Raw genomic sequence first — 72,089 nt, forward strand, 5'->3', positions numbered from 1 at the left:
AAATATCTTTGCCAAATTTTATCAAGATCGGTTCCGATTTGGATATAGCTCCCGTATATGTCTTTATCCGATTTCAAATTAATTGTGCACCAAATGGGCAATACAATTCCGAATTTAAAAGATACAAATGCTTCGGCATATTTAGTCCCTCGAACTTTAAGTTATAATTATAATCATACGGTGTATGATTGAATTCTCCCATAAAACTTTTAATTGTTATGCGGAGCTCCACTAAATTAGCAACGTGGTGTAGGGTATCATAAAGTCGGCTCCGCCCGATTTTAAGACTTTCTTTACTGGTTTTTTATTTGTTCAATAGTTCTCAGCTTTTCCACAGCGCAGTTGGATTTCAGTCAGTTATTTCCGGTTACATTTTTATATAACACAAAAAGAAAACAATATCGAAGGACACTAAAAAATGTATGCATTTATTTTTTCTTTATTGTTGGTAAACCACACATCACTCTAGCCATGGCACAACCATAAAAATCTAATATCTCTGTGTAACTAATATGTGTCACAGCTCCAGCCAGCTACTGCCCTGCAGCTAATAACACTTAACCACGCCGATAAAGAGAAAATGACACAAAAGTTCATTTCATTTGAAGAGTGGGTGGCAGCAGCAACAGCAGCAGAAAAAACGAAAAGAAATGAAGAGAATTTTAATTGGAAGCCGTTAGTCATTTTCATTCATCATTCAATTCGCACTGACTTGAGTGACTGGAAATTGAAGAAAGCGTAGCCCAGTCAGTGATAAAGCGAAGATGCAGGCAGGCAGACGGACGGACGGACGGTCAAACGAAAGCCACAGTTGTTTAAAGGACCCTCGTGCAAATCAAGTGCAAAAGGAAATTGCACAACTATGCAATTACGCTGATGGCAATAACAATAACAGCAACAGCGCCGGGGACAAATGACAAGACGACACAACACGAAGTCATGTCTTTTGAGGAAGATGTCGATGATGGTAGTGTGTGCGTGGGAGATGTTGGTTGTATGGATAGATAGGTTGCTTGCTTGCTTGGCTGGTTGCATAGATGGATGGAATCGTAAATGGTTGAATGCTTTAGTTTTAATGTGGTTTCATAAGTGTTACCACTTTCTCTTTCGCTCTCTCCCACTCTGGTCTATGTCATGGCGCATGGTATAGCTGCACAACCCTTTCGTTGCTCGACTTTCTCTTAATGGAGTTTAGCGCTAAATCGATTGTCATTACGGTCATTAGCTATTGCTCCAGACCGTAAAGGATGTGCTGCCACCAACAGAAAAAAACAACAACTTGGCAATTTCTAACACACAAATTCTATTATAACTTGTGTCAGGAGGTTTTGTTATGGCAATATAAACTATATTTTTGAAGTTATATTTTTGTCATTTTTCGAATATGTAATTTAGGTTGAGTAACATATCAAGTAACAAGAAAAAAAATGTCATCATACTTTATGGCAAATTGTGGATCAGCATTCGTTGTCCTTAGCGGAATGTCTGAGGTGTTCTCGATTTTAAGGCAAAGTAAGTTATGCCTTCCATTATTATAAGGATGACAAATTAAGATTGCGATTCCATTTGTCACTCATGGAAATAATACATTTTAATACAACAAAGTATATATTCTTTGTCTAATTAAATTTGGTATTTCATTTAGTCATGTCCACCCGTCCATCGAATTTTATTTCGGGTAACAATCCCTTTGATAGAAAACTGCCTATGCAAGTAGACGTGTTCCTAAAGCTCCTATATATCCGAATCACCTGATTTTAGGCATTGCAACAATTTTGATCACATTCTCATTAAGAAAAAATCGATTTCAGATCTTTTGAGGGTTTTGATATAATTTTTTCATTGCGTGCGTCAACGCTGGATACAATTATTTCGAAATCGGGTGACGTTCTTGAGTAGACACTCCCCACTCCCACCCCACATTTAAAACTTCAGCACGATTTCAGGTATTTCAGAGGATTTGGCCAAAATCTACTTAAAACCAGTAAAGAAAGTCTTAAAGTCAGGCGGTGCCGACTTTATGATACCCTACACCACTTTGCTAAATTAGTTGAGCTCAGCATAACAATTAAAAGCTTTTATGGGAGAATTCAATCATACACGCTATGATTATAATTATAATTTAAAGTTCAAAGGACTAAATATGCCGAAGCATTTTTATCTTTTAAATTCGGACTTGTATTGCCCATTTGGTGCACAATTAATTTGAAATCGGATAAATATATATATGGGAGCTATATCCAAATCGGAACCGATGTCGATAAAATTTGGCAAAGATATTTCTGAGCTGTATTTGATATATTTCCCTGAATATCGTTGTTACGGAGTGCATATTATGGCTGTGGGTAACAAATATAATAAATCGGATGAACAGTATATATGGGAGCTATAGCTATATCTGAACCGAAAATTGGCATATGTACTTTCTAGACTCAATTTGGTCGTATGTGCCAAATTTCATCCCATTTGGGCAAATTTTAGACGTTTGGTGCACAATAAAGGGTAAATCGGACGAAGTTATATATGGGAGCTATATCCAAATCTGAACCGATATCGATAAAATTTAGCAAATGTATTTCGGAGCTGTATTTGATATATTTCCCTAAACATTGTTGTTACAGAGTGCATACTACGGCTGCGGAGGACAAAAATAACAAATCGGATGAACAATATATATGGGAGCTATAGCTATATCTGAACCGATTTCGATTTGGCATACTAATTTTCAGGTCTAATTTGGTTGTATGTGCAAAATTTCATACTATTCGAGCTGATATTACAGGTTTGGCGCACGATAAAAGGCAAATCAGACGAAGATATATATGGGAGCTATATCTAAATTTTTACCGATTATCTCCAATTTCAATAGGGTCCGTCCTTGGGCCAAAAATTTCATCTCAATCGGATAATAAATGCGATCTAAATTTTGTTCACAAGAAAACATGGACAGACGGACGGACATGCATAAATCGACTCAGAATGTGATTCTATGCAGATCATCAAAAGGAACTATGGGTCTATCTCGTTTCATTTTGCCTGTTACAAACAAATGCACAAAGACATAATATCCAGACCACCTTGTGGGTTTTGATTTCATTTTTTCATTGCGTGCGACAACTCTGGACACAAATATTTCGAAATCGGCTGACGTTCTTGAGAAGAGACTTTCCACTGCCACCCCACGTTTAAAACCTCAGCAGGATTTCAGGTAGAAGTTTCAGAAGCATCAAATTCGCATTTTTTTAGCATGGATCTTCTTTCAACTGAGTCATTATCAATATATTCCACATTCCGGTATCTTGTGCACAACATCATTGCAGGCATTGCACGACTCCTGTACATGGTTAAGTCCTTTACGAAACTGCTGCTTCCGGGGAATATGAATTTAAAGCCTCACCTCGTCTGTCTTATTGCCGGGCTATAGTTTTACCCTGAGAATTTTTCACACCTGCAGACAATTTGTAGTCTAGCTGACAGAATTTTCTCAACGTTAAGGCAAGTGCCGATATCCAATATTCTGATGATTGTAGGCACACTTTTTAGTGAAATCGTATATAATTCTGCCTTCTGAAATAGGCCTATAATTTCTGATATATTCCATATAGCGGTACCTCTTAATATTTCGTATACTGGTAAGGTTAGTTTTTAACAGAGTTTGGTATTTTAAACTCACAGTTGAAGGGCATTTTACCAATATTTTTTCACTTGAAAAATAGGAAGTGGATCCGATATTCTATCCAAATACTTTTATTTCAAAGGTTGTTGTACGCCATGGTGGAAGGTTTTAAATGTTCGAATCGGCCGAACTAAAAGCGCTTTTACTTGTTACATCATTTCATTGAAATATTTTAGGGCTGATACCAAATGAAGTTGGAATTTGAGATATTTTGACACCAGTAGTAGGATTCTCTAAGTTATCGCGAGATTTGTGAGTTATCGGCAAAAATCGGTCATTTTCAAACGGAACAATTTTGATATAAAAAACAAGTAAGCTAAGTGATACCCTACAACACTACAATATGTATGAAGTCTCCTTATATCTAAATTCATATTTGGAAGATTTCGTTTTTGAAATAATGTCAAAGAGCCCTGTCAAAAACCCGGATAATTTGGTCAATATTTACGCACTCCATCGTGTTGTATTCAAGAAAATTTCAAAATGGACCAAAACCATTTTATAGTTAAATATAATCCAATAGTCATCCAAAATGCAAGACTTCTTCCCTGTCCTTAACTCTATCCTGATGCGAAATTCCGCGTCGATTAATTATACCCTACATCACATAGTGATAAGGGTATTATGTCTTTGTGCATTTGTTTGTAACATGGAGAAGGAAACGAGATAGACCCATAGTTACTTTTGAGAACCTTCATAGAATCACTTTCTGAGTCGATTTATGCATGTCAGTCCGTCTGTCCGTCCGTCCGTCCGTCTGTCCATGTATTCTTGTGAACAAAATGCAGGTCGCATTTATTATCCGATTGAGATGAAATTTTCCAAACAATATTTTTTTGGCCCAAGGACGAACCCTATTCAAATTGGTGAGAATCGGATCAAATTTAGATATAGCTCCCATATATATCTTCATCCGATTTCGGGTTAAATGTGCACCAAATGTCCACTATCAGTCCAAATTACCTGAATTTTGGCACACCCAACCGAGTTCGGCCTAGAAGCAAGTATATCAAATTTGGAGAAAATCGGTTCAGATATAGCTATAGCTCCCATATATATCTTTCATCCGATTTGATCTTTAAGTCCCTCACATTCCTACTATGCACTCCACAACCGTGATATTTGGTACCAGGTATTAGATGGAGCACAGAAATAGCTGTTTTAAATTTTATCGAAATCGGTTCAGATTTGGATATAGCTTCCATATATATCTTCATCCGATTTTGGGTTAATTGGCCACCAAATGGCCAATATCAGCCCAAATGGCCCGAATTTTGGCACATGTGACCGAGATTAGCCTTAAAGCAAATACAACAAATTTGGAGAAAATCGGTTCAGAAACAACTATAGCTCCCATATATATGTTTTATCCGATTTGGTGTTTAAGCCTCTCACATTCGTAATATGCACTCCACAAGAATGATATTTGGTACCAGATAAAAGATACAGCCCAGAAATAGCTGTTTGTAATTTTATCGAAATCGGTTCAGATTTGGATATAGCTCCCATATATATCTTCATCGATTTCGGGTTAATTGTGCACCAAATGGCCGATATAAGTCCAAATGGACTGAATTTTAGTACATCGGACCAAATTCAGCCTAGAAGCAAGTATTTTAAATTTAGTGAAAATCGGTTCAGATATAGATATAGCAACCATATATATGTTTCATCCGATTTAGTGTTTTAGTCCCTTACATTCGTAATATTCACTCCACAACCGTGATATTTGGTACCAGGTATTAGATGGAGCACAGGAATAGCTATTTTAAATTTTACCGAAATCGGCTCAGATTTGGATATAGCTCCCATATATATCTTCATCCGATTTCGGGTGATTGACTACCAAATGGGCGTAATAGCATCAATTTTGGCAAATCCGACCGAAACCAGCTTAGAAGCAAGTACACCAATTTTAGTAAAAATCGGTTCAGATATAGCTATAGCTCCCATATATATCTTCATCCGATTTCGTGTTAATTGTGCATCAAATGGCCAATATCAGCCCAAATGGCAGCCCAATGGCAAGACCGAATTCAGTCTAGAAGCTAATACGTCAAATTTGGAGAAACCCGGTGCAGAGATAGCTATAGTTCGTAAAATGAACGATAGAAATAGATAGATTTTGATTTTGTACCAAATATCTCATAGAGCTCTGAAATGCCCTGTATAAACCTTTTTACGAGAGCTCTACTAAATATGCATAGTGGTGTAGGGTATCATATAGTCGGCCCCGCCCGACTTTTGAGCTTTCCTTACTGGTTTTCAATTGTGGTCTATAGAGCGAATACAAAATTAGAAAAATTTAAATCTTTCTAGTCAATTTGAACCCTCAAATATACATCTTAAGAACAATTCTGACCCTAACGCTACACCATGCAATTTCGTGAGGATCGGACTATAATTGCGACATGCATATAATACCCTCAAAGCGTTGTGTTGAAAGGTGTAAAAATTTAGAAAGTTTCCAATTCAAAATTGTTTGTCAAAATATGACAAAAATTGAAAAAAATGGAACAAAAGACATTCACTCAATTATTGTTATATTTTATTTGCGATTTTATCTTGATTTTAATTTTAATTGGTGGGCGGCAAACTCCATGTATATTACCGCGTCGATTGGGTTCTATTCTGGATTTAGCCCCATCACCATTCTAAATTTCGTGAAGATCGGGCAATAATTGCGACCCGTAGAGTGATTATAAATTAACATGAACAGACGGACGGTCAGACATACATAGCTAGATCGACTCAGCTCGGCGAGATAGGAAGATCCATGTATACTTTCCTATGTGGGAAACCAATATTTCGAGGTGTTACATAATTTTTGGCCCAATCAAACTTATAATAAAGAAAGTTTACAACTTTGGTATATATCGGTAGGCCTTAGCGACTAATTTAATTTCCCACAAATTTCGTTAATTACCAAAATTATAAGCATTTGAATAACACCCATTTTTTTGTAATCACTTTCTGGGTCGATTTATGCATGTCAGTCCGTCGTCCGCCTGACAATGTATTTTGTGAACAAAATTCAGGTTGCATTTATTATCCGATTGAGATAAAGTTTTTCAAACAATATTTGCTTGGCCCAAGGACGAACGCTATTGAAATTGTGAGAATCTGTTCAAATTTAGATATAGCTCTCATATGTATCTTCAACCGATTTCGGGTTAATTGTGCACCAAATGTCCCACATCAGTCACAAATGACTAAATTTTAACACATCCGACCGAATTCATTCTAGAAGCAAATACATCAAATTTTGGGGAAAATCGGTCCAGTTATAGTTATAGCTCCCATATATATTTTGCACCTGATTTGGCGTTTAAGTCTCTCACATGCGTAATGTGCACTCCTCAAGAATAATATCTTGTACCAGATACAGCCCAACAATAATTTTGTCAAATTTTATCCAGATCGAATTAGATTTGAATATAGTTCCCATATATATTTTATTCGATATCAATTTCATTGTGCACCAAATGGCTAATATCAGCCCAAATGAACTAAATGTTGGCATTTCCGACGGAATTTAGCCCAGAAGCAAGTACTTCAAATTTTGGTGAAAATCGGTTCAGATATAGCTAAAGCTCTCATATTTATGTTTAAACCGATTTGGTGTTAAAGTCCCTCACATGCGTGCTATGCACTACACAACAAGAATAATGATACCGGATATTAGATATAGCCCAAAAATAATTCTATTAAATTGTAGTTGCGGGAGCTCTACTAATTACGTATGGTGGTGTAGGGTATCATATAATCGAACCGCCCTACTTTTGATCTTTCTTTACTGGTTTCTTTTATGTATTTCTTTTCTTTCCTTTTTCAGAGTCATACACGTGTCATTCAAACCAGCAACAACATCACAACACAACCTTTTGTCTTCGATATAAACCTGACAAAACAATCTCATCAAAATAAATTCAATTCGAGCAATGACATATGGTCAATGCCAAATATATACTCCATATATGAAGACAGAAGTATATGGCTACCCCTTAAGAAAAGAAAAATACACCCCTCCCCCCCAATAAACAGATTATCGAAATTAATTGAAATATGAAATTCTTTTGTGTGTGCAACAAATGTCTGTCTGTCTGTCTGTGCTGTGCTGTTGTATGTGTGTGTGATTTATCTTTCGATTCCAAGAAAATCATAATTAAATATTCTAGTGGTTTTTATTATTGCATTACGCCTTTTGTTTATATTCATTAATTAACAATTAATAAATTACACATATATCTTAATGCACACACACACACACACACCCACATATACACCTACAGAAGAACACCCACTGATGCAGGGAAATTTGGTGAACAAAGGCTTTTCGACAACTAGACAATGTAAATATTTATTGCGCTTCAGGATTTAATTTTGAAATTACTATTAGTTATTGTAATGAATTTTATTTTCAATACATTTTTGTGATTTTTTTTTCAGAGTCGATTACAAATTTGGTGGGAAAAGGTATTGCAGGTGACTAGGGACCAATTTTAATATTTATTTTTATAAACATTAAACTGCGTTTATTCAGAAATAAATAGAGCTGAATCATCGTCTAAAAACTTCCAAAGAGCTGCCTTTGAAACCACTCAGCTAGAACTTGTTAAAAAGTAAAAACTATTTTTACCCTACACCACAAGGTGGTCAGGGTATTACGTCTTTGTGCATTTTTTTGTAAGAGGCAAAAGGAAACGAGATAGACCCATAGTTCCTTTTGATGATCTGCATAGAATCACTTTCTGAGTTGATTTATGCATGTCAGTCCGTCTGTCCGTCCGTCCGTCTGTCCATGTATTCTTGTGAACAAAATGCAGGTCGCATTTATTATTCGATTGAGATGAATTTTTCCAAACCCTATTGAAATTGGAGATAATCGGTCAAAATTTAGATATAGCTCTCATATATATCTTCGTCCGATTTGCCTTTTATTGTGCACCAAACGTGTAATATCAGCCCGAATAGTATGGAATTTTCCACATACAACCAAATTAGGCCTGAAAATAAATGTGTCAAATTTGATCGAAATCGAATATTTTTCATCCGATTTGTTATTTAAGTCCTCCGCAGCTGTAATATGCACTCTGTAATAACAATATTTGGGGAAACATATCAAATGCAGCTCAGAAATACCTTTGCTAAATTTTATCGAGATCGGTTCAGATTTGGATATAGCTCCCATATATAACATCGTCCGATTTACATTTTATTGTGCACCAAACGTCTAATATTTGCCCAAATGGGATGGAATTTGGCACAAACGACCAAATTGAGTCTAGAAAGTAGTGTGCCAATTTTGGTGAAGATCGGTTCAGATATAGCTATAGCTCCCATGTATATTGTTCATACGATTTGTTGTATTTGTTACCCACAGCCGTAATATGCACTCTGCAACAACGATATTCATGAAATATATCAAATACAGCTCAGAAATAGCTTTGCCAAATTTTATCGAGATCGGTTCCGATTTGGATATATATTTTTATCCGATTTCAAATTAATTGTGCACCAAATGGGCAATATAAGTCCGAATTTAATTTTTTTTTTTTTTGGTTTTTAGTTTAAATGCACTTTCGCATCGAAAAAAACCCAACATCAATGATGTTATTTTTAAAGCACACACTTTTGTGCGCTTTTACTCAATTCAGGCGTGTCCAATGTTTCAGGGACAACAACAACAACACGTCACATGTGTTAAAAATGCTGCCAACGCCCCGAAGTTATGATAGCGTTAAAATTAACATTTACGTCAATGTTATGTAAACAAGCATGTGCCACAGGCAAAAACCAAATAGATGTATTTTATATAAACAACGAAAATGTATGAACAAACATGTCCTACACGAAGACAAATATACAAAGAGGAAGAGTGCAAAAAAAAATCACAAAGACAAATATATCCTATATTTGGACATTAAAACTTTAAGCTAAGCTGACTAGAATTTTACTGGAAAGTTTTTATACCCTCCACCATACTTATTTGCAACTCATCAAAATAATAATTTTAGACCTAACAAAATATGTACACCATTGATCAGCACAAAATTCTAAGACGATTTAGCCCTATCCGTACGTCCAAGACATCGTATATTCCATAAAAGGTGAGTAAAAAAACTGCAATAAAATCAAACGCCATAATTGTTACATTTTTTTTTAATTTCATTAAATGAAGGCAAAAAATGACGGAAATAGCAGCAAATTTTAGAATAAGTTTAGAATTGTTCTAATCGGTCACCCTTGGCACGAATTATGGCCTTCAAACGGCCAATGTCGCCGTCACACGATGCCCGGATGTTGCTCTGCTGTATTTTGGCCCATTCCCGGCGAAGCGCTTGTTTGAGGTGATCGACACTTTGGTATTTTTTAGTGCCAACCTTGCTTTCCAAATTACTCCAGACACAATAGTCTAACGGATTGGAATCAAGAGATTTTGGTGGCCATTGTGCGCTGGAAATGAAGCGAGGAACCCCGTTTTTACCATTTTTGGGTGGCGCGTGCTGAGTGCGATAGAGTCCTCTTGGAATGTTCAAGGTCTGCGGCCAAAATATTTGTGTGCCCAAGGCTTAGAAATGCATGCACCTTCCAGAATATTTTCGCTATAATATTCGGCATTTATTCTGTTGCCACGGTCGATTAATACGAGCGAAGAGAGCGACCATCGGCTGCTATGGCAGCCCACACCATCACCATGGCCGTTGCTTGAGTTCTGGTGGCCAACCGAAAGTGCACATTTTCAGCTGACCTCTTTTGGTAAGTAAACATCATCATTTTATAGTTTACAAACTGCTGTACAACGAACCATTATCATCATCATCGGAGAAAACCAAATTCGGGAGTTCACCACTTTCGGCCAAGCGAATTAACTCTTTAGCTCTTTTGAGTCTATTTTCTTTCTGTTTTTGGAATTTCAATGGCTTTACCCCGAGCTCATTTTTCAATATTTGCCGAATGGAATATTGCCATATGTTCAGCTCACGAGCCATTATACGGCCACTGCGACGCGGGTTTCGATCAAGTCACTTCTTTACTTTTCAAACAATTTCTGCTGATGTTGCTGTTTTTTTTTTCGTCCACTTCCTTGACGTCGGGCTACGCTACCAGTATCACGGTAACGAGCGATGGTACGAGACACAAAAAAATATTTATTCTCATTTAAATGCTTGAGTGTTCTAACGATAGCCACTTGTGGTCTATAGGACGTGGACCTACATAGGCATTGTTTGTCATAAGCCATTACCATATTCAAATTCGAAACTTAAAATAAACGGTGAATAATGTAGCTAAAATCATCAAAATATCGTATATAGGGAGGTACCGTTATATCGGAGCCGTGCGAAGACCTGGGCCAGCATAGATAATTCTTTGTCACAGGCTATAGCATCCATTACGAACGTCAAATACGACATCTCAAACAATTTCGGTAGGTATTGTACCTAAACTCGTCAAAATACCGAATATAGGGAGGTACTGATATATGGGGCCTTTACGAAGACCTCGATCTGCATAGACAATTTTCTGTCACAGACCTTAGTTCCCATTACGAGCTCCAAATACGTAATTTGAAACAATTCCGGTGATATATGACGATAAAATCATCAAAATACCGAATATTTGGGGTTCCGTTATATGGGGGCTATACGAAGACGTGGACCTGCACAGACAATTTTCTCTCTTAGGCTGTAGTAAACATTACGAATCTCAAATACCAAATTTGAAACAATGCTGGTTAAGAATATCGCTAGAATCATCAAAATACCGAGTATAGGGAGGTACCGTTAAATGGGGGCTATACGAAGACGTGGACCTGTACAGACAATTTTCTGGCTGTAGTATCCATTACGAATCTCAAATACCAAATTTGAAACAATTCCGGTGAATAGTGTCGCTAAAATCATCAAAATACCGAATATTGGGGGTTCCGTTATATGGGGGCTATATGAACTTTTAGCCTTCTATCTCAATTCGTTCGAAAGATAGCGTGATTACAACAGACAGACGGACAGACAGACGGGGATGGCTAAATCGACTTCGAATTTTGCGCTCATCAAGTATATATATAATTTGTTGGGTCTGACATGAGTATTTCGAGGAGTTACAAACGGAATGACAAAGTTAATATACCCTCCATAGTATGGTGGAGGGTATAAAAACAAAATTTTGTATATGGTTAAGAAAAAGATCTGAAATCCTGAAATTTGATATGGATATCGGAAATGTACATTATTTTGATATTAGAACAAAGTGTTCGGTGAAATGGGAGAGTTAGATACAAAATGCGTAAATATATACCCTAGGAAATGGAATCTAATGGTTGGTCAAGTGAGAATGCTGGGTATTATGTCTTTGTGCATTTGTTTGTAAGATGGAGTAGGAAGCGATATAGACCCATAGTTACATGTGAGGAATTTCCTAGAATCACTTTCTGAGTTGATTTACGCATGTCAGTCCGTCTGTCCGTCCGTATATCTGTTATCCTTGAATTTTTGCGATCAAAATGCAGGTCGCATTTATTATCCGATTGAAATGAAATCTTCCGAACAAAATTTGTTTGACCCAAGGACAAACCCTATTGAAATTGGAGATAATCGGTATAAAATTAGATATAGCTCCCATATATATCTTCGTCCGATTTGCCATTTATTGTGCACCAAACGTATAATATCAGCCCGAATAGTTTTGAATTTTGCACATACAACCAAATTAGGACGGAAAATAAGTATGTCAAATTTGATCGAAATCGGTTCAGATATAGCTATAGCTCCCATATAAATTGTTCATCCGATTTGTTATTTTTGTCCTCCGCAGCCGTAATATGCACTCTGTAACAACAATATTTGGGGAAATATATCAAATGCAACTCAGAAATATCTTAGCTAAATTTTATGGAGATCGGTTCAGATTTGGATATAACTCTCATATATAACTTCGTCGGATTTAACATTTATTCTACACCAAACGTCCAATATTTGCCCAAATGGGATGAAATTTGGCACATGCTACCGAATTGAGTCTAGAAGCTAGTATGCCAAATTTGGTGAAGATCGATTCAGATATAGCTATAGCTCCGGCACATTTAATCCTTTGAACTTCAAATTACAATTATAATCATAGCGTGTATGATTAAATTCTCCCATAAAATCTTTTAATTGTTATGTGGAGCTCTACAAAATTAGCAAAGTGGTGTAGGGTATCATAAAGTTGGCTCCGCCCGACTTCAGGACTTTCTTTACTGGTTTTAAATTCAATTAATGTCCCCTGCTCTATATACATATGTCGAACTTTTTCTAACGAAGTAGAGGATATTTTCTTGTACAAAACATGGTATGTAATGTAATTTCCCTTCCATCGCACCCCCTGAAGATATAAACCGTCATAAATGTTAACTTGTGTCACATTTCAAACACTTTCACGGATAGTTTCAAAAGACATTTCAACACTCAGCGAACAAAAGTATTGCGTGACAATACATATTTTCCGCCACCTGTCTGTCTGTCAATGAATATGTGTTAGGATTAATTGACACATTAGATGTGTTTCTACACACACACACATACACACACAAATACCTACATAAAATTCTTTCTTTCACTTTTATTGTCATTGTCAAACCACTTCGTAATTACGAAGCTAAGCACGAAATGTCCCATCTACCAAAGTTAATTATAATTTGTAGCTAATCAGTTAAAATTTGTTGTACAAACAAATCGTTCACACACACTGTCCATACTAATTTGTTCGGTGTAGTTATGTTATGTTATGGTGTGCGTGTGTGTGTGGCCTAATTTTGTTGTGTAGTTGTGTTGAGTAATAGGATTTTGTAAAAGTATACTTGTCGACGGCAAATGATCAATTAATATTCAAATGGTTATCGAAGGCATAGATTTGTAAACAGAACGTCCATTCGAAAAGTATTATGGAACATTTGGTAAAGGATTAAATCAAGTATAGGTGTGTGTGTGAGGGTTTGGGAAATTGTATTGTTTTCCAAACCATTAAATCTAATGACTCAGAATTCTTAAGATGACAATGTAAAATTAGTTTATTACAAACACTTGGTATTAATTCGAAGCTTTTAATAATGACCTTAGGTAATTGGGTACGTATACGTATTGTCAGAATGTATACGTCACACTGATACAATAATATTAGGGAAAATATTCACATAATTTGTAAAAGTTAAATACGCTCCATAGAGTGAAACTCTTATAAATCTTGAAAAAAAAATAATTAAGAACAAGTAAAAAAGCAGCTAAGTTCAGCCGGGCCGAACTTTTTATACCCTCCACCATTAGGAAGATACCCAAAATACCGCTATACGAAGACGTGGTCCGGCATAAGCAATTTGTGTCAAAGGTTGTAGTAACGGTTCCGAACTTTATATACGAAATTTGAAATAATTCCGCTGAATAACGTCGCAAGAATCATGAAAACACCAAATATCTGGGGGTACCGTTATATGGGCGCTATACTAAAACGTAGATCTATTTAGACAATTCTCTTTCAGGAGGTATGGTACTCAGATTTTAAGACAATTCCATTGAAAAACTTGACTCAAATCATAAAAAACCCGAATTTGAGGGGGTGCCGTTATATGGGGGCCATACGATATCGTGCACCTATATAGAAATTTTCTCTTCCAGGGGATAAAGTACTCACAAGGAACTTCTTGTGTGGATTTTCAGACAATTCCATTGAAAAATGTGGCGAAAATCATAAAAATTCCGAATATCGGAAAGTGCCGGGATATACGATATGGTGAACCTATATAAACAATTATCTTCCAGGGGAATATAGTCACGAAGAACACATTGTGTAGAATTTCAGACAATTCCTTTAAAAAAATGTGGCTAAAATCATCAAAAAACCGAATATTGGGGGGTATATGGGGGTTATACGATATCGTGGACTTATATAGACAATTCTCTATCAAGGGATAGGGTACTCATAAAGAACTCCTTGTGCACAATTTTAGACAAATCTGCAAAATTTTAGCTTCCTATCTTAATTCGTTTTGAATTATACCCTGACCAAGAATATATACATTTTGTAAGGTCTAAAATTATTATTTCGATGAGTTATAAACGGAATGACGAACTAATATACCTTCCATACTATGTATGGTGGAGGATATAAAAAGTTGAAACGTATAAGCCGTTTCGCCGAGACGAAACAACTGAAGCTAAAATATTGAATTTTTGCACAGGGGTCAATGTTGATGCATAGGTGGTGGTGGTGATGTGGCTGGGTTTTTAGAAATTCGTATTAAAAGGATACCAAAATCTGGCATTAGGATCACATTTTGTGCGGTTTGGCTGATACATGGCGGAGGATTGGAAAATACGTAATAAAATGTACGAAAAGTAATAAATTGTATTAACTTTGGTATTTGGAAAAGGTATAGAATTGGAAATCGGAAATTCGGAATGAGAGAACTTGATGTTGTGTAGAATAGACAAACTAAAGGTTTTTTTTCGAAATTCAAACAATTTGTTTACTAAAACGTACTAAAATTGGTACCATTTGGAATTATATGAATTATATGCACGAATTATGGCCTTCACACGGCCGTCACACGCTGCCCAAATGTTGCTCTGCGGTATTTTGACCAATTCCCGGCGAAACCTACTTCAGAGAGGGTCAAAAAGTCAATAAAAATCAAAACACAGCGTGAGATGAAACAACCTCAACCAACTTCAGACTGCTGTAATTTCTAAGCTACTCGTTCGAGTGCTGTTAAAAATATTCCTGTGACAGCTCATTATATTGTTTACAAGCGTACAAAAGAATTTTGGTGAAAATAGACTCAAATAAGCTAAAGAATTGCTTCGCTTGGCCGAAAGTGGTGAACTGCCGAATTTCGTTTTCTCCGATGAGAAAATATTCGTTGTCCAGCAGTTTGTAAACAAACAAAATGATCGTGTTTACTTGCCAAAGACGTCAGCTGAAAATGTGCACCTTCGGTTGGCCACTAGAACTCAAGCGCCGGCCATGGTGATGGTGTGGGCTGCCATAACAGCCGATGGTCGCTCTCTGCTCGTATTAATCGACCGTGGCATCAGAATAAATGCTGAATATTATCGCGAAAATATTCTGGAGTTAATACACCCTCCAGAATATTTTCGCGATAATATATATAATATAATCCTTGGGCACACAAACATTTTGACCGCAGACCTTGGACATTCCAACAGGACTCAGCAACATCGCACTCAGCACGAATAAATGCCGAATATTATCGTGAAAATATTCTGGAGGGTGTACTAAAGCCTTGGGCACGCAAACATTTTGTCCGCAGACCTTGGACATTCCAACAGGACTCAGCATCATCGCACTCAGCATGCGCCACCCAAGAATGGTTACCAAATGAGGTTCCTTGATTCATTTCCAGCGCACAATGGCTACCAAAATCTCCTGATAATAATCCGTTGGAATTTTTTGTCTGGAGTATTTTGGGAAGCAAGGTTGGCACTAAAAAACACCAAAGTGTCGATCACCTTAAGCAAGCGCTTCGCCGGAAATGAGCCAAAATACCGAAGAGAAACATTCGGGCAGCGTGTGACGGTTTCATTGGCCGTTTGAAGGTCATAATTCGTGCCAAAGGTGACCAATTCGAACAAATCTAAACTTATTGTAAAATTTAATGCTATTTCCCACTTTTAGATTTCATTCAATAAAATTAAAAAAAAAAAAAGAAATTAAAAAATTTAAAAATTATGGGGTTCGACTTTGTTGCATTTTTTTTATCTCAACCTGTATATGTAAATAATCGAACATTGTCGGCAAAACTGACAGATACTTTTTAACTTGTTATGGCATATTTTAATGCAATTTTTCAAGATTTTATTCGTTTCTGCCAAAAGCCATTCTAAAATGTGGAAAATTATGGTCTAGCCTTTCTTAAATCATTAGCGATTTAACTAAGATCCCCTTCTGTGATATATGAAATTGTATACACTGGGCTATATATGCCATATTTTGGATATCGGTATCAATGTTACGATCAGAAGTGACATATTCGTGTATTTTAAAAATATTCGATGTTCGTGTTTTTTTTACAAGGAACTTATTTCACCCGTTGAACATTATTCAATGACCATCAAAATTGGGAGGCTTCTTCCCAGTCCTAAACTCTAGCCCAGTGCTAAATTCTGAGTCGATTGGTCTATAATTGTGGCCTGCAGAGCAACCACAAAATGAGGACATTTATCGGTTTTTGGTCCATTTCAATTCCTAGAAATTTGGAGATCATATCCTCAAAAAATAGGCTTTTATTCTGGCCCTAACCCCAGCGTGACTACAATTTAATATGGACAGACGGGTCGACGGACACACATATAGCTCGATCGATTCAGCTTGGCGATATTGAAGATCCATATATAATTCCCTATGTCTTAGTGTTGTAGGGTTTATTTATCAGAAATTATTGGCAGGGAAGAGGGTAGAGATATGATACGGAGATTATTCTCTGATATATTACTAAGATCCAGCCACAATATGGTAGGCGTATGTGCTACTTTCAGCATTACTAGTAATGACATTCACATATACTCTGCACTACCAGTAAGATAAAATAATTGGTTATTCCATAAAATGTCCAATAAAAAATAATTTATTCTTATATTTAAAAGCTCGCATAAAAAATACCTAGTTGTGCACAGCAATTTGTCCATCCAATCCTGAAACATAATATAGAAAGCTGTTTTGATTATATATGCCAATACTTTTTAATCTCCAAATTTATATAAAGTATTTATAAACAATCAAAAGAATTTGAATTATGCCACTAAACGACGGTTGTTCATAATTCCGCATGACAAGGATATTGTCCGTGTAAGCGATATAAGTGGCAATGACATATCATAATATATTTCATTTACATTAGGATGACATGCAGTAAACCGAACAAATGCAATGACATTCCCAAGCTTGCTTTTCTAACATTTCGTTACATCCCATTAAATGGCGGCTTTTGCCGTCGACCGAAAACCAAAAATGTAATGTATTTCTAATTAATCCGTTATCAGTTTACAGGCTAACTTTTAATTACGGCAATATGTTTTGGAGTGTTCACTTGATGTGATTTACACATTGGTAGTTTGATTACTGATATACACGAAGATAGATGTGTGTACAGGTATGTATGTGTGCGAAGGAAGCTGTTTGCAGTTGAATGGAGGCAATTGGCGTTTGATTGATTGAGTGGTGATATGGCTATGCAGTTGAAAATTTTATAAATTTAATCATCAAATGTAAATGAAAACAGAATTGAAAATCGTTTTGGATTATTTTCAAAATGAAATATTTAGGAAATATATGAATAATCATTGGTCAGCTAATGAGGATGCTGTGAGCACAGCTTTGGGAAATTTGATGTTGGATTTAAATCTAATAATGTTCGACCAAATTAATGTTTTTCAGTAGCTACGGGAAGAAACCACCAGATTGCAAAAGTAGAGCTTAAACCAGTAAAGAAAATTCTAAAGTCGGACGGGGCCGACTTTATGATACCCTACACCACTTTGCTAATTTTGTAGAGCTCCAGATAACAATTAAAAGATTTTATGGGAGAATTTATTCATACACGCTATGATTATAATTGTAATTTAAATTTCAAAGGACTAAATATGCCGAAGCATTTGTTTCTTTTTAATTCGGACTTGTATTGTCCACTTGGTGCAAAATTAATTTGAAATCACATAAAGATATATATGGGAGCTATAGGCAAATCTGAACCGATCTTGGTAAAATTTGGCAAAGATATTTCTGAGCTGTATTTGATATATTTCCCTGAATATCGTTGTTACGAAGTGCATATTACGGCTGTGGGTAACAAATGCAACAACTCGGATGAACAATATATATGGGAGCTATAGCTATATCTGAACCGATCTTCTCCAAATTTGGCATACTACCTTTTAGACTCAATTCGGACGTATGTGCCAAATTCCATTTGGGCAAATATTAGACGGTTGGTGTACAAAAAAATGTAAATCGAAGTTATATATGGGAGCTATATCCAAATCTGAACCGATCTCGATAAAATTTAGCAAATGTATTTCTGAGATGAACTTGATATATTTCCTCAAATATTGTTGCTACAGAGTGAATATTACGGCTGCGGAGGACAAAAATAACAAATCGGATGAACAATATATATGGGAGCTATATCTTTATCAGAACCGATTTCGATAAAATTTGGCACACTTGTTACTAGGCCTAATTTTATTGTATGTGCAAAATTTCACAATAAAATGCAAATCGAACGAATATATATATGGGAGCTATGTCTAAATTTTTGCGGATTATCTCCAATTTAAATAGGGTTCGTCGAAACAAATGATTTGTGCAAAATTTCATCTTAATCGGATAATAAATGCGACCTGCACTTTGTTCACAAGAATATATGGACAGACCGACGGACGGACAGACGGACTGACATGCATAAATCAACTCAGAAAGTGATTCTATGGTTATCTTCAAAAGTAATTATGGGACTATCTCTTCCTTCTCCATGTTACAAACAAATGCACAAAGACATAATACCCTTGCCACTATGTGGTGTAGGGTATAAAAATAAATCAAAATGACACTTTTTTGACCCGGTTGAGGTTTCAAATCGACAAAAATATTCCTAGTATACTTATCTGCAATATTACAGGGTGAGATAAAAAAACTGCGACAAAGCCATTATTTTAACTTTTTTTTAATTTTATTGATTGAAAGCGAAAAATGTCGGAAATAGCATCAAATTTTAGAATAAGTTTAGATTTGCTAGAATTGGTCACCTTTGGCACGAATTATGGCCTCCAATGCAACCGGCACACGTTGCCCAAATGTTGCTCTGCGGTATTTTGGCCAATTCCCGGTGAAACGCTGGATTGAGGCGATCGAAACTTTGGTATTTTTAGTGCCAACCTTGCTTTCCAAAATATTCCGGAGCAAATAGTCCAACAGATTGGTATCCTGAGATTTTGGTGGCCATTGTGAACTGGAAATGAAGCGAGGAACCTCATTTGGTAACCATTCTTGGGTGGCGCATGCTAAGTGCGATGGTGCTGAGTCCTGTTGGAATGTCCGAAGGTCTGCGGCCAAAATGTTTGCGTGCCCAAGGCTTTAAAACACCCTCCAGAATATTTTCGCGATAATATTCCGCATTTATTCTGATGCCACGGTCGATTAATACCAGCGGAGAGCGACCATCGGCTGTCATGGCGGCCCACACTATCACCATGGCCGGCGCTCGAGTTCTGGTGACCAACCGAAGCCGAACATTTTCAGCTAAACTCTTTGGCAAGTAAACACGATCATTTTGTTTGTTTACAAACTGCTGCACAACGAATGTTTTCTCATAGTTGTTTTGAGCCTGTTGCGGTGTAAGTTCTTGCACTTTTTGGAATTTCAATGACTTTACCCCGAGCTCATTTTTCAATATTTGCCGAATGGAATATTGCCATATGTTCAGTTCACGATCCATTTTTCGGTCAGTGTGACGGGGGTTTCGATCAAGTTGCTTCTTTACTTTTCCAACCATTTCTGCTGGTGTTGCTGTTTTCTTCCGCCCACTTCCTTGATGTCGGGCTACGTTACCAGCACCACGGTGAGGAGCGATGGTACGAGACACAAAAGATTTATTTACACTTAAATGCTGGAGTGCTCTAACGATAGCCATTTGTGGTTTTCCAGCCAAGTACAAAGAAATCACACTATCACGCTTGAATTCCATCACGAATAACTTCATTTCTGGAAAATTCTCACCAAAATGCTTTTGTATGCTTGTAAACAACATTATGAGCTGCCACTGAAATAATTTTAACAGCTGTCGAACGAGTGGCTTAGAAAGTACGGCAATCTGAAATTGGTTGCAGTTTTTTCATCCCACCCAGTATATCTACAAGGTCAGAATGTTTTCTCATAGACTAGAAGGTCTTCTCGTAGAAGACCAGAAGGTCTTCTCGTAGAAGACCAGAAGGTCTTCTCGTAGAAGGCCGGAAGGTCTTCTCGTAGAAGGCCAGAAAGTCTTCTCATAGAAAACCAGAAGGTCTTCTCATAGGAGACCAAAAGGTCTTCTCATAGAAGACCAAAAGGTCTTCTCATAGAAGACCAAAAGGTCTTCTCATAGAAGACCAAAAGGTCTTCTCATAGAAGACCAAAAGGTCTTCTCATAGAAGACCAAAAGGTCTTCTCATAGAAGACCAAAAGGTCTTCTCATAGAAGACCAAAAGGTCTTCTCATAGAAGACCAAAAGGTCTTCTCATAGAAGACCAAAAGGTCTTCTCATAGAAGACCAAAAGGTCTTCTCATAGAAGACCAAAAGGTCTTCTAATAGAAGACCAGAAGGTCTTCTCATAGAAGACCAGAAGGTTTTCTCATAGAAGACCAGAAGGTCTTCTCATAGAAGACCAGAAGGTCTTCTCATAGAAGACCAGAAGGTCTTCTCATAGAAGACCAGAAGGTCTCCTCATAGAAGACCAGAAGGACTCCTCATACAAGACCAGAAGGTCTACTCATAGAAGACCAGAAGGTCTACTCATAGAAGACCAGTAGGTCTTATAGAAGGCCAGAAGGTCGTCTGAAAGAAGAAGACCAAAAGGTCTTCTCATAGACAAAGACCAGAAAGTCTTTTCATAGAAGAAGACCAGAGAATAAAAAAGATTTACAGATCTTCTTTGAGAAGATCTAGAGATCCTCTGTGAGAAGATTTACAGATCTTAAGTGAGAAGATCTGCAGATCTTCTATGAGAAAATTCACAGATCTTCAATAAGAAGCTTAACAGTTCTTCTACGTGAAGACACCTCCCATAGAAGATGTACAGATCTTCTCTGAGAAGATCTACATATCTTCTATGGAAAGATCATCAGATCTTATTGGTATTTCCAATCTTAGTTGCTATTTCCTGCCCCCTCCAGATTGATAGCCAAAGTACTGCACCAAACAGTAGTACATTGCTACCGCTTTTTTATTTCAGTTCCGAAAATTGATAACTGTAAATTGTTGATACCGATTTGATTTCCTTGAAAACAATTTTCCAATAAAATTTTTACAATATTTAAATTAATAACATCTGAACAAAGAAGCTCCGCAATCAAACGAACGTAGTATTCCATTGCAGTCAGACATCTGGCGGCAATCCGATCGGAGTAATATTTGCATTCAAAATGCAACTACAGCGCTTTGTAATTGCATTGCTGCTTATCAGCGTTGGCTGTGACGCAACATCGGTGCAAATGGCGAACTTTGTAAATCGTCGTCAGCAGAAATTGATTGAGGGTTCCATGGACATCGATGTGGATCCATGTGAAGATTTCTATGAATATGCCTGTGGCAACTGGGAGGAGTATACAGATGGAGCTGGTTATCAATTTGCCGAGACCCTGAGTATGATGGATTTTCGAGCAAACCAAGATTTTATGGACTACATGAATAGACTTCAGATATGGAAGGCACCACGTTTCGTAAGAAAGACATATGAATTTTATCGATCCTGTCTGGATGTGGGAATATATAGTCCACAAAGTTATTTAAATTGGTTGCTGGAAAATGAGCAACTGAAAATGCCTTCCTTGTTTCCGGCGGAGAAGAATGAGGAACTATATGATTGGATATCCATATTGGCCACTATGTATAAATATGGCATGAATGGTATATTTCTGGAGCTAACTGCATTTTATCCCAAAGAAAATCCCTCACAGCTGACAATCGATTTGGACAAACCTCTACAGGCGGAAGAAGGTTTGGGTTTTATTCCCCTGACTCAAAAGAATTTGAAAGACATAATACGTTCTATAGATGGTGTCATGACCTCTGGGGAATTTTTACAACTGTGGAGTGATGTGAGTAAATTCGAGCAAAGGTTATTGCAATTAAAGGAAGAACTTGTGGATCTAAATGAGAGCGAAAAAATAGAACTCAAAAAATTGCCCTTAGAATGGCTGGAGAAGTATTTGCGTACAGCCTTAAATCAAACCATAACCGATAGCCAAATAGAGTTGTATATTCAAAATGTACCCTACTTGAGGGCCCTGGATGAATACCTGAAGAACCATGAGAGCGTCTTCATAGCTCAATATTTAGAAATACGTTTCGTGTGGTACATGCGCCGACAAAGGCCACCCATATTTACTCCAGAAGGTTGTATTGTTCCCACCCGCGGTCACCTATCGTTGGCCATGCACTGGATCTATGAACAACAAAAACCCCACATTGCAGAGGTAGTGCCGGAAATTCAAAAGATTTTTGAAAATATTATTAAAACTTTCAAAAGCCATCTTCAAAAAAATGAGAACGCCTTTAATGCCTCCACTCTACAATTTTTGCTCTCGAAACTGGATAAGTTACAACTGAAGGTTGGCAATCTACCACGTTGGAATACCACAGACATATTAGAGGATTATTACCATGGGCTAAATATTTCACGCACAGATTTCTATGGCAATCACTTGAAATTATTGGCCTTCCACGTGACCAACCGCAAGCTGTTCTATACGACTACAAATTCCTCCAACTATTATCACATGGAGGAATATGAAACGGCGGCAAGTCCCTCACCATACTACATACACAAGGCCAATATGGTCATGCTGCCCAGCACCGCCATACAACGACCCCTGTATCATGACGGCCATGAGGATGTCTATAAATACAGTTCCCTGGGTTTTCTGCTCTCCCATGAAATGCTACATGCCTTCGACATCAATGGCCTAGAGGTGGATGGTAATGGCAAACTGAATTCCACACCCTACCTCGATATGTTGTCCAATTCGAAATTTAAGCATCAATTGCAGTGTCTACGTCAACTAAATCCCTTGGTCATTAATGAAAAGATTTCCGATGTCAGTGGCCTACAATATGCCTATGAAACCTTTTTCAGCATCCATCCAGATATGGGGGAGCGGGAGCAAAAACGTCTACTCCATGGCAATGAAATGTCCTTGGGAAAGTTATTTTTCTTAAATTTTGCCCAATTCTTTTGTGGTTCGACTTCGTCGTTCTACTATGTGAACATCGAGGAACATGGCAGTGATCGGGACAGGGTAAATGATGCAGTTAAACATTTTCCAGAATTTGCTAAGGTGTTCAATTGCAGTGCATCAAATCGAATGCGCGTCAATCAGACGTGTAACTTGTGGCGAAGGTAGAAAAGAAGTGAGAGAGGGAGAGATAATAATAGATAATAAAATTATTCAAAAATTGTTGAATGAATTTTCCACGTGCCGGCGGTATGTTGGGGAGGGGAAGACTAATTTAGGTTAACTTAAATTGGGAGAGATCCATTATAAAATGAAAGGTACATACTTCTTTTGTCATTTTATATCCGGGCAGATGAAATCTATATGGGTTTCCAGATCTTCAGAGGATCAGTAGATACAATATCTAAAATGAATCTAAGGATTTTCTAATAAACGATCTTTAGATTTGTATACCTTCCGCCATATGGCTAGAGGGGGTATATATCATTTGATACGTCCAAAACATGTCTCATCGAAATAACGGTTTTAGACCCTAGATCTCTTTGAGTCAAATCCGTTTCAGGACATTTGAGGTCGATCTAGCGATGTCCGTCTGTCGAAGGGAGCTTCCAATTTGGTCCAAAATTGGTACATCGTGATATTATTATCAAACTTAGATCAATTTCGGAGATGGGCAATATCAGATCACTCCTTCTGGCAACTCTCCCACAAACGGTCAACATTTTCAAAAAACAATTTTACTGCACAGAAAGAGAAAGGATAATCCGATTTTGCAAATCCTAATGTGATGTAAGAGTTCGATTGTCTTGTCAAATTACACACCTCACAATATTTCTCTTAACCCAAGGTCTGGTATGAAGATGGAATATATCGGTTCAATCCTTCGAATACCTTCCCCACAAAGGCTCAAAATTTTGAACATCCATTGAGCTTATAAAACGCGCAATTAATATCCGACAAATTCTTTTGGTACATCCTCCACATATGGTTCAAGATTTTGAAAAACAAAACGCTCAAAGAAAGCAGAATAAGCATCCAACTCTCTTCAAATTTCACACATTCAAGCATCCTGCGAACCCCTTCTGGTACCGGATATCTTATACAACTCAGAATATCCTTAATCCGATTTCAGGATTATTGCGCATATAATGGCTAATATCAACTGAAATAGAGTGAATTTCGGGACGAAGGTTTCCATTTTGTGGAACTCGTCTCCGATATATATTTTTGTACCCCCCACCATAGTATGGAGTTTATATTAAGTTTGTCATTCCGTTTTTAACACCTCGAAATATACATTTTAGACCCCACAAGGTATATATATTCTTGGTCAGCATAGAATTCTATGCCGATTTAGCAATGTCCGTTCGTATGTCCGTCTATCCGTCTGTGCGTCTATGGAAATCACTCTAGCTTCCGAACGAAATGACGTAAGTTGATAAAAATTTTCTCAAATGTGTATTATGTCTACAGGACTTTTGGTATTCAAAATGCCATGTAGGTCCACGTCTTCGTATAGCCCCCATATAACGGTACCTCCCGATATTGGGTATTTTGATAATTTTAGCGACACATTCACCGGAATTGTTTTAAATTTGATATTTAAAGTTCATAATAGATACTACAGCAAAAGACAGAAAATGGGGCCATATAGGTCCACGTCTTAGTATAGCCCCCGTATTACAGTACCCCCGATATTCGCTATTTTGAAGATTTTAGCGACATTATTTACCTAAACTACTTCAAATTTCGTATTTGAAGTTCGTAATAAATACTACAGCCTATGACAGAAAATTGTTTGTACAGGTCCACGTCTTCGTATAGCCCCCATATAACGTAACCCCCGATATGCGGTATTTTGATGATTTTAGCGACATTATTTACCGGAATTATTTCAAATTTTGTATTTTGAAGTTCGTAATGGATACTACAGCCTATGCCAGAAAATTGTCTGTGCAAGTTCACGTTTTATAACCCACATGATACCTCCCTATATTCCGTATTTTGATGATTTTAGCTTTTAGCTATTAAAAACAGATTTTTTTCAAGTTTCGCATTTGAATATTGTAATAGCTCGTGACAAAAGTTGCCTATACAGGTCCACGTTGTCGTATAGACTCTAATATACGGCTACATTCGGTATTTTTAAGATTTAAACAGAATTTTTTACGGATTTTATTTTTTTGAAAATTGCCGAAATTGTACGATATGGTGGAGGGTTTTCAAAGTCCAGCTTGGCCGAACTTACAGCTTTTTTACTTGTTTTTAATATAATCCTTCTGCAATTGATATCATGCACGCTATAGCAATGTTATTTGACATAAAAGATTGAAATGCCTCCGCCAAATTTAGTAAAAATCGATTCAGAATTGGATATGCCCCGACTGTATTAGCTACCACTGAAACCAAATTATAACAGTTCTAAATCCAAATGTTGATAGGTGGTATGATATACTTCAAATAAATTCTTTTGTTATGGGAGCTCTACTAAATAACCAAAGTGGTGTAGGGTATCATATAGGCGGCACCGTCCCATTTCGATTTTTCTTACTGGTTTTATCTGTATTACATGAAGTATGCAAATCGAATACTTCTGTCGACTATATGTGGTACCTCACGCATATTTATATATTTTCTAAAAATTATCACATATCTTATATAAATGAGGTGAAGGTTGGAAGTAGCCAATATAATCCAAGCCTGGTACGTCACAATATTTATATCATATTTTTTTAAGTATGTTACGAAATGGACAATATTTGTCAATTCTTTCGGAACCTACTCCATAGAGGGACAACAATTTGAATAATCATGGCCGAAGTTATAATATATTTAAATAATCGAACATTGGCTGATGGTATACATATGTCTACAAAACATACCCATACTTTTTAACTTGTTATAGCATATTTTAATGCATTTTTTTAGATTTTATTCGTTTCTGCCAAAAGGCCATTCTAAAATTTAGAAAATTATCGTCTAGCCTTTCATGAATTATTAGCGGTTTAACTAACATACCCTCCTGTGATATATGCATTTGTATACACTAGGCTATATATGCGATATTTTGAATATCGGCAACAATGTTACGGTCAGAAGTGACTTTTTCGTGTATTTTTAAAAAATATCCGAAATTTAACAGAAATGTTCGTGTTTTTTTTTTTTTACAGGGAAATTATTTTTCCCACTAACTATTATTCAATGACCCTCGAAATTTAGAGGCTTCTTCCCAGTCCTAAACTCTAGCCCAGTGCTAAATTCTGAGTCGATTGATCTATAATTGTGGCCTGTAGAGCAACCGCAAAAAAAGAACATTTATCTGTTTTTGGTCCATTTCAATCCCTAAAAATTCGGAAATCATATCCACAAAAAATAGGCTTTTATTCCGGCCTTAACGCCAGCGTGATTACAATTTAACATGGACAGACGGATTGGGGGACGCACATATAGCTCGATCGATTCAGCTTGGCGATATTGAAAGATCAATATATAATTTCCAATGTCTTGGACCAATTCTCCAAGTGTTACATAATTTTTGGCCCAATCAAACTTATAATACCACCAACACATAGTGTTCTAGGGTTTATTTATCAGAGATTGTTGGCATATTTTTGCGTGATTACATTTTATCTCTTTATACTATGAGGCCATTCTGAATTGTTGAAAATTGTCAAAATTAGCCCAGCGGCTCATGGGTAATGAACGTACGCATCTTTAAAACGGTGAAATTTTCGTGTATTTTTGATTTCGCTGTAATTAAAAATATTCGCGGTTAAATGGAAATTTACGTATTTTTATACCCTCCACCATAGTATGGTGTCCGTCTGTGGAAATCAATTTAGCTTCCGAACGAAATGAAGTAGGTTGATAAAATTTTACTCAAAAGTGTGCTATATCTGCAGGACTTTTGGTATTGAGCCCCCATATAACGGTACCTCCCTATATTCGGTATTTTGATGATTTTAGCGACATTATTTACGGGAATTGTTTCAAATTTCGCATTTGAAGTTCGTAATGGATGTTACAGCCTATGACAGAAAATTGTTTGTGCATGTCCACGTCTTCGTATAGCCCCCATATAACCGTACCCCCCGATATTCGGTATTTTGATGAGTTTAGCGACATTATTTACAGGAATTGTTTCACATTTCGCATTTGAAGTTCGTAATGAATACCATAGCCTATGACATAAAGTTGCCTATACAGGTCCACGTCGTCGTATAGACTCTAATATACGGCTACATTTGGTATTTTTAAGATTTAACCAGAATTTTTTACGGATTTGATTTTTTTTTGAAAATTGTTAAATTTGTACCAAATGGTGGAGGGTATTCAAACTTCGGCCCGGTTGAACTTACAGCTTTTTTAATTGTTAAGATTATAACAGAAGTTTTAACGGATTTTATTGCTTTTGAGAATTACCAAATTCGTTCCAAATGGTGGAGGGTATTCAAAGTTCGACCCGGCCGAACTTGCAGCTTTTTTAGTTGTTTTATATAAAGCTTATGGTCAATGACCATCCAATTTGATAGACTTCTGCCGAACATTCAACTCTAGCCCTTTGCCAAATTCTGAGTCGATTGCTCTGTTATTACGACCTGCAGAGCAATTTAAAAATCAAGATTTTTTCTTGATTTTGGTCCGTTTCAACCCATAAATAGGAAGATCCATATATAAGATTCTATGTCTTGGACCAAGCTTTCGAGGTGTCGCATAATAACAATTTTCGTAGGGTATAACAAGGAACAGTTTTTATGTATGGTATGTTCAGTAAAATATGATCAGCTTCATTTTGGCCGTATTAAATGATTAATACCAAAATCAGTTCTTAATTTTATTTGCTTTACGCCCAGATGCATGGCGATTTTCTGGCATCAAGCTTGCACAATTTACAACTTGCAACATAAATTCTACCTTATAATACGATTATCTATACCTTTACATTTTGAAAACCCCTTTTTCGTTTTTTATATCTGTCTGCTGACTGATTCCAGATAACTAATCTATACATTAATCTACATATATTTTTTGTGTAACAATAAAAAAAATTAATTTTTGACCTTAATCTAACGCCGCCACAGATTACAACTCCTTGGCGTTTGCAGGCGGCTCTTCTCGCCACAATTATACTCCTTGGCAAATTCTGGAAAATGAGCAAGGGCATCATTCACTCGATCACTGTCCATGCCATGTTCACTGGTACTAATCGCATCCTCGGTATCTGATGTTGTGACGCCACAAAAGAATTGGGCAAAATTGAGGAAAAACAATTTCTTCAATGACATCGGCATGCCATAGATTTGACGGGTGCGATTCAATGCCTCCGGCTGCAGATTGAAAAATGTATTGTAGGCATAACGTAACCCACTGATATCGGCTATTTTCTCATCTATGACATATGGATTCAATTTGCGTAGACACTGATAGTTGTTGTCGAAGTTGGTGTTGGCCAAGATGTTGTTGTATTGGGGCGTGTTTAGTTTCCCACTTATGTCAACCTCCAGACCGGTATAATCGAAACCATGTAAAATTTCATGGGCCAATAGAAAACCCAGAGAGCTGTATTTGTAGATATCCTCATAGCTGGGATGATAGATGGGAGTTTTCAAGGCCGTAACGGGTATAATGACAATGTTCGAACGTTGTATAAAGTAGGGTGAGGAGCTGGATCCGGTCTCATAGCTTTCCAAATGGAAGTAGTGGCTGGCATTGGTGGATAGAGTGTTGTTGTTACCCAAATGCAGCGATTGAACACTGAAGGCCAGCAGTTTCAAATGATTGCCATAGAAATCACTTATATTTAGAGTTAGATTGGCATAATGCCTTTCCAAAACGGCCACTGTGTCTATGCGTGGCAAATTCCCAATTTTCAGCTGAATGTGGTCCAACTTATTGAGGAGATACGAAAGTATGGTCTCATTAAAGCCGTGATTGTTTTGCTCCAACTGCTGTTTGAACTCCTTGACGAGATTATTGAAAAGTTCTCGAATTTTTGTAGATTCTTGCAGAATTTCAGGATTTTTCTGTTCATAAATCCAATGCATGGCCATGGGTAGGAGGCTGCGTGTCGAAGACAGGCAATCTTCTTTGAAGAAATCTTCCGGTCCCTTGAGATTCAAGTGCCACAGGAAACGTATTTCCAAATATTTACAAATAAAACGATTGTCATATTCCTTCAACAACGCATCCAATGCCTCCAGATAGGGTATGTTCTGGATATAGAGTTCCATGTCGGGATCCAAACTACTCTGCTGCAGAACAATACGTAAATATTTCTTTAGCCATGGCAGGGGTAATTCCCGGACTGTTATCAAGCGACTTCCTTCTTCGTCGGGTATGTCGTCAAGCCTTAAAAGCAATTCCTCAAAATCGCTAATTTCTTTCCATAATTTTTTAAAAGTCCTCGAATTCATTGGTATATCCAAGGTCTCGATGAGCACCTTGAGATTTCTCTCTGCCATGGCCACAAAGCCACCACCCTCCACAGGCTTGTCCAAATCCACAGTAAGTCGGCTAGGATCATCTTTCTTTTGGTAGACAATCTCCTCCACCAGCACCCCATTCATGCCATAACGACGCATCACAGCCAGCGTCTGCACCCAATCGAATTCGACATTATTTTTTGGATCTGCCCAGAGCATTGGCCATTTCAAATTCTCATGGATTTTCATCCAACGCAAATACTCCAATGGCTTATAGCTTTCCACATCGAAACATGACCTGTAATATTCATAGGCTTTGCGTACAAATCGTGGACCATGTCTCAGCCGTAATCTGTCCATGTGATTTGCCAGTTCACGATTTACTTGATAATCCAACATGGTAAGCGTTTCATAGAATTTGCTACCAGCACCATCTACATGATCGGCCCATTTGCCACAGGCATATTGATAATAATCGGTACAGGGGTCAGCATTCAAGTCCATGGAACTTTCAATTAATTTTTGCTGGCGACGATTAATATAGGAAGGCTGATGTGTGGCCTCTGTGACCATCAGGGGCAAGGTCAACAGAAGCCATAAGGTGCTGTTCGACAGCTTCATTTCTCACCGTAGGTTTTCTGTGCTCTCTCAAGCTTGTGTTGTAGTTTTCGTTGTTGTTGATGTCGCTTCTCGTTTTGTTCTATAAAATGCAAACAACACTCAGTTTCCGTTGCAAGATAATGACTGATTTGTAATTATTTTTACGAAGTATTAAAATAACTTATAAATCAATTGTGGCCACAGTAGATTCTGATTAAGTGAAACAAGAAAAAATTAATAGGGCATTAAAGTTTCTTTAGTAGACCAAAAATTGGACGGAACCATTACACTGTCCAAAAAAATTAATTTCTTTCATACTTACAGGAAAAACACAGATTAAGGATTTAAAACCAGTAAGGATACCCTACACCACTTTGCTAATTTAGTAGAGCTGCGCATAACAATTAAAAATTTTTATGGGAGAATTCAATCATACACGCTATGATTATAATATAATTTAAAGTTAAATAATTTAAAGGTCTAAATATGCCGAAGCATTTGTATCTTTTAAATTCGGACTTGTATTACCCATTTGGTGCACAATTAATTTGAAATCGGATAAAAATATATATGGGAGCTATATCCAAATCAGAACCGATCTCGATAAAATTTGGCAAAGATATTTCTGAGCTGTATTTGATATATTTCCTTGAATATCGTTGTTACGGAGTGCATATTACGGCTGTGGGTAACAAATATGACAAATCGGATGAACAATATATATGGGAGCTATAGCTATATCTGAACCGATCTTCACCAAATTTGACATACTAGCTTCTAGACTCAATTCGGTCGCATGTGCCAAATTCCCATTTGGGCAAATATTAGACGTTTGGTGCACAATAAAAGGTAAATCGGACGAAGTTATATATGGGAGCTATGTCCAAATCAGAGCCGATCTCGATAAAATTTAGCAAACGTATTTATGAGCTGTATTTGATAGATTTCCCCAAATATTGTTGTTACAGAGTGCATATTACGGCTGCGGCGGACAAAAATAACAAATCGGATGAACAATATATATGGAAGCTATAGCTATATCTGAACCGATTTCGATTAAATTTGGCATACTTATTTTCAGGCCTAATTTGGTTGTACGTGCAAAATCCGATACTATTCGGGCTGATATTACACGTTTGGTGCACAATAAAAGGCAAATCGGACGAAGATATATATGGGAGCTATATCTAATTTTTAACCGATTATCTCCAATTTCAATAGGGTTCGTCCTTGGGCTAAACAAATGTTGTTTGAAAAATTTCATATCAATCGGATGATAAATGCCACCTGCATTTTGGACATACGGACGGACGGACTGACATGCATAAATCAACTCAGAAAGTGATTCTATGCAGATCATCAAAAGGAACTATGGGTCTATCTCGTATTCTTTTGCCTGTTACAAACAAATGCACAAAGACATAATAACCTGACCACCTTGTGGTGTAGGGTATAAATATTCGCGTTTAAATGGATTTTTTTTATATAAAGCTTATGGTCAATAACCATCCAATTTGGTAGACTTCTGCCGAACATTAAACTCTAGCACTATGCCAAATTCTGAGTCGATTGCTCTGTTATTACGACCTCCAGAGCAATTTAAAAATCAGGAATTTTTCTTGATTTTGGTCCGTTTCAACCCATAAATAGGAATATATAATTATATATAAGATTCTATGTCTTGGACCAATATTTCGAGGTGTCACATAACAACAATATTCGTAGGGTATAACAAGGAACAGTGTTTATGTATGGTATGTTCAGTAAAATCTGATCAGCTTCATTTTGGCCGTATTAAATGATTAAAACCAAAATCAGTTCTTAATTTTATTTGCTTTACGCCCAGATGCATGGTGATTTTCTGGCATCAAGCTTGTAGAGAAAATAATACAAAATTTACAATTTGCAGCATAAATTCTACCTTATAATACGTTTATCTACCTCCACCATACTATGGAGGGTATATTAATTTTGTCATTCCGTTTGTAACTCCTCGAAATACTCATGTCAGACCCAACAAAGTATATATATTCTTGATCAGCGTAAAATTCTAAGACGATTTAGCCATGTCCGTCGGTCTGTTGTAATCACGCTATCTTTCGAACAAATTGATATAGAAGGCTAAAATTTTGCACACATGTATATTTTGTCAGTAGGTAGTTCAAGTTCGTAAATGGGCCATGTAGGTCCATGTTATCATATAGCCCCCATATAATGGTACCTCCCGATATTCGATATTTTGATGATTTTATCGACATTATTTACCGGGATTGTTTCAAATTACGCATGTGAAGTTCGAAATGGATACTTCAGCCCATGCCAGAAAATTGTCTGTGCAGGTCCACGTCTTCGTATAGCCCCCATATAACGGTACCCCCTATATTCGGTATTTTGATAATTTTAGCTACATTATAAACAGACTTTTTTTCTTCAAGTTTCGCATTTAAATATTGTAATAACTTATGACCAAAGTTGCCAATGCAGATCCACGTCGTCATATAGGCATTCGGTATTTTTAAGATTTTAACAGAATTTTTAACGGATTTTATTTATTTAATTTTTTTTTTTTGTTTTTGGAAATTGCCAAATTTGTACCAAATGGTGGAGGGTATTAAAAGTTCGGCCCGGCCGAACTTACAGCTTTTTTACTTGTTCTTTCTTTTTTTTTATATCTGTCTGCTCACGGATTCAAGATAACTAATCTATATATTAATCTATATATATTTTTTGTGTAACAATAAAAAAAAAATTGTCCTTCATTTAACGCCGCCACAGATTACAACTCCTTGGCGATTGCAGGCGGCTCTCCTCGCCACAATTATACTCCTTGGCAAATTCTGGAAAATGGGCAAGGGCATCGTTCACTCGATCACTGTCCATGCCATGTTCACTGGTACTAATCGCATCCTCGGTATCTGATGTTGTGACGCCACAAAAGAATTGGGCAAAATTGAGGAAAAACAATTTCTTCAATGACATCGACATGCCATAGATTTGACGGGTGCGATTCAATGCCTCCGGCTGCAGATTGAAAAATGTATTGTAGGCATAACGTAACCCACTGATATCGGCTATTTTTTCATCTATGACATATGGATTCAATTTGCGTAGACACTGATAGTTGTTGTCGAAGTTGGTGTTGGCCAAGATGTTGTTGTATTGGGGCGTGTTTAGTTTCCCACTTATGTCAACCTCCAGACCGGTATAATCGAAACCATGTAAAATTTCATGGGCCAATAGGAAACCCAGAGAACTGTATTTGTAGATATCCTCATAGCTGGGATGATAGATGGGAGTTTTTAAGGCCGTAACGGGTATAATGACAATGTTCGAACGTTGTATAAAGTAGGGTGAGGAGCTGGAGCCGGTCTCATAGCTTTCCAAATGGAAGTAATGGCTGGCATTGGTGGATAGTGTGTTGTTGTTACCCAAATGCAGCGATTGAACGCTGAAGGCCAGCAGTTTCAAGTGGTTGCCATAGAAATCACTGACATTTAGAGTTAGATTGGCGTAATGCCTCTCCAACACCGGAACTGTGTCTATGCGTGGCAAATTGCCAATTTTCAGCTGAATGTGATCCAACTTGTTGAGGAGATATGAAAGTATGGTCTCATTAAAGCCGTGATTGTTTTGCTCCAACTGCTGTTTGAACTCCTTGACGAGATTATTGAAAAGTTCTCGAATTTTTGTAGATTCTTGCAGAATTTCAGGATTTTTCTGTTCATAAATCCAATGCATGGCCATGGGCAGGAGGCTGCGTGTCGAAGACAGGCAATCTTCTTTGGAGAAATCTTCCGGTCCCTTGAGATTCAAGTGCCACAGGAAACGTATTTCCAAATATTTACAAATAAAACGATTGTCATATTCCTTCAACAACGCGTCCAATGCCTCCAGATAGGGTATGTTCTGGATATAGAGTTCCATGTCGGGATCCAAACTGCTATGCTGCAGAACAATACGTAAATATTTCTTTAGCCATGGCAGGGGTAATTCCCGGACTGTTATCAAGCGACTGCCTTCTTCGTCGGGTATGTCGTCAAGCCTTAAAAGCAATTCCTCAAAATCACTTATTTCCTTCCACAATTTTTTAAAAGTCCTCGAATTCATTGGTATATCCAAGGTCTCGATGAGCACCTTGAGATTTCTCTCTGCCATGGCCACAAAGCCACCACCCTCCACAGGCTTGTCCAAATCCACAGTAAGTCGGCTAGGATCATCTTTCTTTTGGTAGACAATCTCCTCCACCAGCACCCCATTCATGCCATAACGACGCATCACAGCCAGCGTCTGCACCCAATCGAATTCGACATTATTTTTTGGATCTGCCCAGAGCATTGGCCATTTCAAATTCTCATGGATTTTCATCCAACGCAAATACTCCAATGGCTTATAGCTTTCCACATCGAAACATGACCTGTAATATTCATAGGCTTTGCGTACAAATCGTGGACCATGTCTCAGCCGTAATCTGTCCATGTGATTTGCCAGTTCACGATTTACTTGATAATCCAACATGGTAAGCGTTTCATAGAATTTGCTACCAGCACCATCTACATGATCGGCCCATTTGCCACAGGCATATTGATAATAATCGCTACAAGGGTCAGCATTCAAGTCCATGGAACTTTCAATTAATTTTTGCTGGCGACGATTTATATAGGAAGGCTGATGTGTGGCCTCTGTGACCATCAGGGGCAAGGTCAACAGAAGCCAAAAGGTGCTGTTCGGCAACTTCATTTCTCACCGTGGGTTTTCTGTGCTCTCTCAAGCTTGTGCTGTAGTTTTCGTTGTTGTTGATGTCGCTTCTCGTTTTGTTCTATAAAATGCAAACAACACTCAGTTTCCGTTGCAAGATAATGACTGATTTGTAATTATTTTTACGAAGTATTAAAATAACTTATAAATCAATTGTGGCCACAGTAGATTCTGATTAAGTGAAACAAGAAAATTGGACGGAGCCATTACACTGTCCAACAAAACTCATTTCTTTCATACTTACAGTAAAAAAACAGATTAAGGATTTAAAAAAAAGCCAGCGAATATGCCTTTTGTAAGTTTAAAGTAGGTTTTGCCAAAAATATCCATATCCTATCCTCAGATGTCAACAGTGATTTTATTAACAAATTTCAGGATTCCAGCCTGTTATTCTCAAATTTAGTACCAATTAGTACAATTACAGTAGGCATATCCAAAACCAGCTCTTTATCTCAACCACCAACAGACCCCTTAATATTGGATTTCCGAATTCCAGCTCTTTACCTTCACCCAATACCACATTTAGTACTATTTAGTATTTTTTGTACGATAATTTTACACATCTCTAACCAACTCCATATCTCAATTCCAAATGCCAACATAGACTTCAATATTAAATTTAAGGATTCCTGTTCTTTCCCTTGACCCATTTAGGACTATTTAGTACTCTTTGTACAATTATGGTACATATTTCTAAAACAACCTCCATATCTCAATCGCTGATATCAAAAGACCTTAATATCAAATTTCAGACTTTCGGCTCAAAAGACGCCAACAGTGACATCTATTTCAAATTTCAATTTCAACTCTATTCCTTCACCCAATACCAATTTTTGTTCCGTTTGGTACTTTTCGTACAATTATAGTAGACATTTCCGAAACCAGCTCCACATCTCAATTCCAGATACCAAAATAGACCTCAATATTAAATTCACCCTACATCAACCACCAACAGATCCCTTAATGTCAGATTTCCGAATTCCAGCTCTAATCCTTCACCCAATACCAAATTTAGTACTATTTAGTATTTTTTGTACGAAAATGTTACACATCTCTAACCAACTCCATATCTCAATTCCAAATGCCAACATAAACTTCAATATTAAATTTAAGGATTCCTGTTCTTTCCCTTGACCCATTTAGGACTATTTAGTACTCTTTGTACAATTATGGTACATATTTCTAAAACAACCTCCATATCTCAATGGCTGATACCAAAAGACCTTAATATCAAATTTCGGACTTTCGGCTCAAAAGACGCCAACAGTGACATCTATTTCAAATTTCAAAATTTCAACTGTATTCCTTCACCCAATACCAAATTTTGTTCCGTTTGGTACTTTTCGTACAATTATAGTAGACATTTCCGAAACCAGCTCCACATCTCAATTCCAGATACCAAAATAGACCTCAATATTAAATTCACCCTACATCAAATTTAGTACCACTTTGTACTTTTCGTACAAATATAGGATGCATTTCCCAAGCACCGCCAAATCTCAAACACAGATATCATTAGTAATCAAAATATCGAATTTGAGAAATTTATCCCTATTCCTTCACCCAACTTTTTCGAACAACTTGTACACATTTCCGAAACAACCTTTATATGTCCACACAGACTACACATGAACATATCAGATGACAAGTACTATCTGTTCACCTAATACCAAATTGTACCAAATAGAGTACTATTTAGTACTTTTTGTACAATTATAGTAGATCTAGAATTTTAAGCTGATCAAGATATTTATACAGGGTGAGATAAAAAAACTGCAACAAAGTCAAATGCTATAATTTTTACATTTTTTTTTTTAAATTTTATTGAAGGAAAGCAAAAAATGTCGGAAATAGCATCAAATTTTAAAATAAGTTTAAATTTTTTCGAATTGTAAATGTAATATTTGGCACGAATTATGGCCTTCAAACGGCCAATAAAACCGTCACACGCTGCCCGAATGGTGCTCTGCGGTATTTTGGCTCATTTCCGGCGAAGCCCTTGCTTGTGGTATTTTTTTTGCAATTGGTATTTTTAACCAACCTTGCTTTCCAAAATACTCAAGCCACAATAGTCCAACGGATTGGTATCCGGAGATTTTGGTGGCCATTGTGCGAAATGAAGCAACGCACCTCATTTTGTAACAATTCTTGGGTGGCGCATGCTGAGTGGGATGGTGCTGAGTCCTGTTGGAATGTCCGAAGGTCTGCGGCCAAAATGTTTGCGTGCCCAAGGCTTTAATACACATCCCAGAATATTTTCGGGATAATATTCGCCATTTATTCTAATGGATTAATACGAGCGGAGAGCGACCAGTGGCTGTTATGGCGGCCAACACCATCACCATGGCGGGCGCTTGAGTTCTGGTTGCCAACAGAAGGTGCACATTTTCAGCTGACCTCTTCGGCAAGTAAACACGATCATTTTGTTTGTTTACAAACTGCTGGACATCGAATGTTTTCTCATCGGAGAATACCAAATTCGACAGTTCACCACTTTCGGCCAAGTGAATCAACTCTTTAGCTCTTTCTGTTGCGGTGGAGGTTCTTGCAGATTTTGGAATTTCAATGGTTTTACCCCGAGCTTATTTTTCAATATTTGCCGAATAGAATATTGCGATATATTCAGCTCACGAGCCATTTTTCGAACCATTTCTGCTGATGTTGCTGTTTTCTTCTGTCCACTTCCTTGACGTCGGTATCGATGGTACGACACAAACGATTTATTCACATTTGAATACTGGAGTGCTCTGAGGATAGCCACTTGTGGTTTTCCAGCCAAATATAAAGAAATCACATTATTACGCTTGTATTCCATCACGAATAGCTTTTTTTTCTGGAAAATACTCACCAATATGCTTTCGTACGCTGTCGGACGAGTGGCTTAGAAATGACAGCAGTCTGAAGTTGGTTGCAGTTTTTTCATCTCACCCTGTATATACTTTTAGGGTCTTACATGAGTGTTTTGAGGAGAAACAAATGGAAAGAGAAATATCATACTCTACATGGTATGGTGGATGGAATAAAAAAGGACCTGTTCCCTGATTAGTGAACATGTTTTTATACCCTACAACACTATGTACTGGGGGTATTATAAGTTTGATTGGGCCAAAAATTATGTAACACCACGAAATATTGATTTTCCACATAGGAAAGTATATATGGATCTTCCTATCTCGCCGAGCTGAGTCGATCTAGCTATGTATGTCCGTCCCTCCGTCTGTCCGTCTGTCAATGTTAATTTGTAATCACTCTACAGGTCACAATTATGGCCCGATCTTCACGAAATTTAAAATGTAGGTGGGGTTAAGGTCAGAATAGAACCCTATTTCGTTTGGAGATGATCGCACAATATATAGAAATGGACCAAAAACTGAAAAATTTCCTGATTTTGCAATTGCCCTACAGGTCACAATTATAGACCAATCGAAGCGAAAGTTAGCACGGGGCATGAGCTTTGGGCTGGGTGGTTGAAATAGTCCCGGCTAAATCATAAATAGTCCCGGCTAAATCATAAATAGACGAACAGGTCAATTCTTACCGTTACGTAGATGCCTATAGTAAATATATCGGTTATATATATCGAAATATATACAGTGTGTATAAACAAAGGAAGGGGATGTTAGCTAGAATGTTTATATCTCAAGAATGGCTCGACCGACTCTGACAAATGTTGGCAATTCTGAATGTCCTCTTGGCATAAAAGTATAAAATCTAAAAAAATCGCGTAAAAATGTGCCAATAATGATGTTAATATAAATTTTGTAGTATTTTGTGACATTTTTTTATTTTTTCATATTTTTTATCGCATGCGATTTTTTTCAATTTGACTTATAATATTGAAGTGTATATTTAGTAATATTTTTGGACTTTACAACACAGGTTGGTGTTATTATTTATATACAGATTGCAATTATCGTCCGATCCTCACGAAATTTGTCACAAAGGTAGGGTTAGGCTCAGAAGGGCTAAGCCTATTATTTTCAAATATATCCGCAATATATTTAGGGGTTGAAATGGACCAAAAACTCAAAATTTTCCTGATTTTGCACCCGTATAAAGGTCACAAATATAAACCAAAGGACACGAAATCTTGCATGAAGTTAGAATTTAAGACAGCGGTTAGAATGGACCACTACTTTTGTGTGACAAAAATACCAACATTACTTACAGGCGATATCCGAAATACACAATAGGCGAACTTCTGGCTTTTTTATGCAGACTTCGTTGACGAATATAGCCAAATATCGTAGACAAGCAAATCATATAGATGAGTCTAAATTTGAAGACACAGAGGAGCCTCTAGCTTTTGGAAATGATCGCAAAATATTTAGGGGTTCAAATTAACCAAAAACAGAAAAAAAAATCCTGATTACACAATTGAAGCCAATCGACACGCCTGAGAAGATAGTTAAGAACAGGAAGTATTCTGTCATTTTGGATGACCATTGGATTATATTTAGATGTAAAATGGACCACAAAATCTCACAGCACGACGGAGTGCATAAATATTGGGAAAATGTCCCTGGTCAAAATGCTAAGGGTAATATTTGGGCAGTGCTCCGTAACATAATGTCAAAAGCGAAATCTTCCAAAATGGATTTGGACACGAGGGGGCGTCTAACATATTGTAGTGTTGTAGGGTCGGCCCCACACGACTATAGCCTTTGCTTACTTGTTTTATATTAAAAAAAGAATAGCGGGGCTACCTAGTGTAGTTGAGAGGGATTTGTTAACCAGGGATCTTCTTAATACAGTCCACATTAAATAATCCCGAAATTTGACCTGAAAAATTGGAAATTGTGATAAAATACGCGGGATGTGCGAAAAAGTGGGTCTAGCTGAACTATGGACGTATTTGTGTTTGCTCGGAAAGTACGAATATGTGGACCTAGGTGACTGATGGCCTTTTTAGTTCACTTTTTTATACTTACCCTGAATTGGAACCCAGTTCCGGGGGACGTACAAAAGCGTGAACCTAGATAACCGATGGCAACTTTTCGGTTCGCCATTTCGTACATCCCCAAGTTTTGGACTCTCTTCGAAAATTTTGACCACAAGAACATTTTGCATCTTAAAAAGTCCCTGTGTCTTAATTTTTTGAGAATTTCGAACTGTCTCGGAAGAATTGCAAAAATGTGGACTTATATAATTCTTATACCAAATGACAAAATTACAGCTCAAACCGTTCATTTAAAAACAAATTGTAACAAAGTTATTTATTTTTAATACCTTTTAGTACATTCATTGTCCGAATATTCTTCAAAAAAAAAAAAAAAAAAAAAAAACAGACCCTAATCTCTCCCCTATACACCAACATTGTGGGAAATCCAAGTTCTAAAATTGTAGCTTCACAAAGCCTTCCACTAAGAATTTTAGTAATTTTTCGAAAAGCCAATTCGGAACAATTTTAAACAAAAAACTTTATCAGGAGAAAAATTTTCGATTTTTCCAATTTTCCGACATTTCCGATTTTTATACCCTACAACACTATGTGTGGGGGGTATTATAAACTTGATTGACAAAAATTATGTAACACCTCGAAATATTGGTTTCCCATATAGGAAAGTATATATGGAGCAAAGGCGATCTAGCTATTTATGTCCGTCCGTCTGTCCATGTTAATTTGTAATCACTCAATTATGGTCCGATTCTCACGAAATTTAGAAATTTAGGTTGGGCTAGGGCCAGAATAGAAGCCTCTTTCTTCTGAAGATGGTCGCATAATATTTAGGGGTTCAATGCCAAAAATTGAAAAATTTACTGATTTTGCAGTTGCTCTACAGGTCGCAATTATAGACCAATCCGAAATAGAGGCAGAATGGACCACTACTTTTGTTTGAAAAAAATACCAACATTTCCATTCTACTGAAACGTTGAAAATAACTTATAGGCGAAATCCAAAATATGTCAAAGGCGAACTTCTGGCTTAGTTACGTTGATTTCGTTGACGAATATAGAAGCTTATCATATAGTTGAGACTTGCTCTTGATCTTGCTCGAGATGATCGCAAAAATTTTCTTGGTCACACAATTGAGACCAATCGACACAGAATCTTGCACGAGAAGAGAGAGAGAGGCAAGGCTAGTATTTTGGAAGACCATTTGAATATATTTAACTTTAAAATAGACCACAACAACTAACAGCATGACGGAATGCGTAAATATTAGACAAATGTACCTCGTCAAAAAGCTAAGCTTAAAAATATCTGGACAGTGCTCTGTGACATAATTTCAAAAGCGAAATCTTGAAAAATGGATTTGGCACCTTTATATCCAAATCCTTCTTCTAATATATTGTAGTGTTGTATGGTTAGCCCCGCACGTCTATAGCCTTTGCTTATTTGTTTTTCATAAACAATAAAAATTTCGCCTTTTTTTTTTGGAATTGTCAATTTTTTTTATTCAATTTTTCAGAACAAATATCTATTTCTAGAATCAACGTGTAATTTTCCAAATTTCCGACTTTTATATTGGTCTATTCCATTAGTCACCAATAATGCGCAATTTTCCGCAAAATTCGCATTGAATTAATCCAGACTCAACTGTATTAGCAAAACTTAATCTCCTGCACTCTCTTTGTGTCTATCGCTATCATTCCCTATTGTTTAACTCATTCCCTGGAGGGAAACTAGGTCTGGCACACCACTGGCTTTCTTATCAACATTTAGAAGAATCAATTGCGAGTTGTTATTTTAGTTCAGTTTTCTTTTTTTTTCGTTTTTTCTTTTACAATTTCATTTTACATTGCAACAAAACAATTGTGCATATATTTGAACCACTACATACATACATACATACATACATACAAAAGAACTGTTCGCTGCTGATAATTATTAGTCCATACATATAAACATCGCCAGCATCAGTGCCTCCAAATAGTCTGCGAAACTTAGATGAATTAGAGGAAGAAAGAAAACAAACATGGAAGATAATACTTGACATTGGCCTTAGCGATTAGCAGTCGGATGAATACCGGTGCAAACCATGGTTATAATAAAGTGATTTTCAATTGAATGTTTGTGCATCTATATTGTCAATTATGATGGGATTTAGAGTTTTGCTACACCACTAAAACCAAAAAGCTAGCAAATAAAAAAGAAGCTAAGTTCGGCTGACCTTTTAATATCCTCCACTATTATGAAGGAACTTAAAATTTTTCAAAAAAAAAAAAAAAATCAGAAGAAAACCAGTAAAGAAAGGCCAAAGCCGGACTAGGCCGACTTTATGATACCATACACCACTTTGCATATATAGTTGAACTACATATAACAAATAAACGCTTATATGGGGAATTTATGAGAATTATATCGTACCAAATATGATCGCTTTCGAATTCGTAAAATTCATCCTATTAGAACTAATATTACGCTTTTTAGGCACAATGAATGAAAAATTGGATGAAGATACAGGGTTGCCCATATTCGACGGACCTTTGGGCCCATTCCAATCGACGAGGCTTGTCCGCAGGCAGCATTCTTTGCGTCAATTGAATTTTGTACGGGAACAAATGCAAATCAATGCGAATAATCCGTTGTAAAGTGGACCGAGACATACCTAACTGCTGAGAACGGAGTTTTTGGTATGTTCTTGGGGACCTCTCAACACTGGATCGTACGGCAGCGATATTCTCGGCCGATCGCCTTGGTCGACTTTTATATGGCCTCTTCGGATTAGAAAGAGCCGAAAATTTTTCGTATAAACGCTTAATGGTGTTCTTAGAAGGCGCACTTCTCACATTTTTTAATGTTTTAAAAGCACGTTGAGTTTTCACAATTGACTTCTTCTGTTGAATGTAAATTTCAACTATTTCAGAGCGAATGAAGGGTATATATGGGAGCTATAGCTATACCTGGTCCAATTTTCGCCGAATTTGACACACTTGTTTTCATGCTCAATTTGGTTATATGTCCCAAATTTCATCCTATTTGGCCTAATATTTCACGTGTGGTGCAAAATGAAAGGCAAATCGGACGAAGTTGTATATGGGAGCTATATGTAAATTTGGACCGATTATCCCCAAATTCAATAGGGTTCCTTCTTGTGCCAAACAAACGATTTGTGCAAAATATCATCTCAATGCGACCTGTACTTTGTTTCCAAAATACATGGACAGACTGACGGGCAAACAGACTGCGATTCTATGCAGCTCATCAAAAGGAACTATGGCTTTAACTCGTTTCCTTCTCTATGTTACAAAGAAATGCCCAAAGACATAATACCCTGACCACAGTGTGGTGTAGGTATAAATAACTCTCAAGTGGTTCTCCTTTGCATTTGGCTGTAGTACCGATTTTGAACTTCAAATGCGAAATAATTCCAGCGAATAATACAGCTAAATTTATTAAAATACCCAATATCGGGAGGTATCGTAATATAGGGGGCTATACAAAGACGTGAACCTGCATACACAGTTTTCTGTCATAGACTGTAGTACCCATTACGACATTCAAATACGAAATTTGAAACAATGTATAATGTTGTTAAAATCATCAAAATACCGAATTTAAGGAGGTATCGTTATATAGACGATGTACGAAGACGTGGACCTGCATACGTGATTTTTTCTCATAGACTGTAGCACCTATTATGAAAGATAATACAAAATTTGGAACAATTCCGATAAAAATATCTCTAAATCATTAAAATACCGAATATTGGGAGGTACCGTTATATTGGGCTATATGGAAACGTAGACAGACATGGACCATTTACAAACTTAACCTGTGTAAACATTTTTGGCCTTCTTTCTCAATTTATTCTAAAGATAGCGTGATTACAACAGACCGACAGAAGGACATCGCTACATCGACTTAGAATTTTAAGTTGATCAGGATTATATGTATATAATTTATTGGGTCTAACATGAGTATTTTGAGGAGTTACAAACCGAATGACATGGAATGGTGGAGGGTATACAAAATATCAAGCGGTTTTTTCTTCAGATATATATACCTTCGGCCCATGTTTGATAATGAAAGATATTTTGACTTGATTATTCAAAATGTTTACCCTTTATTGGGATGATATCGAAGGCGTGGCTAATATTTTCTATTTTATATATGATATAAGTCGAAAATGTTTTGGAAAATTTGAACTTCTTTAGAGGAGGTAGGAGATAGAGGGGAAGAATTAAAACAGATAATACTAATACTGATGAGAATACTAGGAGGTGCAATAATTACTTATTTTCAGTTTGGTTAGATCATTTGGTGGTCAACATTTTTTATATGGTGTGAGGGAGGTACCATATTCCATGTTTACATTAAATTTATGGCTTATAGAAATATAATTATTTTACTATTTGTGGTGGAGGTACCTGAAAGAACAAGCCGGTAGAACTATTGTCGATGAAGGTATTGCTTTGTACGATGCTAGAAGAAACATCGAATAATTTTTTCCAGTTTTATTACACTTAACCAATTTAAAATGTTGACCCCTTGTGAGGGAGGTATCAGGAGAGGATCAATATTCACATTATATCTCAAGATTAGTAAGATATTGAGCTATGCTTAGTTTAAGGAGAATCGTTGACTTGTTTCCCATGTTACAAGTAACCAAAATGTTGACACTTTGTGGGGGAGGTGCCAGAAGGAGTGATATGATATATTCCTTATTTACACCAGATCTTGTGTTGATACAGACATTGGGATGTACCCAGTTTGAATGGAATCGGATGCTTATTTTCCGTTTTATGAGCTTCATGGGCATTCAAAATTCTGACCGGTTGTTGGGGAGGTACCAGAAGGAGTGAGCCGATATCTACCATATTTATAGCAGATCTTGTGTTAGTAGAAATAATAGGATAAGTAAACTATGAAGAGAACCGGATGTTTACTTCGGATATAATTATCGTTTTTGGTTATTGAAAAGTTTGACCCTGTTTGGGAGTGGTGTTAGGATGTACCAAGTCTGGATGTCAATTTCATATTCAAAATTTTAACCAGACCTTGGGTTAATAAAAAATATTGTAATGTGTGGAATTTGAAGAGAATCGACCTCTTAGTTCACATTTTATAAGATTCAAAATTATTCAAACTTTTGACGCTTTGTGGAGGAGGTACTTAATGGAGTGGACCGATATTGTCCAGCATTGATAGAAAATATTAAGCTTTCCAAAATTTGAACAAAAATGCTAATTATTTTCTGTGAAAATGGTGACCTCTTGTATTGAGGTATTAGAACCGATATTGTCCATTTCCAAACTCAATCTAAGTTTGACAATATTATTACGATGTATCAAGTTTGCAATAAATCGGTTACTCCCTTTGAGAATCATCGTGCGCACCATCCAGCCAGGCAGACAGACAAACGGACAGACATCCCTCCAAATGGCCTGAAACGGATTTGGGCCAAAGGGACCTAGAGTCTAAAGCCGTTATTTCGATGACCCACGTTTTTGCCGTATCAAATGATATATACTCTCTGTAGTCATATGGCTGAGGGTATAAAAAGAGTAGTGAAATAACTGACCTATTGAACTAGAATCAACCCTCAGCTGAAACGGCTCAATCTTGAATCTTGACATTTTGCACGAGGATCAGTCTTGGTGTGATAAGGCTGGGTTTTTGGAAATTCTTACTAAAAGGATACCAAATGTACTAGAATGTTCTAAAAATTGAATACTTTGCAATGTGAAACAAAGACAAAGACGGAGTGCAGTATAGATGTACCAAAGGGTTTTTTGAAATTCGAACATACGAAAAGATCTCAAATTGTACTAAAATTTTGAAATGGTACCATTTTGTGTTTTGCGAACAAAAAACATGAAATTTGGGATAGGTTGGGCAGTAAGTTTTATATAAAAGTGGTTTTGGAAATGTGTACTAAGTATGCGATTGGTAATAAAAGGTACTAAAATTGGAACAGTTTGGTTTTGGGCTGAACGACTGAAGCTGGAAGTTTGACATTTTTTACTATGTTCCCTGTGGGTGGTAGGTTTGTAACAAAGAAGTATTTTTGGAAATGGGTACTACAGGTGCACGAAAACCACAAAATAGAACCATATTTGGTACAATTTCGTATTGGATGAACAGATGGGGCTTGAAATGTGAAATTTTATATTAGGGTTGGTGTTCATGTGTAGCCTGGACATATGGAGGTGGCTTCGGAAATGTGTACTACAATTGTACGAAAAGTACTTATTGGTATTAAACTTGGTATTGGGTGAAGGGATAGAACTGAAATCCTAAAATTTGATAAATATGTCACTGTTGGTGCCTGCATTTCAGATTTAACCATTATTTTGGAAATGATTCCAATTCCAATGCGAAAAGTACTAAATGGAACTAAATTTTGTTTTAGGTGAGGGAATTGAGCTGCAATCCTGCAATTTGATATTGAGGTCTCTGTTGGTATCTGGAATTGAGATATCCAGATTGGTTTAAAAATGCCTTAAATACGCATTTTCAAAACAATCTCACTTTTGGTGCATGCATTTCAGATTTAACCATTATCTTGGAAATGATTCCAATATTTGTGCGAAAAGTACTAAATGGAACTAAATTTTGTTTTAGGTGAGGGAAGTGAGCTCCAATCCTTCAATTTGATATTGTGGTCTCTGTTGGTATCTGGATGTGAGATATCCAGATTGGTTTGAAAATGCCTTAAATACGCATTTTCAAAACAATCTCCATATTTAAATTCCTCAGTATCCAATTGGAGGATTGCAGCAACATTCCCTCACCTAATACAGTACGAAAGGAACTCGGCGGTACTAAATTTGCTATTGGGTAAAGGGATAGGACTAGAATTGAGATATGGAAATGTTTTGAAAATGCGTTCGAGAAGTACTAAGCGGTACTAAATTCTATATTGGAGGAAAGGATGAATGTTACTATTGGTGTCTGTAGTAGATATAAGGAGGTGCTTTTAGAAATGCGTAGTATAATTGTACTTAGTTTGATAATGAGGGGAATAAAAGAATTTTAATTCTGAAATGTAAAATTAAGGCCACTGTTGATATCTAAGGATGAGATATAGATTTTTTTTTGAAAATGCGTACTTTAGCTGTGCTAAAATAACTGAACTGAATTAAATTTGGTATCCAGGGAAGGAATGAAGCTGAAATCCTGAAATTTAATATGAATTTCTCTGTTGGTGTCTGTAGTTTAGAGAAGGAGCTGGTTTTGGAAATACGCACGATGAGCGTACAAAAAGTACTAAATAGTACTAAATTTGGTATTGGTTGAAGCGATAGGGCTGGACTCTTCCAATATGATATTTAGATCCCTGGTGGTATCCCGGATTGAGATATGGAAGTGGTTTTGAAAATGTGTACTATTATGGTACGAAAAGTACTAAATAGTTACTAAATTAGGTATTAAGAGTAAAGATATAGCTGAAATCTCGAAATTTGATATTAAGATCTCTGTTGGTTTTGTAAATGCGTACCATAATTTTTCGAAAAGTACTAAATGGTACTTATTTTGGATCACTCTTGGTGTCTAGTATGGTGAGGTGTAGATTGCTTTTGATATGCATATTATATGTTACTGAATGTGGTAATGGGTGAAGAGATAGACCTGAAATTTTATATTGTGGTCACTATTGGTTTCTAGGGCTTTACATATGGGCACGTTGAAAAAGCTTTGGACAGAGAAGTTGGATGTGGGTTAATTGTGCAATAGTTTTCTTAACATCCTCCTCTAGGTCTAAAAGTTAAACATTTTCCTATTATTCTTTCTGAAAAAGTAAACCTGAATAGAATTGAATAAGATCTTAAAAATCTGAAAATTAATTACGATATATGTACGTAATTTTGACCAATTGAACAGTTTGTATATTTTGGGTGCTAAATATATTTCAAAGTAACTATATATGAATAACCCATTATTGCTGTCCTGCTGGTAAGGTAGAAAGCACTGTGTTTAAATTGCCCTTTAAGGGGTTATTCAGTATCTTCAGCTTCCAAATTGTTGCTGGGTAGTACCAAGAGTGGCAAAATTGCAATTCATATTTTTTTCTGGTCACCTGAGGGTATGATTCTGTTGGGAGATAGACTTACTTACTTCCTTTCCTGTTTCTATTAATTTAATAATTATTTATTTTAATAATATTACATATTATTTATTTATTTTTATTAAATATAAGCTTACAATTACAATAATACAAATAGTTTCCTCTTCCTCTTTGAAATTCATATTCATAGGAGACTCTTTCACCACACCTGACACCTTGCGGCGGGCAGCATACGACTCTGCCGCGAGCAGTGGAACGTCTTGGAAAACTCCGAGAAATGTGCGAGGGCATCATTAATGCGATCACTCACATCACCATGCTCCAAATCCGAAATATTTGGATCACAAAATAGTTGAGCAAAATTTAAGAAAAATATTTTCTTCAGCGACATTTGTTGACCGCGAAGACGTTTCGTATCTTCGGTGGCATTGGGAAACAATTGGAAGAAAGTACTGTACGCATAACGTAGACCACTTATATCGGCAATTTTCTCATCCACCACATCCGGGTAGAGTTCCCGTACACAATTATAATTGCCGGCAAATTTGGGTGTGGCCAGGGCGGTATTAAATTGCCAGGCATTCATTCTACCCCGGTAATCAACGGAGAGGCCCATACGATCGAAGCCATGAAATATTTCATGGGCCAAAGTGCTGCCAAGAGAACTGTACTTATAAATATTCTCATATTGCGGATGATAGAGCGGCAAACGTAGCGTTGTAAAGGGTACGATGATAATGTTGGACCGAGTAAGGAAGTAGGGCGAGGAACTACTACCCTCTCCATAGGTTTCCAAATTGAAAAATTGACTTATATTCCTTGTCAGAGTATTGGGATGGCTGGAGTGGGCTGCCTTGAACTGAGAATTAAGCAGCTTCAAATGATTACCATAGAAATCAATGGGACTTAAAATTAAATCATCATAGAAATATTCCAATATCATTTTCGAATCGTGCTGTGGCAGATTTCCAATTTTCAATTGAATATTATTTAATTTTTCTGTTAGATACTCCAAAAGGCTGGCATTAAATTGCAGAGGATTCTCGTTCAGGGTCTGTTTGAACTGTTGCACAATATCACCGAACATGTCTTGTATGCCTTCGGAATATTCTGGAATTTCCGGATGTTGTTGTCGATACAACCAATGCATTGCCAGCGGCATTACATTCCGCAACGTGTCCACACACTCTATGGGTTCAAATTTCCTTGGACCTTTTTGCTGTAAATGCCACAGGAATCGTACCTCCAAATAGCGACTCACAAAATGATGGCTATACTTTTTCAACAGATCATACAGCTGTTGCATATATTCCAAATTTTGTACATACACCTCCATATTGGGATCCAGCAGCGTGTAGTCAAACACCGTTGCCAGATATCTGTTCAGCCAGGGTAGAGGTAAATCTTTGACCTTTACGAGCTTCGTACCCTCTTCGTCTTCGATTGCCTGTAGCTCTTCCAAACGCTGCTCAAATTCGCTAATTTCCTGCCACAACTTTTCAAAAGTCTTTACATTGCTCGGCATATCCAGGTATCGGAGTAAATCTTGTAAATTTTCATAGGTCAGCGGTACAAATCCCATGCCCTCCACCGGCTTATCCAGATCAATGATTGTCTTGGTATTATCATCCCGGCGATGAATCATCATTTCTTCAATGAAAATGCCATTGAGGCCATACCTTCTCATTACGGCCAATGTCTGGACCCAGTCGTAGTGGGAACGGCTACTGCGCCCAGTCCACAACTTCGGCAGTTTAATATTTTCCTTGGCCTTCATCCAATCCACATATGAGAAATGATCAAACTGTTGCACCCTTATGCAAGATTTGTAGAAGGCATGTACCTTCTTGACAAACATCGGTTGGCGCCTGAGGCTCATTGTATTCAACAGCTGTGCCAATTCCTTATTCACCTCATAGTCGGTCATCGACAACATCTGGTTCCGGCCATTATAGATTTTCTCATGATATTCCTCCCATTTGCCACAGGCATATTGATAGAAATCGTCACAGGGATCGGCTCCTATATCCATTGAACCCTCAATAATAGCAGAGTATTTTTGGTTAAGGGCAAATCCATAGTTGTACGGTGCCGCATCAATGGACCTTGTCCGTAATACGCCCACCATTACCATGAAAGTCAATAGCCAGAAATTCATTGTTTTTTTTTTTTTGTATCTCTTTTTCTTCTTTTGTTTTACCTTTTGTTTTTATTACAGCAAAGCATTGTTCTGATTTCAATGCTAAATGAATACTGTTTTGGAATTTTACTATGGCATAATTTTCAATTGATAATTTCCGTTTTGAAATTGCGACATGTTATTGTCGCAATTAAGTCTATCTCAGTTTGTTTTCTTACTCTCTCAGCTTTTGGTTTTCTCAGCTCAGCTCATCCCAATCAACAACGACCAAAGCTACTCGTTATCTGATCATTCCACACATGCATGGAGGTTGTCATACTGAGTTCATCTATCTATTGGACAAACCTTCGATTATACATTTGTGTGAGACCAAAGATGGAATAATATGGACAAAAATAGCGGTGAATGAGGTAGTTGCCGACCAATACATGTTTGATAATACGGTGCAACAAAATTTACGACATTCCAGGAAAATTTAGAAGAGTATGAAATTAGAGATAAAACCAGTAAGGGCGGGGTCGACTATATGATACCCTACATCACTATGCGTATTTAGCAGAGCTAACATCAGAAAAAAGTTTATATTGGGAATTTATGTGAATGATATGAACTCGATAAGGATTATATGGAACAAGTAAAAGAGCTGTAAGTCCGGCCGGACCGAACTTTGAATACCCTCCACCATAAGGTACAAATTTGGCTATTAAAAAAAATTAAATAAAATCCGTTAAAAATTCTATTAAAATCTTAAAAATACCGAATGTAGCCATATATTAGGGTCTATACGACGACATGGACCTGCATAGACAACTTTTGTCACAAGCTATTACAATATTCAAATGCGAAACTTGACCTAAAAAAATCTGTTTATAATGCAGCTAAAATCGTCGTTATAAAACGTGGACCTGCATAGACAATTTTCATAGGCTGTAGTATCGATTAAGAACTTCAAATACCAAATTTGAAACAATTCCGGTGAAAAATATCGCTAAAATCATCAAAATACCGAATAACGGGGTGTACCGTTATATGCGGGCTATACGAAGACGTGGACCTGCACAGACAATTTTCTGTCATAGTCTGCAGTATCAATTACGAACTTCAAATACAAAACGTGAAATAATTCCGGTAAATAATGTCGCTTAAATCATCAAAATACCGAAAATCGGGTGGTACCGTTATATGGGGCTATACGAAGACGTGGACCTATATGACCCATTTTTTGTCCTAAGCCGTAATATCTATTACGAATTTTAAATACCATTTTTGAAACAATTCCGGTAAAAAATGTCACTAAAGTCATAAAAATACCGTATATGGGGAGTTACCGTTATATGGGGGCTATACGAAGGCGTAGACCTACATGGCCCATTTTCAATACCAAAAGTCCTGCAGACATAGTACATATTTGTGTAAAATTTTATTAACCTATTTCATTTCGTTCGGAAGCTAGAGTGATTTCCACAGACGAGCAGACGGATAGACGGTTAGACGGACGGACATTGCTAAATCGACATAGAATTTTATGCTGATCAAGAATATATATACTATGTGGGGTCTAAAATGTATATTTCGAGGTGTTACAAACGGAATGACAAACTTAATATACCCTCCATACTATGGTGGAGGGTATAAAAATATTTATTGGAGCAAAAGATATACCGGACCGAGCTTCATCAAATGGAAAAATTCAGTTAAATATGAAAAAATCTATCCAATTTGGGCTGATATAACATATATGGTGGACAATTACCATAAAATCGGATGAAGATGTATATCGATGATATATGAAAATCGGAACAGATCTCGATAAAATTTGGCAGAGGGATTTTCGAGCTGTATCTGATGCCCGGTATCAAATATCTTTTTGTGGAGTGCATATTACGCATGCGAGGGACTTTAACACCAAATCGAATGAAGCATACATGCGATCTGTAGCTATATCTGAACCAAGTTTCACAAAAACTTGAAGAACTTGCTTCTACACTGAATTCCGCCGGAATTGACAAAATTCAGTCCATTTGGGCTGATATTAGCCATTTGGTGTAAAAGAAAGAAAGACTTGTTTCGCATGTTATGAGAGATATAATTTTTCAAAATGCTGACCCTTTTGTGGAGAGGGTACCAGAAGGAGTGAACCGATATATTTCATCATCACACCAGATCTTGTGTAAGTGGAAATGTTGGAATGTATGAAGCTTACAATAATTTAGATGCGAATTTTAAATTTTATGTGAGTTTGGGTTATTCCAAATTTTGACCCGTGGGTACTAGAGGGAGTGGTTCTATGTATATTGTCTTAGTAGATGTACTGGGATGTGTGAAATTTAAAAGCAATTGTAAGCTCAATTTGTATTTTATAATCGTTTTTTTTATTTAAAAAATGTTGACTCTTTGTGGGCGGAGGTACCAGAAGGAGTGGGCCGATGTCTACCATATTCACAATGTTGATATGGTGTTGATAGAAATATTGAGATGTTTGAAAAAAATCTGATGTTTATTTCGCGTTTTACGAGCTTTAAGGCTATCCAAAACACTGTCTCATTGTGGTGGAGACTTTGAAGACAATCGGAACTCTTCTTTCAAATTCCAGGGTGATATAAAAAAAAACTGCAATAAAGTCAAACGCCATAATTTTTAATTTTTTTTTTTTAAATTTTATTGAATGAAAGCAAAAAAATTCGGAAATAGTATAAAATTTTAGAATAAGTTTTGATTTGTTTGAATTGGTCACTTTTGGCACGAATTGTGGCCTTCTAACGACCAATGAAATCGTCACACGCTGTCCGAATGTTGATCTGCGGTATTTTGGCCCATTCCCGGCGAAGCGCTTGCTTGAGGTGATCGACACTTTGTTATTTTTTAGCGCCAACCTTGCTTTCCAAAATACTCCAGACACAATAGTCCAACGGATTGGTATCCGGAGATTTTTGTGGCCATTGTGCGCTGGAAATGAAGCGAGGAACCTCATTTTGTAACCATTGCTGAGTGCTGTTTGAATGTCCAAGGTCTGCGGCCTAAATGTTTGCGTGTGCAAGGCTTTAATACACCCTCCAGGAAATTTTCGCGATAATATTCGGCATTTATTCTGATGCCACGGTCGATTAATACGAGCGGAGAGCGACTATCGGCTGTTATGGCGGCCCACACCATCACCATGGCCGGCACTTGAGTTGTGGTGGCCAACCGAAATTTGGATATTAGATTACTGTCGGGGTGTAGGATTTGGTTATGGAGGTAGTTTTGGAAATTTGTACTTTTATGTACTATATGGTACTAAATTTGGTATTAGCTGCACAGATAGTACTAGAAATGTGAATTTTTGTATTTGGTCGCTCTTTATGTGTAGCTTGGACGGAAATGTTTATCATAATTTTACAAAAAGTACTGAATGGTACGAAATTTGGTTTTGGGTTATCAGATATAATTTAAATTCTAAAATTTGACATTTTGATTACTAATGGTATCTCTGTTTGGTATTGGGTTCTATTTTGGCGATCCGCCCTATATTTGTACGAAAAGTACTGAATGGTGCTAAGTTTAGTATTGGGCGAAGTGATAGGGCTGAAAACGTGAAATTTTATATTGCGATAACTGTTGGTGTCTAGGATTGAGATACTGAACTGTTTTGCAAATGAGTGCCATAATTGTTCGGAAGGTACCAAGTTTTACTAAATATGGTTATGGGTGAATAAGTATATATGAAATTCTTAAATATGATATTTGGATTACTGTGTTCGTGATTTGGCGGTGGTTCTGTAAATGTATACTATATTTCTACGAAAAGTACTAAATGGTACTAAATTTGGTATTGGACGAAGGGATAGGACTGGAATCCTCAAATTTGAAATTGAGGTCTCTATTTGTATCTGGAAATGAGAAATATGGAAATGTGTACTATAATTGTGCGGAAAGGTCAAAATAGTACCAAATTTGGTATAGGGTGAAGGAACAAAGCTGAAATTTGATGTAGGTGTCACGGTTGGTGCCTGTTGTTGAGAGAAGGAGCAGGATTTGGATACTATGTGATACTAAATTTGGTACTTTTTGAATTTGGAGAAACTGAAGGGCTTATATCCTCTAACATACTGAATTATTCACCTCAGACCCTGAAAATTCTAAAATCTACAAACAGTCTGTATACTATTTTAAATAATGAAGTTATTATAACTTTTGGTTTTAAAGAAACCTGATTGTAGCGCACCCCAAAAATTCGACATGCAGCATTAAAAATATACGACGCAAATGTATACGAGTGAACGGATTGTACTAGAAATAACTGATAAGAGCTATGTATCTGTCGCAAGAGATGAGTGTTTGTAGAAATGAGAATCTAAAAATAAACAGAGTGAAAATGTCAATACTTCGGAAATCGGGAAAAAAAAAACAAATTGGTCGTGCTATTAATGTGATTATGGCAATTATGACAATACCATCTACAATTTCGGTGTTACGCTATGAGATTCACTCATATATGAGATGCTGTGGTATTATATTATGGCTTAGAATCAATAACATTACCCTGTTAATGGGTGAAGATCGTAAATCGAATTAGCATCTTGAGTTAAATGAAGTATTACACTGAGGAGTGAATATTTTATATATATTTTATAGTTCTTCGCGAATAATAATAATAATAACAATAATAACAATAATAATAATAATAATAATAATAATAATAATAATAATAATAATAATAATATAATAATAATAATAATAATAATAATAATAATAATAATAATAATAATAATAATAATAATAATATAATAATAATAATAATAATAATAATAATAATAATAATAATAATGTTACCGCCGAAATTGCGTATAAAAATAAATAAAATAAAAACACGAACGTTTTAATTTTAAATTCAAAAAAAGTATGGTAGATTTATTGGGAAAAATTAATAAATAAGAAAAAGGTGTAGGACAGATTACCTGTTGGTTGGTTTGGCAGCGAGAACAAGAGTAACTTTTTAATAATGTCGAAAGAGGCGTCGGCGGCAAATTTATACTCGTTAGAATCTGCATTTGACAGTTTAATGTTGTAACAAAAAGGAATATGCAGATTGTAACGAGTATAGCATTCGACAAAGTCTCAAACACAATGAATGTGGAGACGACAATGGAAATTAATGAACTTACGATTCTAAATTAAACATTGGCCACCCCCTTGCATCATTATAAATGTTGTAACACAACTAACATAATAACATTTTACAGATATATAAATATATAACAAATGATGATAGCAAAGGAAAGGAGGACAGTGCAGTTGTGAGCTGTTAATTTTAATTCAATTTTATTTTTTCAATATTTTCAAATTCAATAACATATACTACTGTTACGTGTAACAAACACCCGATAATACCCATCCAAATATTGTATAATGGGCGATAGGCAATCCTGGAGGATGTAAACCTAGGAACGACTCCTTCAGTTTTTCGGAAATTGGTTCCGTCGGCGTGAAAACGTGGCGAAGATCTGTCACTCGAGCCGAAACAATGATCGACTGTGTCGGATCATAAACTGAAGTGGCCGAAAATCGGCAAAAACGAACTCCATCCAAATTGGAGGTAGGTAGTCTTAAGTGGTCAACCATTGACGCACATATTTGACTTTGGATGGCGCAAGGGTCTAACACTGACCGAACTGGGTATGATGGTCCGACACAATGAATTCTCACCACTAAACTTGGTGATAGTGTCGCCACCGATTGTAAAGATAATAGGTTAAGGGGAGAAGCAGTGTGATAACCAGCCGGTGTGGTATGTACGGACGGATGTGAACCAGACCTGACGTTCGGACGAGACTCGGAACTTGGGTACGGACGGGGTCTTGTAGTTTTTCGACTCCGGGACGAATAATGGTGATCCTTAGGATCATCGTGCAACAGGTAGTGATGATCACCTCCACATCTATAGCAGACCTTCTTACTATGGCACTCCCTCCGTTGGTGTCCTTTTGTGAGACATCGTGTGCAGTCCCGATGTGTTATGACAACCCGTATACGGGCTTCTACAGACATAGCAACAAATTCTTTGCATGTACCAAGAGCATGCCGGCGAGTGCAAACCCGACACCCGTTACGATTCACGATTGATGTGCCCGGGGAGCCCGCAGTTACGGACTCTGATGTATTTGCCCGAGCTGACGATACGACTACAGATCCCACAGTTATGGGATCTGGCCCCCCAGATGCAAATTCCGCGATATACGGCAATACGTATGAACCCGCAGTTACGGATTCTAATGGTTTTCCGCGAGCTGGATCCGCAGTTACGGATTCCAATAATTGGGAGGTAGGCAACGGCGCTGAATCCGCAGTTACGGATTCTGTTACCGACTCCGACAATTTTACGGCCGCAATAGGTTTAACCAGTTCCTCAACAGCTTCGGATGTAGTACGCCTTTTGGTACCAGATATCTCGTCCGCTCTCTCTAATACGGTGTCGATCTTCGAGAGGAGTTCGATTTCAAACATATTGGTGGCATCCATTATACTAAGAAGAAAAAATGATTTAGTTTTCTTCATTCGCCGATTGGTCGGTCAGAATGACCAACTTAGCTATCGGCCGCTTTACAACGCCATTTGTCGTACGAACGTCCACGACACGAACATGTCCGTCTACACCGGGATAAACATTTATAACACGACCTAACTTCCATGAGGTCGGTGGTAGATTTTCTTGTCGAACGACGACTAAATCACCCCTATCTACTTCCCTTTCAGGGTACTTCCACTTGTACCGCATATGCAAATTTTTTAGATATTCCTCCTTCCATCTGATACAAAATTGATGAGCAAGCGCTTGGACTTTTCTAAACCGATTCACGAGCGAGATCGGTGATTCATTAACCATGGGTTCAGGAGGAGCAAGTAAAGGCGCGCCAATAAGAAAGTGACCTGGTGTTAAGGAAGCTAATTCACCCGGATCGTCTGACATAGGACAAAGCGGCCGCGAATTCAAACAAGCCTCTATGCGAGCTAATACTGTCGCCATTTCTTCAAAGGTAAACCGAAGATTTCGACAGTGTTTTCGGAAATGTTGCTTAAAACTTTTCACTCCCGCTTCCCATAGACCACCCATATGTGGTGCACCAGCTGGAATGAATTTCCATACGACACCCTGCTGAACAAGAGCCTCTGAAGCTGAATCACAAGTTTCACGAATGAAACGTCTATAATTCCGATCAATTTTACGTGAAGCTCCTACGAAATTTGTGCCATTATCCGAAAATATAGTACCTGGACAACCTCGACGCGCTATAAAGCGATGTAATGCGGCTATAAAATTGGCAGTGGACAAATCCGATACTGCCTCCAAATGAATAGCCTTGGTCGAGAAGCAAACGAATACACAAACATATCCTTTTGTAATTTTGCAAGCCCGACCCAAAAACGATTTTATCTCAAAGGGACCAGCAAAGTCCACGCCAGTTGTAGTAAACGCCCTATCGATAATTGTTCTTTCCGGAGGAAGAGCGGCCATTATTTGACTACAATGTTTCTTTTTATCTAAAATGCATACCTTACAATGACGAATGACAGAGCGAATCAAATTTTTTACTCTGGGAATCCAGTATTCCATTCTCAAGATACGAAGCATCAGCTGTGTTCCTCCGTGAACACTCTTGACGTGAATATATTCCACCAAAAGTCTAGCGAACCTACTTTTATATGGCAGAATTATTGGACAACGTTCTGAGGGTGAAAGTGTGGGTGACCGCGCCAAACGACCATTCATGCACATGACACCATTTTCCACAAGCATTGGATTAAGTGGAACTAAATGACTCGAGTGTGTCACGGGTTTTTTATCCATCAAATCCTTATACTCTTTAGCGAAGTGGACCTTTTGAGTGATGACTATCAACCGTAAGCGAACCTCATTAAATTCCGAAGTTGTAATATTTTTCTGAGAGTAATAATATTTACCTCGGTACCGAGAATGTGTTTGACGCAAAAATCTAAGCATGTAAGCGACAGCCCGAACACCTTTTACAAATGACGAATATCTGTCCAAAATATCTGTAAAGGTTGCTGAAAAGAATGAGAAATGACACTGCACCGAACGCATTTCTATGTCAGTCTCAAGCGGAGTTAAATCTCGAATAGACCAACTCGATTTATCTTGGCTGAGCCAATCTGGCCCATGCCACCAAAGAGAGCTAGAAGCTAACTCTGCAGGGGTTACACCTCGACTTCCAAGGTCCGCAGGATTATCTTCTGACCGAACGTGATACCAATTATGGTTGCCAACATTTTCTTGAATACTGCCGACCCTATTGGCAACAAATGTAGTCCAAGTTGAAGGTGTTTTTCGAAGCCATGATAAAACAATAGTAGAATCCGTCCAACAATATACTTGACGAAATTTTATGTCGATCTCCCTCACTATAACTTTCAAAAGTTCCGAAGCTAAAACTGCGCCACAAAGCTCTAAGCGAGGAAGTGAAATTGATTTTATTGGGGCCACTTTGGTCTTACTAGACAATAAATGCACGAACACATTTTGACCTGGTACTTCAACTCGAATATATACTACCCCCGCGTATGCCTTAATCGAGGCATCTGAAAACACGTGTAGTTCCGCGGAACATTGGGGGGTATATTGGACCCAACGAGGAATTTGTATTCGATTAACTTCATGGTAGGATTCAACAAATTTACGCCATTCCGAGTAAGTAGTTTCCACAAGGGGGTCGTCCCAACCGATTTGATCTAACCAGACCTTTTGCATAATAATTTTTGCCGTGACAATAACTGGCCCTAACCAGCCGACAGGGTCAAACAACTTAGCTATTGCCGAAAGAACTTCCCTCTTTGTATAACTCGTTTTTTTCTCTATAGACTTGACATCAAAATAAAATTAATCTAACCTAGCATTCCACCTTATACCAAGAGGTTTAGAACTACTAGCTTCTACAAATGACAGCAATTGCGCATCTACCAAATGTTCTGGGGGGAAACAGCTCAAAATATTTTTATCATTGGCTGTCCATTTTCTAAGCTCAAACTTCGCCGATGAAAGTGCCGAAATAAGTTGATCCCTAGCTGTTACTGCTGTCTCAAGATCATGAGCACCGGCCAAAACATCATCCACGTACATGGATTTTCGCAATATGTGCGCTGCTAAAGGGAATTCATTTTCTGTTTCCTCCGCGAGTTGCAAAAGAGTTCTAATAGCTAAGTATGGAGCGCAATTCAAGCCGAAAGTCACAGTTTGCAATTCAAAATCTTGAATTGGCTTTATTGGCGAGTCCCTATAGAGAATTTTTTGAAGCGGAGTGTGGCGAGGGTCTACTCGTATCTGCCGATACATTTGGGTTATGTCCGAGTTAAACACGAATTTGAATACTCGCCAACGAAGTATCAGAAGAACAAGATCGAGTTGTAAAGTGGGTCCAACATGTAAAATATCGTTTAAACTATTCCCATTAGAAGTTTTATTCGAAGCATTGAAGACAACACGAAGTTTAGTTGTCTGCTTTTCGGGGTTAATTACCGAATGATGAGGCAAATAACAAGAGAGGCTGTCAAGGCTGTCAGCAGAAACTGACTTCATATGATCGAGTTCTAAATATTCAGTCAAAACTTGATCGTACGTAATTTTAACCTCCGGTTTTTTCAAAAGAGATGCTTCATTCCGAATGAACTGCTTAAGGACGTTACCCCGAGATTCTCCTAAATACCTATCTGCATCTAAGTCAGTTCGTATGGGCAAGGTTACCATGTATCTACCGTCAGATAATCTATGCGTAGTTCGGACATAGTTTTCCTCACAAAGACGATCAGAGGGGGACAACATTTTTCGTTTAGGAAGCTCTTCTAACTCCCAGAATCGAAGCAAAGTTTTGTTAAGCGAATCCTCTTCTTCAACATTTATTGTGGTAGCAAAGGTTTGAATTACCGACGATGGAATCGGCCCAGTGACAAGCCAACCGAAAACTGTATTTTGTGCTAACAACGATCCGGACACAATAGAACGACAACCTTCCAACAAGATTTTAGGGTATAAATCTGCCCCAAGCAGCAGATCTACTGGACGTGAATCGAATAGATTAATGTCAGCCAAACGAATATTGGGAATATGCGACCTAAAATCTGATGAGACGGTGAACGAAGGTAAATTTCCAGAAATAAGTGGCAATACTAAAGCATTAGTTTCCAACAAGACCGATGAATCACAAGGACTTCCAATTTTTATCGAACAAACTTTGCGTGAATGTGCCGAAATTGCACAATTAACGCCCGAAATACTAATATTGGTTGAAGAAATTGGGAGTTTTAGACGGTTCTGGAGCCGCTCAGATAAAAAGGACGATTCAGAAGCAGGGTCTATCAACTCCCTAGCTGGGTAAGAAATTCCACAATGAATTAAGTTCACCATTGCGGTTCCTAAAAGCACAGATTTATTTTGTGCCGCTTGAAATACTTGTCGGGAATTACCATTGGTCGATGTAGCAGAAACTGCTGGATCGACCGAAGAACTTGGAGCACGATTTCCAACGTTATTACTATTTCTATTAGGAGAGGTTGGGGCTGAAGATGATTTAGAAGGCGAAGAATCGGTTCTATGCAACAATGAGTGATGTGTTCTACCACATTTAGAACACCGATGTTTGCTAATACAATTTTTAACCTCGTGACCATTTCTGAGACAATTCACACATAGGCGACGACGCTTAACGATAGAAAATCTTGTGGAGATCGACATATTTTTGAAACGAGGACATTCAAAAAGCAAATGATTATGTTGCGGGCAAAGAATACAAGAGCTATTTTGGGGGGATTTGAAATTATCCGATGACTTCGATTTTGTCATATGTGTTTGTACCTTTTTTACAACAGATTTTGTTGCCTGTTCACTTCCCCTCATATCATGCAAGCACATTAAAGTCCGAATCCTTTCAGTCAAGAAGCTATCCAAATCTATCCATAGTGATATTGCCGATTTGTCTTTTACGCTTTGTTCCCACAACGTTTGCGTAATTTTTGGTAACCGCTGCAGACACAAGAAAACCAAAAATGGGTCCCAATTTTCAGTACGGATGTCATAGATGGACATCGCCGACAAACAAGCATTAATTCCACGTTGTAGGGTTTTTAATCCCGATGCGGATTCATTTTGTAATATTGGCAAAGCGAAAAGAATTTTAAATTGGTTGTGGACAAGTAACCGAGGATTGTCATAATTATCTTTTAAAGCTTTCCACGCAAGACCGAAACTGCGGTGAGTCAACGGAAATCTCGAGATAATTTCTCGAGCCTCTCCACTAGTTTTGCGCGTAAGATGGCAAAGACGCTCTATATCGCTTAAACGCGAATTATTTATGTACACCGTGCTAAAAAGGTCTCTAAACGTGGGACAAGATTGAAAATCTCCTTCGAAAACATCTATATCACACGGAGGAAGCGCTAAGCTATGCATAATGTCATTATTTGGAGGATCAATTAAACTCTGATGAACACTAGGATTCCCAATATTCGACATTGGGGAGCTAGTCTTACCTACTTCCTGAGAAGTATATGTAGCAGAGTTCCCTATCTCTAAAGCTACATCAGAGGACTGTAATTCTTGAGGAGTATTACAGGGATGCTGCAAAAGTGAGACTACTGAACTACTACGAGAGGAGTTCAGCGATTTTCTCGAACCTCGAAATTCTAACAACCTATTATTTATATCTGTTAAGCATTTCATATATTCTTGGTGCACGACCTCATATTTATGATCAGCGGACTCGATCATTTCTTTAGTGGAGTCCTCAGACGTTTCCAAGAAGAGCATACATGTATCGAAGACATCCTGGGTCTTTTTCCAATATTTTTCTAGCTCGGCGCTACGAACTTCTAATGCACAGAGGTTGATTTCCTCTGGTTTCATTGCCCGAACCTGTTCCACGAACCTGACGAAGGTATCCGAAACCCGGATGAAGCTGTCCAATGGAGTATACGACATATTTAAAAGTTTTATTTAAATAAGGAACAACAATCAAATAGTTCACAAGATTTTTTTTTTTTTTTTTTTAAATTTTGACGACTTTCTTTGAAGAAAAACTCAAAATGTTCACGAAGAATTTCCGTAGGCGATCAGAAATATTCAATTTAGTTTTATCAAATGATTTTATTCTTTTCGAGAGAAACCAATTTCTTCTGGAAAAGAATAAATATCAAACAAATTGTGCACAAATTCCGACAAAAAGTTGAAAAGATTCCAAATTTCAAAAAAAGGCGACCTAATTCTTCACGAGAGAAACCAATTTCTTCTAGAAAAGAATCAAAATCGAACAATTTTATTTAAAATTAGGCAAAAATATTCAACGACTTCAATTTTAAACGAACCCGACCTAATTCTTCACGAGAGAAACCAATTTCTTCTAGAAAAGAATTAAAATCGACCAAAATTTCCAAGAATTCTTAAAAAGATGTATGCCAACAGCAGGAGCTAATATGAAGTTTTACCAAACAATTAATAAAACTTCCCCAGATGCTAAAATTTTCCCGAAATTCTTAAAGAAAATCAACGAAGGTTTTTTAATAATGGCACAAAAATTACCAAAATGATCAAAAACTGTAAAATTTCCGACAAAAACCCAATCAAATTCTTGAAATTGCAATGAAATTCCAAAAAACCAATCAAAAAGTGACCGAAATGTCCGAAAACAAATCAAAAAACAAGCTTTTTTCCAAAAATTTGAACGAAAAAAATCCAAAAAAATTGCGAAAAACAACAAAATATTTAAATTTCTGTGTATAGAAAATATATAAAATGTTAAATAAAAAATGTATATTTAACTAAATTTTCAAAAATATAAATTATTATTTAAAAAATATTTACTTTCGTAAAAAATAACCAAAAAAGTATATTATTTATACGAAGCGACCAATAAATCGACCAATGCGGACTGTAGAGTGCACGATATTTAATTATTTCCAAAATAATTACAATTTATTCACACATACACCATTAACATATATAACAATTTTTTTCACCTTTGTACCAACGTATTAACTAACCACCATCGACCGAACCGAATGGTGTAGCGCACACGTAACAAAGAAGAAATAAAAAGAGAAATAAAAAACTAGGCGAGCGACGGCTGCCTAACCAAGCATATGTATGTAACTGGTGTATGTATGTATAAACATCAAACAGACGATCGACGACCGCAAGCGTACATATGTCACACGCGTAAATATGTAAATATAATTATGTATGATGGATCAGTGAAAAAATAGAAAATATGAACAAGTGATTTTTGGAGTTTGGTGGTGTTTTTTTCTTTTGTTATTCTTTTTTAATGTGAACGAACACTAGAGTGAGTGGATGCTATTGCAATATTTATTATATTTATTTATTAAAATTATTCAAATTTTCATTTAAAAACCGATTGCACCACAATTATTATTAAAAATAATTTATTTAAATTTTATCCACTCACTTTTGAAACAAAATTCACTTGTTAATAATTATTTTTCAAACACAAAAATATTCTTTTTTTCCACTGATCACTATGTCCGTCCGAGACTAATAAACAAGAGAACGATAGAAGGACGGACAAACAAAGGGAATACGCGACGCGTTGCAAAGCGGCCGTTGTTGTTGTAAAAAAAAATAGGTTAACGAACTTTATTTTGTTTTGTTATTAATTTCGATAGTTATTATTTTTTCGCGAGCTCACAATAAAAAACACTGCACTGACCTACCTTTTGTTTGATGACGATGTAAATAGATGATGGTGATGATGTAAATAATGTTGATGGGGGATGATGATGTTGTTGCTGTTGGGAAGAACCAAACAAAAAAATCCAATTAGACAACGATACCAAGTAGCTCGTATCCGGCTCGATGGACCAAATAATGTTACCGCCGAAATTGCGTATAAAAATAAATAAAATAAAAACACGAACGTTTTAATTTTAAATTCAAAAAAAGTATGGTAGATTTATTGGGAAAAATTAATAAATAAGAAAAAGGTGTAGGACAGATTACCTGTTGGTTGGTTTGGCAGCGAGAACAAGAGTAACTTTTTAATAATGTCGAAAGAGGCGTCGGCGGCAAATTTATACTCGTTAGAATCTGCATTTGACAGTTCAATGTTGTAACAAAAAGGAATCTGCAGATTGTAACGAGTATAGCATTCGACAAAGTCTCAAACACAATGAATGTGGAGACGACAATGGAAATTAATGAACTTACGATTCTAAATTAAACAAATAATAATAATAATAATAATAATATAATAATAATAATAATAATATAATAATAATAATAATAAAATATAATAATAATAATAATAATACTAATAATAATAATAATAATAATAATATAATAATAATAATAATAATAATAATAATAATAATAATAATAATAATAATAATAATAATAATAATAATAATAATAATAATAATAATAATAGGAAGAAGAAGAATAATCATAGTAATAGTAATAATAATAATAATAATAATAATAATAATAATAATAAATAATAATAATAATAATAATAATAATAATAATAATAATAATAATAATAATAATAATAATAATAATAATAATATAATAATAATAATAATAATAATAATAATAATAATAATAATAATAATAATAATAATAATAATAATAATAATAATAATAATAATAATAATAATAATAATAATAATAATAATAATAATAATAATAATAATAATAATAATACTAATATAATATAATAATAATAATAATAATAATAATAATAATAATAATAATAATAATAATAATAATAATAATAATAATAATAATAATACTAATAATAATAATAATAATAATAATAATAATAATAATAATAATAATACTAATAATAATAATAATAATAATAATAATAATAATAATAATAATAATAATAATAATAATAATATAATAATAATAATAATAATAATAATAATAATAATAATAATAATAATAATAATAATAATAATAATAATAATAATAATAATATAATAATAATAATAATAATAATAATAATAATAATAATAATAATAATAATAATAATAATAATAATAATAATAATAATAATAATAATAATAATAATAATAATAATAATAATAATAATAATAATAATATAATAATAATAATACTAATAATAATAATAATAATAATAATAATAATAATAATAATAATAATAATAATAATAATAATAATAATATAATAATAATAATAATAATAATAATATAATAATAATAATATAATAATAATAATAATAGATAATAATGATAATAATAAAGAGAAGAATAATAAAAAAGAGAAATAAAGAGAAGAGGGTGAAAAGAGATGAAAGAGATTATTCATCATGTTGAGCCTTTGTGGGGGAGGTTCCGATGGAGTTGACCAATATTGTCCAACTCCTCTCTGAGATATGTCTGATATAAATATTACAACGTGCTATATTTCGACTATATCACTTGATATGAGATATGTTATATTTTAAGGAGAATGTTGAAATGTGCGTGAGTTGCCGGATATAGTGGATCGAAGCATTCCAATTCACCTAATACTAATAAGAAAATTGTGACCTGCCAGTTACCAGTTAATCGGACATTTATATCAATTTTATGCGAGTAAGTGTAAATCAAAATTTTAACTTTTTTTGGAGGAGGAGTTATCAGAGGGAGGGGTTAGAAAAATTCTTAAGATATACCAATGGAATCGCTGACTTGTTTCGCAAGTTATGAGAGATTTAAGAAATTAAACATGTGATCGTTTGTGGGGAAGGTGCCACAAGGGGTAGGCCGATATCTATCATCTTCACACCATATCTTGTTTTAAAAGAATCGAGAACTTACTTTGCATTTTTAGGGAATTTTGTTATTAAAATTTTGATCAATCTGTGCGGGAGGTACCAGAAGGAGGAGATCAATATATCTCATTTTCAGACTAGATCTTGTATTAATAAAAATATTGGGATGTGTGTAATTTTAAGAGAGTCGGATGCTTATTTCGCTTTTTATGAGAGATATAATTATTCAAAATTTTGACCCGTTGTGGGGGAGGTACCAGAAGATTTGGTCCGATCTGTACCATCTTTGCCAAATTTTGATCAATCTGTGCGGGAGGTACCAGAAGGAGGAGATCAATATATCTCATTTTCAGACTAGATCTTGTATTAATAAAAATATTGGGATGTGTGTAATTTTAAGAGAGTCGGATGCTTATTTCGCTTTTTATGAGAGATATAATTATTCAAAATTTTGACCCGTTGTGGGGGAGGTACCAGAAGATTTGGTCCGATCTGTACCATCTTTATAAAATATTTTGAGCTAATAGAAATATTGAGATGTGTCAAGTTTGAATGGAATAGGATGTTAATTTCGCGTTTTATGAGCTTCATGGATATGCAAAATTTAGACCCTTAGTGGGATAGGTACAAGAAGTAGTGGACCGATATATTCCATCCTCACAGCAGATATTGTTGTAGTAGAAATAATAGAATGTGTGTAATTTGAAGACAATCGGAGTCTTACATCACATTTTATAAGAGTAATAATTATTATTAAAATTTTACCCTTTGTGGGGGAGGTACCAGAAGGAGTGGGCCGATATTGTTCATCTCCGAATTCGATCTAGGTTTTATAATAAAATTGCGATGTACTATTTTTGCATCAAATAGGATACTCCCTTCGAGAATTATTTTGCGCAGACAGACGAACGAACGGAAATCACTAGATCGACTCCAAATATCCTGAACGGATTTGGTCCAATGACAGCTAGGGTCTAAAACCTTTAGACCACGTTTTGGCTGTATCATATGATAGATACCCCCAGTAGTCATTTGGCGGAGGGTATAAAATACTGCCTAGAATTTCGGTATATAGTTATTGATCGAAGTTCAGTTTCTTGAGTTAAATGAAGTATTGTTATGAGATAAGGGTTCTACTAATTTTCGAAAATAAAATTTAATGTTCCCCCCCCACCTCTAATAAGCAAATTCTCAGCATTTCACATAAAACCTCAAAATAAAATAAAACCAAATGCCAATGAGATTTTTCTCTTTTTTTATTAAATCCACATTTGACATTTTTCCGGCACATACATTTCATTCTTAGCTGTACAATTGAACACCTCAGAAAATGCATTTAAATGAGACAGCGCATCATTGACCCGATCACTGGCTAGACCATGTTCATCTTCATCATAATCGCCGTTGTCGGTGTCACAATAGTATTGGGCAAAGTTAAGGAAAAATATTTGACTCAACTTCATTTGTTTGCCGTGGATTGGTCTACTGCTCTCGTGGGCCTCAGGAAAACGGTGAATAAATGCCTTGTATGCATAACGCAGACCACTTATATCGGCAATTTTCTCATCCACAGATTGAGGATTTAGATTTTCTAGACACTGAAGCCTTTCGGCAATAAGGGCGGTTCTCAAAATGCGTTTATATTCCACATCATTTGTTTGACCCTCGGCATCGATTTGAAGGCCAGTATAGTCAAAGGAATGGAAGATTTCATGGCCAATGGCAGCGCCCAAGCCACTGTATTTATATACTGGCTTAAAATTGGGGTGATATATGGGTTGACGCAGAGACGTAAAGGGAACTATGATGGTGTTTTCCTGCACCACATAATAGGGCGAGTTGCTGTCGCCCTCTTCTGGGGGATCCAGATTAAAAAATCGCCTATAATCTGCCATTGCCAGGCTGGGCATAATTTCATGAGAGGCATGGAAAGAAAATTCCAATAATTTCAAATGATTGCCATAAAAATCACGGGCAGATAAAGAGATGTTGGCATAGAAAGTTTCCACAAAACTGGCCGTATCCAAGGACGGCAAATTGCCTATCTTCAGTTTTATGGCTTTTAATTTTCCCAAGAGATACTCAAAACTGGACGGATGTATTTGGGATTTGTGATCATTCAAGGTTTGATTAAACTGCTGGATTATGTTCTGAAACATTTCTTCAACTTCGGATATAATAGCCTTCAATTTTCCACGATTTTCCTGGTACAGCCAATTGCTGGCCAGAGGTAAAAGATTCCTTACCATATCTGCACATTCCCAGTGTGAAAAATCTGTGGGGGTATTCTGATGTAAATACCATAAAAATCGAATGGTTAAATATTTACAAATCGCTGGAGCCTTAAAGTCCCGGGCTAGATTTTCCAAGGCCTCAAAATACTTTTGATTCAAAAGAATCAGTTTCAAATTCTCATCCAATGATGGTTTATTTAGCAGCCGGCTGAGATATGTTTTTAGCCATGGAAAGGGTAAATCTCTGAATTCCATTGGTTTAGTTTCGAGATCCTCATCCTCATCTTCCTCCTCAATGTTTGTAATTTCTTTTATACGTTTCTCTATCCATTGGACTTCGTGCCACAAGGAGTCTAATGCCGTAGAATTTATGTTGAGAGACATGGAGTTCATAAGGGATCTAAAATTTCTCAAAGAGAGTCTTTTGAAACTTTCGCTCTCTGGTTTCTTAAGGGTAATTATGATTTTTCCTTTTTCTCCCATAAAAGGCAGCATATCTTCTTCCACCAGTATGCCATTAAGGCCATATCTCCGTAGCCCAGCCAATATTTCAATCCAATCGTTCTCTTCCCCTAACAAATCTCCCAAAAGGGGGAGAGTAAAATTCGCCTCCTTGTTCAACCACACAAGGTAATTGAGATGATCGAAATCCTCGACACCAACACATGTCTCATAGGCACTCTTAAGTTTCCTCACAAAACCAGGTGGCTTAGCACTTTCAACCTCCATAACATCCAGTTGCCGGGCCAGCTCTTTGCTAGCCTTATAACCAGCCAAACCCAACACCTCCGTATAAATATCCTCCGTCTCATTTGCCTCTTGCCATTTTTGCCATTTTCCACAGGCATATTCATAGAAATTATCGCAAGGATTCACCTTTAAATTCATGAATAGCTCAATATATCTTTCATGTTGACGATTCACTCCCAGGCGTTTATTTGCTCTCGATGGGACCGCCGAGCTGCTACGCAGCAAAGTCAATACACAACTAATACAAATAACGATTTGGTAAAATTTCATTTTCGAAAATAATCTCATCCGTCTATTTGGGGTTTGCTTTCGTTTTGAAATTTGTACTGATAAGAAATTGAAATTGGAAATTAAAAAAAAGAGAAGATTGTCTTCTAAAAAAATTCTTATCAATTCCAACAATTGATTTCTAGGTCATCGGCTTTGTGAATTATTTAAATAGGCTTACAAATTATAAAAACAAATATTGAAAATTATTCAAGATCAAAGCGATCTTCTCGGAACTAAATATCAAATGAAAGACGAGACGAAATAGGAATACCCTTTAGGATCAGAAAAGAAAATTCTGACAAATATGTATACCAGAAGGGAAAGGTCAAAAGTCGGGCGGGCAGACTATATAATACCCTACAACATTAACTGTAAAATCGGATGAATATGTATATCGCAGCAATATAAAAATTCGAACAGATCTCCATAAAATTTGGCAGAGGTATTTTCGAGCAGTAGCAGTAGTATCAAATATCATTGTTGTGGAGTGCATATTACGCATGTGAAGACTTGAAACCCCAAATCGGATAAAATATATATGGGAGATATAGATATTGCTTCTTGGATGAATTCCTTCGAAAATGCCAAAATTCAGTCCATTTAGGCTGATATTAGCCATTTGGTGCACAATAAACTTGATATCGGAAAAATTTATATATGGGAGCTATATCCTAAACTTATCCGATCTCGATAAAATTTCATAGAGGTATTTTTGAGCTCCATTAGTTATCTGGTACCAAAGATTATTATTGTGAAGTTCATATTACGCATATGAGGGTCTTAAAATCCCAAATCGGTGGAAACATATATATGGGAGCTATAGCTTTATCCGAACCGATTTTCATCAAATTTGAAGTACTTCTTTCTACGATGAATTCAATCGAAATTGCCAAGATTCAGTTCATTTTGGCTGATATTAGCCATTTGGTGTACAATTTACCTAAAATCGGATAAAGATATATATGGGAGCTATATCCAAATCTGACAAAATTGTACACACATATATGTGGGAGCTATAACTATATCTGGACCGATTTTCATTAAATTTAATGTACTTCCTTCTAGACTGAATTTGGGTCGAATGTGCCAAAAAAGGCCTAGCATAATAAATCAGAACACATCTCAATAAAAATATGAAAAGATCTCGAAAGTTTTAAGCTCCATAAGTCATCTGGTAACAAAGATTATTGTTGTGGAGTGCATATTACCCATCTGAGGGTCTTAAGCGCCAACTAGAATGAAACATATATATGTGACCTTTAGTTATATCTGAACCGATTTTCTCCAAATTTGAAGTACTTGCTTCTAGACGGAATTCGTGGGATGAGCCAAAATCATTTGGACTGATATTAGCCATATTGTGCACAATTTATCCGAAATCGGTTGAAGATGTATATGGATGTATTCTCACCAATTTCAATAGGGTTCGTCCTTGGGCCAAACAAATCTTGTTAGGAAAAGGTCATCTGAATCGGATAATAAATGCGACCTGCATTTAGTTTACAAAAATACATGGACCGACGGACGGACTGATATGCATAAATGTTTTTTTTTTCTTGTGGCGCCCAACGTGGGGCACCGCATTGTTTGCTTTAATTGTGGAGGCACTCTGATGGAAGTTCAAATTATGACAGATGGAGTCTATATGTGGATACACTTGAATATTGGCTTTTCACCGTTTTTAATTGGAGAAATACCAGAAGGAATTGAACGAAATATTGAAATGTGCACAGTTTGAAGACAATCGGTAAATTATTTAGTACTTTAAAAGTGTTATATTCATTCAAAATGTTGACGTTTTTGCGAGAGATGTTATGAGAAGGGCGTCGTACTGTCCATTTTAGTACCCATCCTACGTTTGATTAAAGATATTCACAAAATTATATAACTCATGTAGCTCTATGACTGAGAATATAAATAATTGTGCCACCACTTTTGGAATTTGTGGGGCAATTGCCAGAAAGAGTTTAATGATTAGGAAAAACTGGGCACGTTGGACCTCTATGGCAGTGCCAACTAAAGCCTAGCATAACAGCGTTCTTAAAAAGTAAATTAATAATTTATTTTTTCACCACACAAAAGCTTTGGCATTTAATTGTTATTTCGTTAACTTACCATTTCCTTTTATTTACTAATAAATAACAAATTTCGAAAATATTTTCTTAAAACACTTCGTATCATTTATTTGTTTGCTTTAAATTTAATTACCAAATATTTTACAAGAGCTGGAGGAGGATTTTTCAACAATTTCGAAAAAGAATTAAAATTGAATTATTCAAATCATTGTTTATTTTTTTCTTCTTATTCTAGAAACAAAACGAACATGTTTTCATACAAAATTTACATTTAATTGCCATTCGATTGAAATGATGTACGAGTTCTATTTGTTATTTATAATAACATATGTTCTTTTTTTAATTTTATGTGACTATAAAAATATCTATAAGTAAATTACATACGTAGACACATCCACACACAAACAAATATTTTCATGAATATGAAATTAACCACATAATTTAATGAAAATTCATTT

At 36.4% G+C, this 72,089-nt stretch overlaps 5 protein-coding genes across 5 annotated transcripts; 1 reads left to right on the top strand and 4 right to left on the bottom strand.

Annotated features, from left to right (window-relative positions):
• The first annotated feature begins 21,761 nt into the window (after nucleotides 1-21,761).
• Nucleotides 21,762-23,860, top strand: LOC101899939 (neprilysin-1). Its single transcript, XM_005189409.4, has one exon. The coding sequence runs from the start codon at nucleotides 21,842-21,844 to the stop codon at nucleotides 23,819-23,821; it is 1,980 nt and encodes a 659-aa protein (XP_005189466.1). The 5' UTR covers nucleotides 21,762-21,841; the 3' UTR covers nucleotides 23,822-23,860.
• Nucleotides 23,861-28,719: 4,859 nt separating this feature from the next.
• On the bottom strand, nucleotides 28,720-30,696 carry LOC131802367 (neprilysin-2-like). Its single transcript, XM_059122552.1, has one exon. It carries the CDS (start codon nucleotides 30,694-30,696, stop codon nucleotides 28,720-28,722), a length of 1,977 nt encoding a protein of 658 aa, XP_058978535.1.
• A 2,739-nt stretch (nucleotides 30,697-33,435) lies between these two features.
• Nucleotides 33,436-35,412, bottom strand: LOC101899603 (neprilysin-2). Its single transcript, XM_005189407.4, has one exon. The coding sequence runs from the start codon at nucleotides 35,410-35,412 to the stop codon at nucleotides 33,436-33,438; it is 1,977 nt and encodes a 658-aa protein (XP_005189464.2).
• Nucleotides 35,413-48,440: 13,028 nt separating this feature from the next.
• Nucleotides 48,441-50,647, bottom strand: LOC101899764 (neprilysin-1). Its single transcript, XM_005189408.4, has one exon. The coding sequence runs from the start codon at nucleotides 50,542-50,544 to the stop codon at nucleotides 48,586-48,588; it is 1,959 nt and encodes a 652-aa protein (XP_005189465.3). The 5' UTR covers nucleotides 50,545-50,647; the 3' UTR covers nucleotides 48,441-48,585.
• A 16,893-nt stretch (nucleotides 50,648-67,540) lies between these two features.
• On the bottom strand, nucleotides 67,541-69,599 carry LOC101897205 (neprilysin-2-like). The gene has a single exon (XM_005175331.4). The coding sequence runs from the start codon at nucleotides 69,572-69,574 to the stop codon at nucleotides 67,562-67,564; it is 2,013 nt and encodes a 670-aa protein (XP_005175388.2). The 5' UTR covers nucleotides 69,575-69,599; the 3' UTR covers nucleotides 67,541-67,561.
• Between the last annotated feature and the right edge of the window lie 2,490 nt (nucleotides 69,600-72,089).

The sequence above is a fragment of the Musca domestica genome, unplaced genomic scaffold, assembly GCF_030504385.1.
Source record: "Musca domestica strain aabys unplaced genomic scaffold, Musca_domestica.polishedcontigs.V.1.1 200, whole genome shotgun sequence".
Taxonomy (NCBI): Eukaryota; Metazoa; Arthropoda; class Insecta; order Diptera; family Muscidae; genus Musca; species Musca domestica.

What these genes read in the sequence shown, in the direction of transcription:
- LOC101899939 (XM_005189409.4), top strand. Translation starts at nt 21,842, where the DNA reads ATGCAACTACAGCGCTTTGTAATTGCATTGCTGCTTATCAGCGTTGGC.
- LOC131802367 (XM_059122552.1), bottom strand. Translation starts at nt 30,696, where the DNA reads ATGAAGCTGTCGAACAGCACCTTATGGCTTCTGTTGACCTTGCCCCTG.
- LOC101899603 (XM_005189407.4), bottom strand. Translation starts at nt 35,412, where the DNA reads ATGAAGTTGCCGAACAGCACCTTTTGGCTTCTGTTGACCTTGCCCCTG.
- LOC101899764 (XM_005189408.4), bottom strand. Translation starts at nt 50,544, where the DNA reads ATGAATTTCTGGCTATTGACTTTCATGGTAATGGTGGGCGTATTACGG.
- LOC101897205 (XM_005175331.4), bottom strand. Translation starts at nt 69,574, where the DNA reads ATGAGATTATTTTCGAAAATGAAATTTTACCAAATCGTTATTTGTATT.